The sequence below is a fragment of the Desmodus rotundus genome, chromosome 13 (genome assembly GCF_022682495.2).
Source record: "Desmodus rotundus isolate HL8 chromosome 13, HLdesRot8A.1, whole genome shotgun sequence".
NCBI lineage: Eukaryota > Metazoa > Chordata > Mammalia > Chiroptera > Phyllostomidae > Desmodus > Desmodus rotundus.
Genome location: NC_071399.1, coordinates 15,298,985 through 15,359,932, shown reverse-complemented (window position 1 = coordinate 15,359,932; position 60,948 = coordinate 15,298,985). Strand labels below are relative to the sequence as shown.

General features: G+C 44.4%; 2 protein-coding genes across 2 annotated transcripts; one reads left to right on the top strand and one right to left on the bottom strand.

The window, feature by feature from the left end:
* Positions 1-6,555: 6,555 nt before the first annotated feature.
* Positions 6,556-27,505, top strand: LOC123479956 (low-density lipoprotein receptor). The gene is made up of 19 exons (XM_071220196.1): positions 6,556-6,607; positions 7,358-7,498; positions 9,686-9,901; positions 11,487-11,725; positions 12,608-12,737; positions 12,960-13,144; positions 14,000-14,186; positions 14,760-14,978; positions 15,364-15,547; positions 16,582-16,786; positions 16,946-17,110; positions 17,246-17,446; positions 18,209-18,758; positions 19,155-19,280; positions 20,653-20,763; positions 22,246-22,482; positions 24,484-24,961; positions 26,408-26,516; positions 26,942-27,505. The coding sequence occupies exons 1-19, from the start codon at positions 6,556-6,558 to the stop codon at positions 26,969-26,971; spliced, it is 3,765 nt and encodes a 1,254-aa protein (XP_071076297.1). The 3' UTR covers positions 26,972-27,505.
* Positions 27,506-33,032: 5,527 nt separating this feature from the next.
* On the bottom strand, positions 33,033-35,087 carry CLDN23 (claudin 23). Its single transcript, XM_045197167.3, has one exon. The coding sequence runs from the start codon at positions 34,465-34,467 to the stop codon at positions 33,574-33,576; it is 894 nt and encodes a 297-aa protein (XP_045053102.2). The 5' UTR covers positions 34,468-35,087; the 3' UTR covers positions 33,033-33,573.
* Between the last annotated feature and the right edge of the window lie 25,861 nt (positions 35,088-60,948).

Here is a 60,948-nt window from a genome sequence, read left to right as displayed (position 1 = left end):
TGTCAGGCTCTACTCAGAGAATGCTTCTTAATTGGGTCCAAGAAACCTACCAAACTGGGGAACCCAGAGCACTGTTTACTTCTAAGGGAGTCTTCCTGTAAGCAAGCTAGACTGACTTCCTATAAGGCAAGTCGTTTTGCCTTAACTCTGAGAGAGAAGATGTTGTGTGTTGAAGCCTGTTGGCCTAAGCTTACTATTGACTATACGAGAGACAGGAGACCGTGAGTGTTCAAGGGTCAGCAGGCCTCACCAAGAAGGTAACAAGTATATTGGGATTCCTCTTATGGTTAAAATGGCTGACTTCCACTTGAGTTTTGATTTTTGAACTAGCATGGATAAATACATCCGAAATTGTATCTAATCTGTTTCTATTTTAAAATAGGCAGATACTCGGCCTGTGTTCCAGGTTCTTGCAGCCACTTATGTCTCCTGTCTCCTGTCCATCCCAAGGGCTATAAATGTGTTTGTCCAGAGGGAATGTCCCTTCTACCTTCCGGCACATGCAGCGGTAAGTCCGCCGGGTGAAAGGGGCCTGGCTCGAGGAGGCACGTTCTGTGGTGGTCCTGGAAATCACATAGCTTCCGTTTTTGGATCAACGTTTATACTGACAACCGATTTTGATAATGTTTTGTTATCAAAACACCTCAGCTAGGCTTTTTGGGGGGAGGGGCTAAGATATACATAACATAAAATTTACCGTTGTCACCGTTTTAAGTAGACAGTTTACCGACACCAAGTACGTACACATTTTCGTGCAGCCATCTCTGCCATCCACTTCCAGAATTTTTCATCTCCCCAAACTGAATTTCTACACCCACTATACTATCACTCCCATTTGCCTTTTCCTAACGCCTGGCCACCGGCATCTTACTTTCTGTTTCTGAGTTTGGCGACTCTAGGTACATCGTATAAGTGGAATCACACAGTATTTTTCCTCTTGTGACTGGCTTATTTCACTTAGCATAATGTCTTCAAGGTTCATCTACAGTATGACATGAATTTTCTTTCTTTTTAAGGCTGAGTTACATTCCATGATATATATATATATATATATATATATACATACCTACTATATTTTGTTCATTCATGTATCCATCAATAGCTATTTTGGGTTTGATTAGTTTTATAACAGGAAAAAATTGCTTCCACTCCTCAGTTTTACATGGAAAACAACAACTAAGTCGGAATAAGAAAGAAACCCTCAATGGTCCTGTGACTGCTGTGTGTTCCGACTTATGTTTGAAAGCAGAGTGTCCACTTCAATATTGTTAACATAGTCCTTCACGGTGCTGCTTCATCTTGGCGATATAAAGGCTACATAGTCATTGACCCTCTCTATCCAAATTACCTGACTTTTTCCTACAGAACGCTGAGATGCGCAGAAGAAGAAATGACATAAACGTGTTCGTGCTGTACCTTTAAACAGCACCGTTCACAGGGAGCCCCCAGATGCAATCACGGTGTAATAAGCTGGTGTGCCAAACTCGAGGCTTCAGCCTAGACTGTAGTTTGAATGTTGTATGTGCAGTTCACCACCCAAGCAGCTTTTCTTTAAGTGGCCAATAGAGTTTGCCGTTCTTCGTGCTAAGACATGCATGCTCTGGGCAAGGTCAAGCGGAGCAGCTCTCCAGCTGTAATGCCCAGGTTTCAGTGTCCTCCTCACAGCAGAAACTCAGAGGACTCCGTGCCTTGGGAAAGCAGAGCATCTCTTGCCCAAATGAAGCGAGGAAGCGAGGGTGTTCTTGTGCGTGTGCTTCCAGAGGGAGCTTCATTTGATTAAGGTCCCTTTCCAGGGGTGCCTCAGATGGAGAGGGGGGATTACTCAAGACAGGGGAATGGGGCTTATCTAACAAATGGTCGACAGTAAATCTCTCCTTTTCCCTGGTAGACTTAAAACTAGTGTTTTCTTCTGGCAAGCACCTCTACTTGTTGAAAGTTGGTTTTATGGGAACTGCGATAGAGAGAACCCTGGTTCAAGAGCATCCTAGGAACATCTATCTCCTGGATGTTGACTGGAAAAGAAACCTCATCTACTGGACAAGTGCTGAGGGACACCTGTTCTACTCCGCCGGCTACTCGGGAGCGAAGCAGAAGATTTGGACAGAGAGGACAGGTGAGTTGGGGTGTCTGTTCTGGATTTGTCCTTTATTTTCTGGCACCAAAATTAAAAAAGACCAAAAAACCCTGACTTGTTCCTGATCAGAACCAAACTTAATGCCAAACCGTGGTTTTTAACTAACTGAAATATTGTGTCTCTAATTTACCCTTGTTCTTACGAGAGGTGTGCAGACTGTAAAAAGGCTATTGTGATTTGGGAAGTCCTGGGGTCAATAATAAGGTTTTTTTAAATTATTTTTTTCTGGCCTTAAGTCTGAATAGGATAGATATGGACCTTAAATACTTCAATTTTGCATTGCAGATTTTCTTACACTGATTTAGAAGTGATTTGCAATGCAGATTTCAGAGAAAACTAACAAGATATTTTCTTACTATGGTAATACATACTTTCTCTCCCTTCCCACACTCCTAAATACCACACTCCACCCCGTAGCTCCCTGTTCTCAGGCTAAATGTAAACACCTCCTTTATTTAAACCGAGACCTGAACTCCCGGGTGAGTGATTTGATCTCTGAGTGGGTGTGCCCTGTGTGTGCTAAGGACCTGCCTCACTGGAAGAAGTGCTGCCTCGACACACGTGTTACCGCACAGCAGGCTACCCTACCCGGAGTCCTGCGGGCAGCACAGCGCCTGGCGTGTAGGAGTTCCAGGACCTGACCCAGAGAACTTTCAGGAGAAACTGAAGTGGGCAGTGGCCCGTGACACAGCTGACGGCTGTTAGGAAACCCCTGATCATGAATGACTTCCTACTTAATTAAAATGCTACCTTCCCCCAGCTGTGTTACAACGATGATACCGAGGAATTGTAAGAGGCTGATGATTTCATTTGAGCTTCCTCTAGTGTTGAATATTCAGTCCCTGTGGTAGGTGGCTGTGAAATTATTTATATATCCGTCTCTGCCCGGGGTTCCTGGAACAGAGCTTCGAAGACCTTTGCTAATTTCTTGAGTCATTGGAGCATCTGACACAGAGCTCCGAAATCCCTCGGCATTTGCTGGGTGATGAGATCTTTTGTTACCATGAGCTCCTGGGTGAGGACCGGTCACCACAAACCCAAGCCACGTTTGGAAGCCTGGAACTTTCAGCCCCACTCCCCACCCTCTGGAGAGGGAGAAGGGCTGGAAATGGAGTCAATAATCAATCACACATACGTGATGAGCCCTCCATAAAAAATGGGGTTCAAAGAGCCCCTGAGCTGGCCACCTTCCGCGTGCTGGGAGGGTGGCACCCACCAACTCCACGGGGACAGAAGTTCCTGAGCTGGGACACGAGGGGTTCCTCTGTGCACCCCTTCATCTATCTATTCGCACGTCTCCTTCATATAAATAATAAAGGAGCAAACGTAAATGAGCGTTTTCCTGAGCTCTCTGGGCCAGTGTATCAAATTACTGAACCTGAGGAGGGGGTTGTGGGAACCGTGATTTACAGCCAGTCAGTCAGAGTGCAGGTGACAAGCTGGGACTTGTGACTGGCCCCTGAAGTGGGGTCTTGTGGGACTGAGCTGTCAACCTGTCACACCTGATGCTGCCTCCAGGTGGATAGTGTCAGAACTGAATGGAACGCAGGACCCCCGCTGGGGGGTCAGAATTGTGTGGTGCTGGGGAACGACCCCACACACGTGATATCAGACACACTGTGGGGGAGTAAGGGATTCACACAGGAGTGTTTTTCCTGCACAGTGGCTGAACCACTTGACAAAGCCAGGCAGGCTTGTTCTGTGTGTTAGGTCAGTCCCTGCTATCGTGGCCCATGTACAGATCCCAGGGCCTCCTGGCAGCCGCAGAGCACCAGCTTTCAGCTTATCCTCACACCAAGTGCTCTGGCATCCACAGTGCTTTCTCTTGGTGTGTTAATCTTGTCCTCGTATGGAAAACCGAGGCTGGAGAAAACCGATGAAATTGGGAGGGCTTCAAAATTCTGTTTTAGACAAGAGTGTATGTCTGTAAGGACCCGTGTAGAATTGCTCAAAGGCCACATTCTGTGACCCTGCCTGGGTTTTCGACCTTGAACCTGAGTAGAACCAAGGTCAAGCCTAACTCCAGACAGAGCACATGTTCTCTGCAGATGCTAGAGCCCAACAAAGAAGAGAGAAGCTGAACCGAGTGTGGCCAGTCTGTTCTCACTAATGCGCCCCCTTAGGGTCCTGTCTTTCCTAGACAATAGTGACCTGAGGGGTATGGGGAGAATTCAGAAGCACAATTCTTGGTAAATCCCTCCACATGAACGCATGAGGGACGGTAAAGACTTGCTCCCACTCTAAGACCCAGGAAGTAGGAAGAATTTATAGCACATTACACCCTGTGTGTACCAGCTTATCTAGTCTGTCACCCATGGCCCACTACCATGCCTTGCCTGTCCGTCCACCTCCCTGGTAGTTCACGTTTGAATCCTTACCATTATACTGAGCGTGTGCTGGCATATACTCAACACCTGGCTCTCGGGGGGGAAGAGTGTGCATGTATATGCCTGCATATGTTTACAATAGAGCTAACTGCTACAAAGGACGTGTAGTACAATTTACAAATAATGAAATATGACATTCTCTGTAGTAATTTGTATATAGCCAACTAATTTTCACAGATTGCTTTCTTATTCCGAATTCTTGGATCTTAGCCAATCTGTAGTTGCAATTCAGTCAAGATTTAACAAAACCCAACTGTGAATAAATGCTTGACTTCTGATGCCATTATTGAATGAATATTGTCTTAATGTGAATGTTTGACACTTTTGTTTCTAAAAATAAGTGAGATAAAGGTGAAACAATGGAGACTAGTTGGAATTAGTTCATCAATGACGAGGGTCTTATTTGCAGAACTGGACAACAGTTTTCAAATACTATAAAAATATATTTCCTCATTGTTTGTGGTACTTAAAATGTAATGGCACATACACATTTAATCGGAAATATGAACATTTTCTCTGTCATTTTAAGTCTAGACCGGGAGTTGTCAACCTCTTTCTGTAAGAGGCCAGAGAGTAAATATTCTAGGCTTGTAGGTTTTGCCGAGTTCTGCGCTGTAAGAACTCGTGCAATGCCAGACTGCACACTATGAATGCGTCACCCCTAAATGTGGCGTTGAAGGGGTGCGCAGCAGCAGACCTGCATGTGGTATCCAACCACACAGGTGCGATAGATGCCAATAACCAAAGCACAGGTAATAGTCAGGCGTAAGAAAGTAATTAAACAATGGTTTAAGTATTTTAGTTTTGTTTCAAATATGATTTAATTTGATATAATTTTCTTTTTAATAATGGTTGTATTGAACAACAAGCTTACAGAATTGCTGAATTTACCAATTGGCTGTTATGAGCTTGTATAAGCCAGACCCTGCTCACTGCTCTAAAAATAATGGACATTATTCTAAGCTTTTCGTATGTATTCACTGTAACCCTCATAACAACAATATGAGAGAAGCACTGTTTCTATCATATTAATACATTAGTGGAAAGTGGGACACAGAAATTAACTGACACCTTACTTCGGAAGTGTCTCAAACAAGGCATTTTGACTTGCTAGCCTACTCCTGGCCCTAACCTTCATGCTCTCCTGCACCCCAGAGTAGGTGATGTCTCGTTTAGACCCAATTGTATAGCTAGCTACATTGGGCAGGATGGAAGTAGGGGGAGTGCTTTGTAGGTTAGTGCCTAACTCTGTTATTCATTCACATCTAAAAAGCCACACTTCATAGCTTTCTGTACCTGGTCCCTATCTTATTGCTGCCTTCTAATTGTAGATCTCCTCACCATCCATCCATTCTGCTGACGACCCCTCATACCACTGCTGTGATGTCCCTTTAGCTCCACTTCTGCTTTCCTATAGGAGTTCCAGTCCTAGTCCTTGTCCCGCAATTGACTAAAGAAGAAGGACCGTGAATCTGAAGTTGCAGACCTGCATTCAAATGCAAGCCTTGCCACTCACATATGTAATTTATAAAATGCAGTGAGTGTCTGACCTTGTCAGCTGGTTGTATGGATTAAATGAGCTCCTATGACAGACGCGGAGCTGGTACCAGAGTAGGCATGATGGGAAGTAATCATGCAAACAAGGTGTGTAGGCTGGTCTTTGTTAGAGGCTGGTCTTTACATCCCCCAATGATCTTCCTTCTACCCTTGACCCAAAACTTAAGAAAGGGCATTTGATTGCCCTTTCCAATGGGACTTACTTTCCTCCTTACAGTCTGCTCAGCAAATGTGGACATAGCAACTGGGAACTTGTTCTGGCTGGCCTGTGACCGAAGCGTTATTCAGAGGACTAGAATTCCTGGCCCAGACACACGTATGCTCTACAGAGCGGGCAGCATTATACTTCATCTTCTTCTCGATTGGCCAAAGAGAGTGCTCTACTGGGTGGAAAGTGGGAAACCCTTGCAAAGTATGACCCTTGATGGCAAAAACAGACAGGAAGTCTGGAGAGGCACCTGGACAGCGGACACGCACATGGCCTTAGACCTCGGCTCATCTAGCATCCTCTGGACCACCAAAGGGCTAGGTAAGCACCACACAGCCAGTGCAGTCAGAAGGAGCTTGAGGGGATGAGAGACAGTCTTGCTTTTAGTATAATGATTCTGGTTGTTGTTAGAGCTAGGTAGACCTAAGCTCAAATTCTGCTTTTCCCAGGTCAAGGCTGGACACGAGTGACTTACAACAAACTCAGTTCTTATTTGTAAGTCTACATTTACGATTTAAAAGAGAAAACTTCAGAAATAATATACTTAGTAGCTTTTTGCAGTTTTCAAAATTTGCTTCTGCCTCTGTAGAAGAAGTAATGGAACCAAACTTCCATTGCAAATGAAATACAGGTGCTTCGGTTCTAACTTGATAACAGGTACAAGTTATACTGAGTAGCCCAATTTGATAGTCTTCTCACTGAAAAGTCATCCCTGAGGCCTAGTAGCTACCTGCTGATGACCGGGTGCTTTAGTGCAGACATGGAGGACGATAAAGTCACATCTGATGTGCCCACATGGCAGACCTAAGCCTCTCCCTTTCCTGGAGCTTTACACACTTCGCTGGACAATCTTTAACTATAAAACTAAACCTACAAAGCTTAATAAGGAGAATCTGTGCTTATTTTCAATTTAGGGTCACTGCACCTCAATGAAATCGTACCCCACTGTCACCGGTTATTTGTTCCGTATCAGCTTGCAAGAGCTTGACTCTTCCTTAGGGTTGCAAAGTCTGAGTCTCCTAAAAAACAGAACATATATTCTGAACAAGACCTGGAGTGATGGCGTTATAGCCGCCCACGAGCCCTACCTGGTGACGACGAATGGAGCGGCTCTTGTGCTCTGGAACAGGAAGATGCTGGAGTCCTTCTCAGTGTCCAAAGAGCCACACATAAGAAAAATTGTCATCCTGGCCGAGAGCCAGGAGGTTCCAGGTGAGTGAGTGTTCCTCTGTGAAGTTATTCGCTGAGATCCACTTTACCTGGCTCTTCTTGGTGTGTTTTTATAGGATAAAATCCTCGCCATCTTTTTGTTTGTGTGGCTGTTGTCCAAACCCACAGTTCAGCAGGCCTTTTCCTTAACTTGTCCACGCCCCCAGACAGTAAGACTTGAACCTGGCTTTCAAAACTGCTAAGTGACAAGAGCCCTGGGGCAATACCGAGAGAAGTCAGTGCACTGTGGCTCCTTCTGACAATCACCTTGCACATTAGCACATTACAGCTCTTAGTCTGGCAGTGGGGAGATTGAATTTGCTCTAAAGCAGTTTCCCAAACTGATTTTGCTAAGGAACCCCCTTTCTCCATAGCAGTCACATCTTGTGGAGGACCCATGACGAAGCTGCTCTGGGGCTATGGAGACCGAGAACAGCAGCGCTCTCTCTCTGTAGAAGCTGCACCTTGTCATTCAGGTTAACCTGCTTAAGGCTGGTTTACATTTTTTTCCCCCATGTGAGCCTTTGGCACAGAGCCCAGAAATCTGATCTTGGATCTTGAGGCAGAAAAAGAACTCCAATCACAGGAGTCAGGGGACTTTGTCAGCAGAAGCAGCCAGAAGTCTGAAGGAAGAGCAGACATGAAGAGGGACAGAAGCTTTTCTCTTTTACGTATCCAACCCACAGTGGTCTCTCATCTCCCCCTTCTGTCTGTCTTACTTAAAAAAAAAAAAAGAAAAAGATTTTATTTATTTTTTTAGAGAGTGGAGAAGGGAGGGAGAAAGAGCGGGATAAAAACATCATTGTACAATAGAAACCTCTGTTGGCTGCCTCTCCCACACCCCCAGCCAGGGGGCCCTGCCCTGCAACCCAGCATGTGCCCTGACAGGGAATCGAACCAGCAACCGCTCAGAGGCTGGCTCTCAACCCAGTGAGCCACACCAGCCAGGACTAAACTGTCTTACTTTTTGATTCACTGGTTGGTTTAACCTGATCTTAAAGGTTGAGAAACATTAGGCACAGGAACATATTTCTGAGGTGGTAAGGTGTGTCAATAAACAGGCAACTTCTTGGTAACAAATCTGATTTTGATTATTCTACTAACAAATCTGTTAGGTTGCTGTAATAGTTGCTGAAGAGTATTAATTGGTGATTTTTCATAGCATAACTTGTATATCTCAACAAATGAGGCCCACGTCATACCGGCCCCTGTCCTAGACCAGAAAGCCCGTGCAGGAAACCAGACAGAGCGAGTCTCTATCTTCAGAACCCACTTCGTTTTTTATTCCCAGGATATAGCATTAGGTGGTAAAAAAATTAAGATTAAAGTTAATAGACTTAAAAGGAGAAAACAATTTGCCCTAATTCGAAGCCAGTAGATGGTGGGCGAAGGTACCACTTAATGTAAAGATCTAGGCTTTGGGTCAGTTTTACTTTTCTTCTATGAGTAGGGAGATGTAGCTCCCCAGCTAATGGACTGACTTGCTGAAGCAGCTCCCTGTTCCAGATCCTGGGGTTGAAGGAGCAGCCACAGTCACCCCTCCTCCTCTTCCTCTGCTGCGCCCTCTGCTTTGCACCCGACCCTCTGTCCCCTGTCGGGACGGAAAGGGATGCATTTCTCGGGAGAACCTCTGTGACGGTGGGCGCGACTGTCAGGATGGCTCTGATGAAGAGAACTGTCCCCGTTTCTGCAACAGACCAGGTCTGTCACCAACTCTTTTCAGTCTGTGTGCCAGGTACCCTGAGCAAAAGCATGGTTTGAATTGCCAGAGTGCTTATTGTACTCAAGCTTGCTTTCCCTAGGTAAGTCACCATAGATGAAAGTCTGTCTGAATACTGAGTCTGTGAGCCTTCCTTGTTTCTTTGCTTCTCACGTTTGCTTAAGTGTTCCAATATTTGCCTCCATATAGGCTGAGCCACAGAGTGACCTAAATGGATCACTCGGTAGTGTTCTAACAAGTCATTAAAAGAACCCAGCAAATGGGAGGCCATATTTAAACTGCCTGGGCTGGCTTGCTAACTTAATTGGCCAGAACGCTGTACTAAAGCTTGCTATGGGTCAACTGAGATACGGAGCTCAAGTAAGATACAGTCTCTTGACCCCCTAAACTCCAGAATGAGGGTGAGTTCATCTAATTTTGAAGCTTTAGTTTGAGTGTACGGTGCTAGTGTTTGGCCCTTCCCGTTTCAGGGGTCTTCCGGTGTCTGGATGGGAGCAAGTGCATCGAGGCGAAATACCACTGCGACGGGGCCCAGCAGTGCTTGGATGGGTCGGACGAGTGGGACTGCTGGAAGCCCACTGAGGACTGCTCTCTGCGCTGTGACAACAAGACCCGCTGTGTCCCCAAGAGCTGGCTATGTGATGGCAACCTGGACTGTTCTGACAAAAAAGATGAACAAGGATGTAGTAAGTGCCATGAAACTTCCTGGGAGTGTTTTAAACTATTTCAGTTGATTCTCCTTATTCCTGGTAGTGAAGTCCTATGAAATTGCCATGAACATTGAATTAGTGGATATTAAATCATTGCTCCTAGAAAAAATACAGGGTGAGGCTTCTGCAAGTCTCTGGGCACGTGTATGTTAACCAATCAATACACAACCTTGTTTTATATGCTTCTGTTTAAACACAGTATATATCATTGGCTCGTTAATATTGAAGTCACAGCCAATAGCATTGCATCTCATGCCTGGACAAAGCTTATCTAACACACGTAACTTCTCCATAAGGCCCCTCATAGACTTCTTGCACTCAGGAACCCTAGACTGTGCTTCAGCACTTTACTTGGGGGCCATGTTAAAGGGCAAAATCATGAAAAAGTACAAGGTGAAAAGCATGGTCCTACAGAGACTGCAGATGGAACACTTAGGCACAGCAGGAGAAGTGAAACCAGAAGGCAGAGTGTTGCCTTCTTCAACCTAAGTTAGGAACACACGTGTCAGGCAACTCCATTTTTTTCCTGCTTGTGTATCTTGGCAAATGATAACGAGATTGTAGCAGTATTGACTTTGGGGGTCACAATTAAATTTAAGCAAGAAGGTAAATGCACAAACACTGAATCCACAAGTAATAAAGATTGACTGTAGCTGCCACACAGTTGGCAGACTAAGATGAAAGTTTCTGAGCGGCAGGGATCTTGAGGATCATGCTATAACTTTCCTCCGTTCATGATCAGGAGGTTTCTGTTAGTGGAAAACCAGTCTACTAGCAAAATAAGGTATTATTTCTCAGTGAGGAAAAATCACCCTCCCCAGTGGTTTTCACTTTGGCCCTGCATCTTCTCGTGAGACGGGCCATCCCATTTGTAGGAGTCATGCTTTCCCTTCATTTTTATGGGATACACAGTCTTTATTTTTATTCTTTCCTAATGATATGTTTCAAAGACCTTAGTCATGTTATGGGATTAGGGTAGAAGAGAGAATGTGGGGAATGGGTAAAGCACCGTGATATGTTTAGCTGTGGAGGCAACTGGGTAGCCAGAGGATGTGCCTGCTCTGGGCTTATGAGGACATCAGGAGGAAATAGACACAGGAAGGAAGTAGGGATATATTCGAGGTATAATTTACTTTTTAATATATATTTATAGTTTTGCTGAGGACCTCACCCTTTTTCTCGAACCAAGCCAAGCAACTTCTGTCTATAGGAATTGAGTCTAAGAACATCAATTATAGAGTATGCTGGATATTGTGGGGAATTTCTTTTTTTCACAGATGACATTAAGGTCCCAGAAGAGAATCCCATTTTCCTTCCTATCCCAGGGTCCTTCCACCCCTGTCCCTCCGCCATCATTCCCCAGGACAAAAGGATTTTCTGGGCTATTTTGTAGGCCTTGTCTGGCCTGATACTCTACTTGAACCACCTCTCTGCCCTAACATCTGCTGGGGCTTAGTTCCCAAGATGCCAGCAGAAGACTGGGGAATCTTTAAACCACTTTATTTGCCATTAAATCACTTCTACATCCGGCTTAGTTCTTAACTATAGCTTTCTTTTTCAGTCCGTGAAAAATGCAGCGTATCTGAATTTAGATGTGAGAACGGTCAATGCATATCGCACTCTCTGCGTTGTGATGGGAACCACGACTGCCAGGACCACTCAGACGAGGAAGGCTGTCCTGTTGCCTGGCCCCTGAGGTGCCCGCCGGGGGAGGTGAAGTGCCCGAGGAGTGGAGAATGTGTGTTGGCAGAGTGGATATGTGACCACGACCTAGACTGCAAAGATGGAAGCGATGAGAAGGTAGTTACTCTTCTTTCAGAAAAGGAAAGTCAATTTCTAATCACAACAGTAGTAACACATGCTTCCCTGTAGAAGGCTTGGAAAACACCAGAACAGAAAGGTCCCCCATAATCAGCAGGCAGAAAGCCACTCATAGCTATATTAAAGTGCCAACATCCTCCTGTGAAAGTCAAATTTCCAAGAGGTTATTTATTGTAGGAGATTTGCAAGTGTCAGGCCTTGATATGACTTAAGCTATGACTTAGATGTCCCACTCAGAGATGGGCTACCTGTCACCATGGAATACAACCATGTTCCCATGTTGTATGCAAGGCAGCTTGGACTCGAATCCTACTATTTGCACTTGGCCTTAAGAAAGTACTTACTCCCTTGTGTTCCATGTCCTCATCAGTAAAATGGGCATAAGATGTGCCTCGTAGTGTCTGAAGGGTTGAGAGCGGATCTGGGCTCTAGCAGGTGCCTGGTGTTCCCTCCTTTTCTCTCATCCACCCTGCGCAAGACCTGAGTTGCCCAGTTAGATTAGGTGCAAAATCACTGTTAATGTGCCGGGGTGTGTGTTAGACAAGGTGGGAAGAACCTAGAGAAGAGCTTCTAGAGCAGATCCTTTTGCTTATGCCTCTTAAATTAAGACTTCCTAGTTTGACAAAGTAACACATTTCTTCCCATTTCCCACTGGTATGTGTATCACCTAGAACCCCTCACCTAAACTCCAGCTACAGGAAGAGTTTCTCATAATTCCTGTCACTTCCGAGTTTCTAGGCTCTACCTGGCCTTGCTGCAGAAGGGTCTTAGGGATTGTCTCCTAAACACAGGTGCCTTCCTCCGAAAACCCTTCCTGGGTGCTGAACACAGGTGTCACTGAGTCACCCACTGTTTCCTCAGAACTGTGACCCTCAGGAGCTTCGGTGTGGCTCTGGCCAGTGGTCCTGTGCCCGTGCAGACCAGTGTGTGCCTGACGCATGGCGCTGTGACAGGCAGCGTGACTGCAGGGATGGCAGCGACGAGGCTGGGTGTAAGTGCAGGGGAGCTTTCACTGAATGGGGGAGGCAAATGACTTCAAGGGGTGTCTGCCACTTGCTTCTGCTTGGTGTGAGAAAGCAGCTCAGCAAGCAAATGCTGCAGGACCCGGAACCCCTTCCTCACCAGAGTGGAGGTATCTCGCACACATGGGGAGCCTGGCTGCGCGAGGGGGTTTGTGGGGTGCACTGTAAAGGTACAAAGTCACCCTCTCCAGGCCCCCCTGAGAAGTGCCAGAGCTCTGAGTTCCAGTGCCACTCCTCTGCCTGCCTCAACCTCAGCCTGGTGTGTGACGGGAAGGAGGACTGTGCCGACGGCTCCGACGAGGGTGGACAGTGCTCGTGGTCAGCATGCAGCCAAGCACGGTGTTCCCACACCTGCCACCAGTCCCCACGTGGCCCTGTGAGTGCGTCTGTTACTAGTGTGTCTAGCGAGTGTCAACCTGGCCCAGTGCAGGGGCGGCTTCCTCACACAGGCTGCCCCTGGCTGCTCCTCAAGCTCTAAGTCTCACACGACAGAGCTGCTCTGACCCAGGCACCGATGTCCTTGTGCCTGCTCTATGCCAGGCTCCTGGTGAGTCCTGTCTTGTCCCTTTCCTGTCTCACGCTTTCTGGAGCCTGACCAGCCAGCCTCCAGGAAGTCTACCGCCAGGGTCCTTCCCAGCCCAGCCATGAGCCCTGGGTCATGCTTAGGGCTCAGCAAGAAGTTTTTGTGGTTGGCCCAAGAGCCAAATAACCCTCTGTTCATGTTGCAGCTCAGGAAATTGAATACCTACCCACGTGGAAGTCCTTTCCATGTGAATTACATGCAATGTGACCTGCCCTAACTTTAAGATCTGCCTATATTCTAGCCTCGTTGGCCGAACATAGTAGTGACCTTGATTCTGATGGGCGAGTAGAAGAAAACTGTTCTCGTGTCTGGTCATGGTCACATCTCCATTGGCAGACAGCCAGTTCCGTGAAGTCTGCTTGTCTCTTCACTTACTGATTGTGTTGGGCTTCCAGGTGTCCTGTGCCGAACTTGGACACCTATGTCAACTCAGGCCCAGGGTGGTGGCAACGGTGTGAGGTGTATGACAGGGTTGCTAAGAAGAACAGAGTGACTGTATTCAAAATAAAGTTGGTTCTAAGAACCCTCTGAGTTGCTGAAATTGCATGTATTGCCACGTGCTTTCTCTAGCGAGGTCAAGGTCTTTTTAGAAAAATCAGTGGTGTACTGTCTTCAGAAAGTGTTAGTGTTTCCGCCAACCTCTTTCAGATGTGTGCGTGCGAGCGAGGCTTTGAGCTGAAGAGCAGTGGCCGAGTCTGCCAGGATGTGGACGAGTGCCAGGGGCCGGGGCCTCAGCCTTGCAGCCAGACCTGCATCAACACCGAGGGCTCCTACTGCTGTGCCTGTCGCCCTGGCTACCTGCTGGAGCCTGACGGCCACACCTGTAAAGCAGCAGGTTAACTGGAGCTGGGAGTATCTCCTAAGCTGGGTCACGAGCTTCAAGGTGCTAACTCAGCCAGGAATACCAATGCAAAGCTCTCCTTCTCAGGTCTTAAATGCTCCTGCCTGCTTCATGTGTCTTTAGAACAAGATTAGCGGAATCCCAAAGCGCTCTTTTTATACCTCATATTTCAGACTGAATTTGAGTTCGAAATTGTCTACTAATAAAGCAGTATTATAACAAAACCATAACTCTGGCCTTTGTACCCCTGGGTCAGCCTTACCTGCAGCTAGAACAGTGTCTGAAGTCCTAACTAGTACTTCTTTCCTGCCCATGTACCCCCACATATTTAGTTAGAAATGTGGTTTTCAATTGAAGCTAATTATGCCTTCACTCTAAGTATCCTCAAGTGTGGGTATTAGCTTAACCATTACATGAGGGCAGAGCAACTTAGCTCCCGGAGGGCTGGCATCACAGCCCTGGCCACGCGAAGGCAGAGACTGCTTTGTCCTCTAATTCCTTAGCCAGGGCTGGGGGTCACCGTCCAAACTCCTGAGGGCCGTACTGAAAGCAGTTCTTATTCAACAGGGACTGAACCAGTCCTGCTCGTGGCAATTCAGTTTAACCTGCTTCTCTACGGATTGAGGAGCTTGAAAGAAGACATTCTGGCAACTACAGACAAGAACCTGACTATTTTCTCCATTGACTATGACTCGCTGGATCAGAAAGTCTTCTGGACAGATCTCGGTGCAGAAAGCATTCAGTGGCTGAGCATGGACACCAAGAAGAAAGGGACTGTAGTAAAAGGTAGGTCCCTTGCCTTTACTCAACACACATAGCATGAAAAAGAAAGTGAATGGCTGTTAACATTCCAAACATTGATTTAATTACATCTCCTTAACTAAAAGGGACCCAGGCTTGCTAATTGGTTCAGATGGAAAGATATTGATACATTGTCATCTCAATAGACACGGGAGTCAAACTGTCAGCCAGGGGCCATAGGAGTCATGGTCACCTTTCTCTACAAATAGCACTTTGGAGCATTTGAAAGGAGACTGCTCTGAAGGAAATGCATACACCAGTTTGAAAGTGAATCAGCATGCATCCTAGCCTGATGCATAGTCTGAGCGGAAAGCCAGAAAGAGCTATAATTTAACCTAAGTGCACATGTTGAATGGTTTCCTCTCTTCAGGAATAAAGTCAGACTGTATAGCGGTCGACTGGATTGGGAGGAATCTCTACTGGACGGATGGGACAGCTGGCCAGATTTTGGCGATTCAGTTGACTGCTGTTTGGAGAGGAAAACCTGAGTATACGGTTGTCCTGGATGACGGCTTGAATCAACCACGGTCTTTGGCTTTAGACCCCCTAAATGGGTGAGTCCAGGCCTCAGTGTCCGGTCAGGTCCTTGAAGTTTATTCTTCCTCAGTGCTTCTTTGGTTGTGTTCACTCAGCACTGAACAAGTGAAGAGTGACCTTATATGACTTGACTTTATATTATATGGTGATGTAGGTCTACCACACACATAGTAATTTTGAAAGCTTCTGGAAAGAGTCCTTCATTTCAGTGAAGTGAGATGTGAGTTACTCACTTGGTGGCCCACCTATACTTTCTTTTGACAAAATAAACAAAATTACCCCTGAATGAAGAACTTTTGTGGCTTTCAAATTGCAGGAGGAAGAAGAATGGAACTAGGGATAGTATTTAATTTACAATAATGTGCTTGGGGGTGGGTGGGTAGAATAATTGTGTCTTGGGGTTGAACCTGGCTTCTTCATCTAGAGTCCTTTCCCCAGGAACTTAGAGATGACATTTCCCACATGGCAGAGCCAAGCCCTCATTGGGATGGCCATATATATTTCAAATGAAAAAATAAGAAAGAGCAAAACTCCAGATTCAAAACTCAGGATTCAAAGAAAGATAAAACTCAGGATACCAGATTGGGTATCCTTCTTCTATTTTTCTCACCTTTCAGTACCTTCAGTCAGGAACTTCTTAACACGGCCCTCAGGAAATTGACAGTATTTTTGATGCATCTCCTGGCTGCAGCCAAGAATGAAGTCTGAGGCACATGACTGCCCATGGAACTAGCATACTTTCCAGCCCAGAAAAGATCATCAGTTCCCTGAATATTTTCCGTGGCTTAAGCAGTAATGCATTTCTAGCCTTCATACACAACTTTTATGATATTTACTCCCAAATGATGACTAAACAATCGCTATAAAATATCAAGGAAACCTCTTTCTTACTAATTCACAATTATGCTCAGGGAATAAACCAAGTTTACATTGTTTACATTTTAATTTGAAGAAAAATTAATCGGGCTGCAAATCACCGTCTTAAGGGATGAATACATGTTATTTTCTGAAAGACAATGCTTTATCCCAATGCTGACTTTTGTTCACATAGGTTAATGTACTGGTCCGAAAAAATTGGAGGAGAGTCTTGCATAGAACAAGCTGGAATGGATGGTAGCTACAGAAAAGTACTCATCAACCAAGGTCTGGGCTGGCCAACTAGCCTAGTTCTTGACCAGCTGAGTTGGAAGATATTCTGGTCTGATGACAAATTTCACTGTATTGGCTCTGCCAATCTAGATGGTACTGGTATCAGCGTAAGTGCTTTTCTGATACTAGACTCATCTGAAATGGTGTGGGCTTTGCATAACGTTCATCCCAGAAAACTCACCTTCACCATTTTGTTTTATTTTATTTTTAAATATTTTGTTGTTTATGCCATGACTGTTGTCCTGATGTCACCTTCCCCGTTTTAGATGTTGCAGCTAACACAAATCAAGAGCCCTTTCTCCGTTGCTGTGCTGGAGGATGAAGTCTTCTGGTCTGAAACAAAGACAAGAACAGTGCAGCGTATGCAGAAGCTGACAGGCAAGAACAGGGCCGTCCTCATCAAGCGTTTTGAACAGCCTTACGGACTCAAGGTGTATAACGTACTCTTCAAAATGTTCCCTACTTCTCCCTGAAAGGGCGACATGTGTGAGGCTGCCCAGAATGCAAACCGGAGTGACGTATTCACCCGCTGTCTCTAAGGATTGCATGATGCACATTTCTTCCAGGTAATGCACGAAGTCCTACAGCCCAGGTCCTCTAACCCTTGTCTGGACACTGGATGTTCTCATTTGTGCCTTCTGAGCCCACGATCCAAGGGGAGCTGTCGTTGCCCGGTCGGACTCCTGCTTGCAGATGACAGTGTCAACTGTGTCCCCGTCACGGAGTCCGCATTTCTGTTCCTTGCATTGCCCACGGTTATCACACAGGTACCGCCCACTGCCTTCCTTGTGTGTCTCTGCGGGGCCACGTTCTCTTTCAGACAGAGGAATCGGAGCTCTTCGCAGGCAGTTATACAGAGTAGAGCTCTTTCCCTTGCGTTTCTTCATACACATCTTGAATTTTAGTATGCACTGTGTGCTGGGGGCTACCATGACCAAAGCAAAGTAGCTATGAAATAAGGATGACCTCTACTTAAATTCCATTAGGAAATGCTTAGTACATCAGAACATAGTGAAATTAGTTTAGTTCAGTTTACACAACTTTGTGAAGTTGTCCAAGCACCGAGATAATGATGTAGAGTAATTCCAAATACAAACAGCTCAGCTCCGTTCTAGCCTGGGGGTGGGGGGCAAATACATTTTGTGAGGGAACTTTTCTTAAATCACAGGGGGGTAAAAGGCACTGACAAGCAAGTCATCCCTAACTTTTAACATCTAGAGGACTTGGCATTTTACAAAAAATAAAACAAATTTTGGTCTGGAAGATAAACTTTAGCTTCCTTAAGATCTTAATAGCAGAAGCTCATTTAAAGGGGAGGCCTCTGAACAGAGGGGTAAATCTTCAAAACACCCAAATTCAAGGCATTTAAAGTGCTTGAAGCTCCAGAAAAGGAGAGAAATAACCGCTACCTGCTTTTAGAAGATAGAACACATAAAAACCTGAACTTAAGTATCTTAACATTAATGCAGTCAAGGTAACAAATTAGACTAGACTCTACTGGTACCATCCACCTAACTTTTTTTCTGTAGATTTATCTGCAAAACCTAGAAGCTTTACTAGGACAAGCAACTTTACCAGAACACAGGACACTCCCCTTCACCAGTGTGAACCAGCTGGCCTCAGTGGACTACCTTGTCCAGGAAAAGGCCCTCTACCTTTCAGAGTTGGATAATGGTGATATCAGGCTTCTGAGGCTCAAAGAATCTGGAAAGCTGTTTTGGAGGAAAATCCTATCTGTGGCGGGGACAGTCATCGACCTTGCTGTGGACTGGTTGAGTGGAAACATATATTGGGTCGACAGTGAGAGTCCTCATATCCACGTGGTCTCGTCTAAAGGCCAGCATTCCACTGTCGTGTTCAGCGACGACCTGTACCGCCCAACCTGTGTTGCTCTCTATCCACCTACTGCCCTCATGTGTTTTGTGGATCTGCGTCCCCAGGGTGATGGTGGGCGTGGCTCCAGCATTGACTGTGCCTTCATGGATGGCAGCAGGAGGGAGGTGCTGTGGCAGAAATCCCAGGTCCCTGTGGGCCTGACCTTTTCAGATTCGGGAACTCGAGTATACTGGGCTGATACTGGTAATTATTACCCACACCCTAAATGTGAGTCCTAGGGACCTTGGCCAGAGTGAAGTAGAAATGTTCAGCTTTCTGATATTCAGCCATAATTTCAAATAGCTTTTAGGTCGGAGTTTGTATTTTCTGTACCACCTTCCAAATAAATGTAATCATTCCCCACCCTGAGTTGCATGTATCAGCCCACAGTTATGCAATAGCCCCTTTGTGAAGGGAGAATGTAACATGGAGAATGTAAAAATACACATGAGCAAGCCTTGTACAGCACTGTTAGGGGAGAGTGAGTGAAGGAGAACTGGCCTTCAGGGAATGCACGGCAGACGGTCTCCTCCTGGAGGGGTGGAAGGGCCGAGCACAGCCGTTTGGGCGAAGTGAAGTAAACCAACCCTCTCTCTCTAGGGAGAGGACTCATAGAAAGTATTCAACAAGACGGCTCTAGATACAGAGTAGACCGCAGAGGAATCCAGGGCCTTAGCCTCTTTACCTATGGCCAAGGCATGCTGTTCTGGACAACAGTTGATGACGGTGGGTCTTCATTCTGTATCTGATTGTCTTTGCGATCTGACTTTACTCCTGGGCATCCGAAGAGAATCTGCTACCGCTTAGCCTTGGTCTTTGGCAGTGTCTTTCTTTGGGAAAAATTGCCAAATGACTTCCCTAATCTAACATGTGTGTGTAACAGTGATTCTGTGACCTGGGGGAGCTTTAACTTTTGGGTTATTTTTTGCATAGTCCATGTCTGCCTGAGATTTCTGGCATTCATATGAGGTTCCCTGCTTCAGAGGACACCTGATATGGTAGAGGGAGAACTGGACCAGAAATTGGAAGTAGGTTGTAAAAACTGCTCTGCCAGTTAGTAGCTAGTAGCTGTAACACCTTACTTGTAAAAGGAAGACCTATTTCAGCTGACTAAATACAGCATGACAATACTAGATGATTATAGAACATTTTCAACTTGCAGAGTATTTCTAGTATATTTGAAGAGATTGACCCAAACCACAGTGCTCTAGTACAGTGATTTTCAACCTTTTTCATGTCATGGCACATAAACCAATTACTAACATTTTGTGACACATCAAAAAATATATTTTTGCCAGTCTGATAAGAAAAAGGTATAATTTGATTCATTCACACCAGAGGGCTATTGTTGTTTTTGATTGTCATCATTTTATTTTATTTAACAGTCTAAGAGAAAAGAAGTCAGTGCCCCTCACGAAATAGTCAGGTGTTGCATGTTTTAAAAGTTCTTGTGGCACACCAGTATGCCGTGGCACAGTGGTTGAAAATTACTGCTCTAGTATATTCTGGCTGGAATCTAGATTTGTTAAAACAGGAAAATGCACAGCTTATGTGTTTAAAATAAATCTGTCTCTTATATTTCCAAATTCTGCTCCATAGGCCAGTTGGGTTTGGCCATATCAGAATTTCAAAGACAAGTTGCCAGATTCTCCCCCAGAGATTCTTATTTATTAGATATGTGGGAAGACCTTTGCCATCTATTTTAAGATCCTCTAATGACTCTTGTTGCAGATAAGCCATTTTTTAAAATGTTCTAGAACAATGTTTAAATTTATTATCCATCAGCTGATGGCTGGTTGAAGTTTCATACATCCTAATTTACTATATTTAGATATCTGGACATATATGAATGACTCAACATGACTGATTAATATCTGATTTAATTTTGGAAAAAGGCATAGAATGTTTTGTATTTATCTGAAGTTTCTTCCAAGAAACAAGATTTAGGAGAACACATGCCTCTTCTCTAAAACTCTTGTTACTCAACTGGAGTTTGTGCAAACAAGTAACAGTTTTCACGCTGAGCAATGTTTTTTGCACAGGAAGCTGTCTTAAAGTCTCACTTTCATTAAGGATTGTTCACTGGGTCTCGTTTCAGCCCAAATCACTAAAGTTTGGTACAGCAAGGCCGAACTTTCAGAAAACCGGTGGTTCCGAGTAGACCAGAAGATTGTGGACTTAAAAGTATACAGTAAACTTCGCCAACGGGGTGAGTAGGTCACTCCACAATGATTACAACAACACTGAAGTCTACTGAACTTCGCCCTAGAGGTGATACTCCATCCTTCATTATCTCTTCAAAATATCTTTGTGTTTTCCACTGAAATATTTCTCTAGTCAGTTCCTATAGATCTGCATAACTCCCTTGTCTTTCTGCAGTTATATGCAGTCTGGTTCTAGCCTATAACTAGTTCTGTTCCTTAGTAGAAGATGTACTAGTGGTACGTGTATGTCTTGTAGGCACACGGGACTGAAGTTAAGACGGGACTGAAGTTAAGACGGGACTGGAGCTTGGTACACTTGAGTTCTATTTTCAGTTCTATTATTATAGATTAATTACAACTGTGGTATAATCGAAATCCACTTTCAGCTCTAGAGTGGAGCCAGTGTTCATGCTACTCATTGTCACTTGTATCTACTTGTGATATCAACTAATGCTGGAAATACCAACTGGGGGTGGCACTCAAGTGTTTTTTTCTACCTTTCTTATAGACACAAATGGGGCACCTGACTGAATGTTTGGGGAGGCTGGTGGTGGGCTTAGTTGAAGTAGTAATAGAAGAAATATGTTCCTAGTGGAGATTAATACCAACAATGTGAGCTCAAAGAGTTAATCACGCCCTCCTTTATCATGGCTGTTGAGTATACATATCAGTCTTAAGAGAATGCTGCTCCATTGCTTTGCTCTTGAATGCTAACCTTTATAACTGAATTAGTCACGCTCAATCCTAAAGTCTTGGCTTTGTGGGGAGAACCTTTTCAGAATTCTTCCTTGTGATAAATGGTCACATCACAAATTGATCTTCATCTGTTGCTTAATTCTGAGAACCAGAATTAAGGAGGGTCTCTGTCACCCTTAAAGTAGGTGGTATCTATACCACATACACACCTATTCCACAACTCCTGGAATATCCTAAAAGGTAAAAACCTTGCTAGAAGTTAAATCTTAAGATAAAAGCTTTGGAGAACTATGGGAAACTATAAATGGCTTACTCAATCAGGCTCTTCTCCAACTGCTCCCCCCTCACCCCACCAACCGCCCATACCTCTGGCAACCGCCACTCTGTTCTCTCTATATAATTCTTAGAGGGACCAGAGGGACCCCAGCCCCCGTAGTTTCGTCTGAGGAGAGCTTTGTGTGTAAGACCCTTCCAGTTCCAATGTTGGGCGGTTGATGTGAGGGGAGGAGACAATTCACAATGGGGTCTTGAATGAACCACAGTTTACCTCAGTTTTTCTTAAGCCTGTCCCTTGTCTGAACTCCTTGGTTTCTAAAGCCATTCTTCACCGTGAAGAAGAATCACCAATTACTCGGTATCCAGTTGACTAAAAGGAATTAAATTGAAGAGCTGTCTCCTCTGGGGAAACAACTGGGTCCTACAACTCCAACAGTCTATCTGCAGAAAATTTGCAGAAGACCCTTCAGAAGAAAAAATCTAAATCAATATATTTGCGGGGTGGGGATCCACAGGTAGTCACAGCTGCTCAAAAGACAATGGGGGATGTGGCCACATTTGTTTACCAAAGCCTGAAGGACAGACCTGTAAATGCTCCAGCGGGTACTACTTGGCCGACACAAACAGATGCATTGAAGCTGTGCACTGCCCTGTGCCCTCGCGACCCTGTGGGGATGGCCAGAACTGCATTTCCACGCAGCAAGTGTGTGACGGTCGTGCCGACTGTCCGGATGCATCTGATGAGATGAGCTGTGAGTAACTCCTGTCTGTCACCGTGAGTGGCTGACTTTCAGTAATAGCAAATTTGTCAATATTCCTTAAGCTTTCATCCTTTCAATTACTACCTCGTTGTCACCGCGTACTCTTTAAACTGAAAATAGGAAACTCCTAATATGGGCAATTGGACATGGAGTATGGGAACCCCTCGTGGAAAGCTAACGTGCCCTCTGATTTGATGTGAGAGCAGGCAGTGAGGTAGCGAGCTGCAGTGGGATGGACAGTTTGTGTGTGGTCTGAGAGAGCACTCATTTCACCTGTGAGTCTCAGCCCATTTTTTTGATCACTTGGTAAACATAGCCCAGGGGAAGCTGGTTAGGCAAACTATTTGACCCCTCATTTCCTTCTTTTCAATGTGGAAACAGCACTTTCTACTTTACAGAGGTGTTAAGGAATATAAGAGAACGTGTATAAAGCCGTCACATTAGTACTTAAATGCTAACTGTAAATGGCTAATTGTAAATAGCAATACCGTGCCAAATAGTGCCTTCATGGAAAGGTGTGTTCACGGCCAGTCATCTGAGCAACTCCAGCTAATTCTGCCTGTAACCACCCTCCCCTAATGCTATGGTTGTATCACCAATGGCATCCAGGTCCTATAAGCTACAGAATTGAAGAGGCAGTAGACTTGGTACTGAAACTGGTCATAACTAGTAAAGAAAAAGACTGAGAAAATGCATCTTGCAGGGAAGTGTTCTCATTGGCTTCTCAATTTATATTCTCACCTTCTAAAACCTGACCAGCTGGAAGACAAATGATACCCCTAATCCTAACTAGGAAAGAGAATGCATTTTCCAGAGTTGTCCTGAAGGTCTTGTAAATGAGGCTGATTTTGTTGAAAGCCCTGAGTTGGCAATGACTCAAGGGTGGGGAGGCAATGAGTGAGACATTTATCACCTTCATCACCTGGTTTTAAAACTAAACCAGAAAACTGACATACTTGCACTCGCTCTCCCATTCCTGATGGCTAGGCCCAAGGGTTAACTCTGCTCCTTAATAATTTCTTCACCCTGAATTTTGCATCACTGTTTCGGAGGGGATTACTGAGTGTACAAAGTGACATTGACTTCCTCTGGATATGCCTTCATGAGGGAACCTCAGCTGCCCGGGATGGAAACACTCCTGGGAACCAGGTTAAGCCAGAGGCAAGAAGCAGTTTCATTGCTAATACTGCAGCCTTCCCTCCCTGCAGTTTGGTCTTCAGTGTTCACATGAGGATAACACTCGTGCCGACAATAACAGACAATATAGTGAAATGCCTTAAACACAGGCTTCACTTTGGATTCCTCTATGGTTAGAAGCACCCTGTTCCCTACCCCCTGCCTAATGTGCGCCCCTCCTACTACTACCGCCGAATCTGGCTCAACATTTGCCACTTGTAGATCTTGCTAAACGTACGGTTTACTTGGATTCAAAAAAGCTTTAAATAGGCCCTGGCCAGACAGCTCCATTGGTTAGAGTGTTGTCCCCATTGCCAAGGTTGGGGGCTGATCCCAGTCAGGACACATGCAAGAATCAGCCAATGAATGCATAAATAAGTGGAGCAAGAAATCGATGTTTCTCTCTCTCAAAAAAAAATCTTAATAAAAAAGTTTTAAATATAGATAAACTTACATTTGAAAAATCTCTCTAGTCTCTACATTTACTATTGAAGTCTACCACACTGGTCCTTATAGAATAAAACATTGTCAGTGACAGGCTGTGCCTTGGCTAAACCTGGGCAGACCTTCCTCTAAAAGTAGACTGCTCTGGTCGGTAGGCTGGTCCTGAACCAAACATTTTAAGTGCTGTGTAAGATAGGCAGTTTTTAATATGAATTTTAATAGTTTTTTTCCTTTGGCCAAAAGTGATGAGAGTGATTTATGACTTTACAAATTCAACCTCACCTGGTTAAGTCCATTAGAATTCTCGTTCTTCTGAAATAGCTCTTAGCTGACAAATGTGTGTGTATACCCTCTTACCTGCTGTTTTTGTAGGTACCTCTCCAGATAAAACCCATTCAGCACCAACACCTGAAAAGCTAGAGGCTGAAGAAAGGGCGACTCCTCAAACTGCCCCGCATCTCCAGGCTTCCAAGCCCACCAAGGCCACATCCCTGGGCCTGGAAGGGCTGACTCGTCCTGTGAGAAAACCACTGACCCCTCCCGTTCCTGATGGAGAAAGCAAGACCTCAGAAACCAAGGAGAGAGGGAAGCCTGTTCAGCCCAAGGACTCCCAGAGGGCCAAACAGCTGCCCTGTAGCAGCGATTTCTGTAATGGGAGGGGCATCTGTACAATGGAAGGAGAGCTGAGAAAATGCAGCTGTCTGGTGGAATATGGCGGAGAGGTCTGCGAAGAGGCAGTGCGTGGGCCTGCCCTGGGCTACATCACCCTCGGCTCAACCATCAGCGTGTCAGTTGTTCTGGTGGCTCTGGGAGCATTTGTGTATTTCAGAAAAGACCATAAACCGAAAAGGTGAGCAGCTATTAATGTCCTCATGGGAGAGTTTTATTCCAAGAAGTTGCTTATAAAGTAAGATTGATGGGGTTGGAGGTGTGAGTCCACTCTAGAAACGTGTCCTCTGAGAAAGGCTTTATTTAGGGGATGAAGTCGCCTCACCTGTTAGATGACTGGAAAAATAATAATTGGGACCATCTTTTTGAGTGATACCTGGGGCAGATACACCTGCCTCAAAAGTTGTCAGGGGCACAATCTCTGGGATGAAGGGAGATGACTCCCCACCGATGAGGCAGAGTTAGTCCAATGACTGGAGGAACAATTTGTTAGGAGAGTGTATTAGTTTGCTAGGGCTGCTACAACAAAGACCAAAGACTGGGTGTCTTCAACAACGGAAATTTATTTCCTCACAGTTCTGGAGGCTGGAAGTCTGAAATCAGTGTGTCAGTGGGGTTGGCTTCTTCTGAGGCAGAGGGCTGATTTCTCCTTAAACTGTGGGTGCAGATTTCTCGGTGTCCTCACATGGTCTTCCCTCTGTGCGTGTCTGGGGCCTGCTCCCCTCTTCTTATAAGGACGCCAGTCATATCGCACTAGGGCCCAAAGTCATGACCTCCTTTTGACATAATTACCTCTTTCCAAATATGATTACTTTCTAAAGGAATGGGGTTTATGACCGAGATGTCTGAATTCGCAAGGGGTATCACTCATTCCACAACAGGAGGTGAAGTAAAGAATCTCAGGAAAGATTTAAAGCAAAAGCATCAAGTTTTGTCAAAGAGCAAGAGAGTCAGCGGATTAAAAAAACAAAGAAGAATAACAAAATGATGATTTAACACAGGAATGCTTGCAAAAGAAAATGTAGTGTTAATTTTATAAACTGTAGAAGATATAGTAACTAAAGACACCAATCAGATAAACAGAATTAAACAGCCTATGTATCAAGAAATGTAGAAATGACAAAAGTTTTAAAAGTTACCTCTTTGTCCAGTCTTCAGTTTAGAGACTGAAGGTCAGGGGAAGTGATTTGTCTTTGGCCAAGGTAACAGTAGTTAGGTAATAGCTAACTGGTTAATATTAAGATGATGAGATGCTACCTTGGGGTTCAGATTGTCACCTCAGGTTATTTATTTTATTTTTTTTTACTACATTAACTTGCCAATTACCAGTGTTCCTTTGCCACTTACCTGTCCTGTCCTTGGATTCAGTGCTCATTGACTCCCATTACCTAGTTCCCCTCAATTGTGAGATGTATCAACTTAGGAGTTAAATGAATACCTAGTAACAAATAATAATTGACTCGAGGGTTCCCCATTCTAGGTTGTTTGCTTTGTTAAAGAGACAATTAAACAGGGCATAATTTTAAAAAATCCTTTGATGGGGACAAGTTGGCCCTTTCTAACCATTTGCCAATCCCAGCTTCTAGCTCAAGGGGCAACTCTTTTGACTTTGTTCTTTGGTTTCTAGAAATACTACAGCCGCATCAAGAAATCTGGCCAGCCATAACGAAGATGACCAAGAAGAAGAGAATCTAATGAACAGTGAGACTTTTGTCAATGAAGCCTACGATGAACAGGTATGCCTGCAAGTCTTTTTGAGGAAAACTGATTCTTGAGAGACAGTTAGAGAAGGACCCCTCTGAAAACTCCTAGCAGGGTGAAAGCAGGTGGCGCTAACTAGAGAATGATGCTATTCTGTGTATCAACCGAAGGGCCAGCAACTTTTTTTGTCTTTAGACTGTTCCATCGTTAGTTGTTCAAACTGAAGTGAGCCGTGCATGAGGTAGCAATCAAGAAATTCAGCTCTTGGTGGGCTTCCACGAGGAGTTCAGTCCTACTGTGGGGTGGGCTGCAGAATGTTAGCAGGGTTAGCTGGAGTTACTCCTAAAATTTACCACTCCCTGTGATCTCTTCCAACTTCTGTAGAGTTCAACCAGCTCTGTGGTTTTGCTTTGTTTTGACATAGTGCATATTCTCTAACTTCAACTCTCTTTCCTGACAGGTGTTGTTAACCTCTGTGCAAACTGACTAACCTGTTGAAGAAAAAAAAAGAAACAGCTGAGAAATCTCAATACAGATTGTTTATGCATTTCATTGTGGACTGTTTTAACTTCTGGAAGGGTTTATGGTCAATGGTAACTTATTATTAAAACCACTGTTCTCTGGATTCGAAATGGCCATCTGGTTTTGTTAGTGGGTGTTGGAAACAGTTCAATCTTCATGTAACTTAGGCCACAGCTTATCAGCAGAAACCGTCTCCTCTCGGTACTGGCCCAGGACTAGTCAGGAGTTCTGGATTTGAATTTGGCTCTGACACTAACTTTGAGCCAGTTAATCTCTCTGAACCTGTTTCTCCATTGTACAAATGGAAACAAGTTCCCTTGAATCTTTATCTTTCAAGCTAAAGGTCAGGTTTCTGCAGTGTAGTGAATGTGTTCATTCTTTCCCATTCCCTCTCTCAGATAGTTTGCCGCAAAGTTAGCACTCACTTTTCCTGAAAATTTGTAGAATCAATGATTTTCTTATGCTCTCAAGTGATTCTGAAACTGAGTACAGGTGAACTACTTTACAGATGTAGAAACTCTGATGAATAATTTGTCTGACTTCTTTGCGGTGAAGTGGGTGAATCCTTCGGGCAGCAGCAGATGAAGTGGTAGGTGTGGGCCAGGAGGACTTATCTCAGCTGGCTCTTGCTTGCTGGGCAAACATGCAGGTGCTACTGAGAGCCTGAACTCCCTCTGGCTGCTCCACCTCTGCTTGTCTTACTGGGACTGCTTCATTCACACCCACATAAGCTGTGAGGGGCTTTGAATCTGTGATGGGAAACAGGTAACAAAGCAGGAGTATGGTCTAAACCTCGATAGTAGCAACCGTGGGCAACTAACTCACTTAGTCACGAAACTGTTTCCCCAAGGATAAAAATGGGATTAGCAGAACCTACATCAGGCCAATTGGGCATCGAATGAAAATAGGAACAATGCCTGTATACTTTTCATCGTACCTGAGTCTGATAACATGAGTCCTAATGGTAATAAACACAGCTTGACTTGGAAGACTTGTCTTGCTTGGATCTTTTCTAGACTATTCATATTTGGTTTCGTATGGAATGAGTGTGCATGGGCCTTTGCACATAAGGAGAAGCCCTAGGCTTATTACTGTGGGTATAGTACATAACATAAACTGTGCTTTGCAACCCAGTGTAAAATGTCCCAACTAGGAAGCAACTTGCCCTGAGGAGCAATTGCTAGGGGCCCCACCTCTCTGAGGCTGGGAGCTGCAGCAGCATCCTTACCTAGCTGCTGGGGCTCAGCCGCCTTTGAGAGAAACCATTTTAGCACCATGGTACGCTCCACCCTTCTCATCCACAGGGTAAATCTTGGGTTTATCTGGCTATCCTCTCCCAAGAGCCACGCTTATTGCCAAGTTTTCCCTTGGCAAGGCTCTGCCTGCCCCTGGGCAAAAGTGCATTAAAATGACACAAAAGACCCCAAGTCGAAGGCCCACAGGAATGACGTAAACAGCACTACCACTTTCTCCGGACACGCTTACGCTGCTGCCGATATCTCCCATAGACCTTGTGTGGGTGTCCGCAGCTCGGCCTACTTCACAGGCTCTGCGGGAAAGTATTCCTTCTGAACCCACCCTTCTCATCGCGTCTGCAAGCCTCACTTCCTGTTCGGCCCCAGAAACTCCCCCTTATTTCCTCTTCCTGGGAAAAAGAGAGCCGACTGCTGCCACGTCTCCTAGTGGGGCATGTATGCACCCCTTCTCCTCACCTGCTGCTTATTTATATCTTTTCCAGTCTTTGGTCGCTTACAAATGTGTGCCTAAGTATCGTCCTGCATGAATCTGGTTTAACAAGTCCTGTTATGCTTTCCCTGTTCAAGAATTTACATAACACACCTGAATATCCTTTTCCCCAGAAAGACTTCATTTCATAAATGGATACTTAAAGTTTTATACTTAATTTCTAGCAATCCCTATCTTCTACACTGGTTGTAATATGTCATCTTGTCTCTTTGGAGTGGAGGCATATTTTCAACTGTAAGAGCCTTCCATTGTGATGATTCCTATGTAAGGTATTGATTACCTACTTGATTTATTTCCACTAATAGATGGAGCAGTAAGCCTGTAGCAGACACTGAAAGTGAATTTCCTTATAAGAACTCAACTTCTATAACCTGCCGATAGCATTGAGCGTTCTTCTGGAAGAACAAGGAGTTTTAGAAAAGTTCATTGGATCATGCCTCGGGCTCAAAAAGCCCTATAGAAAACTTGAACTTTTGTGTCTGTTGTTAGCAATTAACAGTTAAATGAAGTGCTTTATATGTATGAGGGGCAGGTCATGGATGATGAGGGGAGTCTACGAAGTTCCTACTATTTTAACTCCCAGGAGGTTTATGAAATTCTGAGAAACCGAGGACTAGACCATGGAGTTGGTTGCTGTCAGACCAATCACTAATTTTACAGATCAGTCAGTTTCCCCAGCCTTCGCTGTTCACATTTCGTATTTCTCCGCTCAGCCTCATCTAATTCTTAATCTTCGCTCTCAGAATATTAGATTTAAACAGACGCTCTGAAAACACCTAATCCAGTCTTCCCAGTTGTACAGATGAGGAAACTGAAGTTCAGCAAGAGCAGAGCTGGGGCTATGAGGAATCATGTATTACCCAAGTTCTGGAAAAATTACAGTGACTTGTCGGGTCTCCCTCAGCCTTTCCCTTGCCACTCACCACAGGGCACAACCCAGTTCACAAAATGCTCCCTGGCCCACCCCCCACCTGCAGCCCTGGGTTTGGGCCAGCGGCCTCAGGCCACAAATTACTTTCTCTGTACATGACAATTGTGTATAAGGAGAGGGAGAAACTGGGTACAGAAACAGCTTTTGGAGGTAACTTGAACTTATTCAATTGCTAATAGGCACTAGAGGGGTGTTAGTACCCATTCTAGGATTACAAAATAAATAGAAACTCTGCCCTTACCTTCAATTTAGACGTAAAATGGGATAGTACATGAAGAAAAATCCACATTAGATGGGTCTCATATGTTCAAATATGACTCTGCTAAGATGAAGAGGGAAAGTAGTTCAGGGTTTGTGTGTGGGAGAGAGTGACACCGAGGCCTTGGCCAAATCACGAATGGAATTGAAGTGAAGAGTACATGATACCTGAGAAAGATCCCGAGGGTTTTGAAGAGATGAATGACAGGCCTTCATTTCAGGGAGGTTAGTGTGAAGGTGAAGGGTGAGGAAGGGGGTGTGTGAGCCAGGTAGGGGTCAGGGATCCTGGGGGTTAACCTTTTAATCCTCTGGGGATGTGTGATGAGGCTCAGATTTCTTCTCTGCCAAGTGCGTGATGGGGCTGTTCATACACTGGCAGGATAGAATGTTCCTCAAGAGCATGGATTATATTTTATTCTGAAAATGCTCTGTTAAACAGATTGAATTTGTCCCAGAGTGTATTCCCTCCTAGAGAAGCTATTAGCCTGATAAAAGGCAAGAAGACGTCCCCCGTCTCACTCACTGGCACCACCAGCTTCTTCTTGCCCTTGTGACCTCGTTCTACAGAGAAGCAGCAGCCACACCTGCGGGAGCTAAGGCCGCTCTGCCCACCTGTTTTCATCACTGTTTCTTCGGTGGCTGTTGGGGTTTGCTCTTCTCTCGGCCTGGAATGCTTCCCTCTCTCTCTCTTCTTTTTTTGAGTTTAAAGTGAAAGAAGAAGCTTCTTAGTGAAGCAGTGAGACAGAGGGTGGCTACTCCACGCACAGACTGACCCCCCTCCCTCTTTCATCTTCCTGCTCCAGCAGCACTTCCTGACCACCTTCCCTAAAGTTTCACCCTTTCCTCCAGCCCTGGACTCTTCGTCTTCACTGCATGGATCTCTCAGACTAGACTATGTGACTTCCACAGGCAGGGCCTGGAATAGTTTTGTTTTCCAAGGTGCCCACCAAGGTGCTCACAAAATGACTGGCATGCCAAAATTACTGGATGTATGATGTAGGAAATAAAGAGGGGAGCGGCTGAAGAATCTCTGACAGCTCCTCCCACAGCCTCCGCAAGGGACGGACAGCTTGTGAGCTCCAAAGCTCACCCCTCCTTAGTGAGGGCGTGGGAGCCAGACTGGCGAACGGGTAGGGCAGGCGCTGAGCTAATGCAGCACCTGCTCCACTTTCAGATTCCTCCGTCCTCCAGGCATAACCTGAGTAATCTTGAAAAGATTTCATCCTTTAAATGAGAACGCATACTTTGCTGTGTAATGTGGATTATTAAAAGTGAGTGGTGATGGCATGTGACGGGTGTGAAGGGCTTCAGGCAAGACGGCTGTGCTATTTCCCATGAGTGTCTTCACTGTGGTGTGGTTGCTACCTAGGTAGTGTTAGTGTTAAGTTTAGGGTAAGTTTCTGCCTCCAACAGCAACTCCCGAGGTGCTGGCCTCCTGCAGCCAGCCTCTCTAGAGTGTCAATTGAAAGACAGGGAGGGAGGAAGAGGGAGAGAAACATGGAGGTGTGAGAGATACATCACACGCCCCCCAACCAGGAACCTGGCCCACAACCCAGATACATGCCCTGACCTGGAATAGAACCGATGACCTTTTGGTTTGCAAGCCAGTGCTCAGTCCACTAAGCTACACCAGCCAGAGCTGTGGTTTGCCTCTCAAAAAGCAGAGAGGAAGTGTTTTGAATATAAGCCAGTGGAGGATATTTTTGGGGGGAAAACCACAAAAACACAAAACACCACTTGTTTGCTTTTATCAAACTTTCCCTAGAAATACATGGACTTATGACGCAGAAAATTTTTGGTAAATTTGGTACTTGCCAGAAATCCAAAGTCTTTGTGTTATCTGCTAGGTCCTGACTTCTCAGGGGCCTAATGCCTTTTTGAGGTGTTAGCTATAAACAGTAGTCTTGCCTTTTCTCCACTCTGGCTGTTCGTGGGAAGGCAGCCCCTAACTCAACCAGAGGGCAAGCTCTCAAAGGTCTGATTATGCGCTGCCAGTTGGGACTGAAATTTGAGTGAGGCACAGGGCCGGTGAAAGCCTGGCAGCCACAAGTGGGGGCCAGGAACCACCAGCCTTAGCATCTCCTGGGAGAATTTAGGAAATCAGCTTCACTCCAGACCAACCGAATAAGAATTTGCATTTGAAAAAGATCCCCAAGTGATATGCCTGCACTTTAAAGTTTGGTCGTGAAAAGATAGAAACAGGTAATTCCAGTACAAAATGGCAAAGGAAGTGAATCTGTGTTACCCCTTCCGCTGCTACGGAGCAGCCTGTGCTGTTCAGCTAGTTCTATAGCTCTCTGCTCTCAGTGGTCTCTCGCTGAACAGATCGTTCCTGCCTCTGAAGTGGCTACCAGCGGCAGGTGTTAAAGGTGAGATGCAGTTCAGTTAAAGACACCCTGACATCATTCACTCACAATGAGAGCCAGCCCTACGGGAAATTGAGCCCTTCTCACAAACACACAGATGCCTACTTGTGACTCCAGGCATCGCTGTTACAAGAGGAAACGATTTCTAATCGCTCCTCCTGTGGAAACTGGTGCTTAAAGTTTTTTCAACGATAGACTTGGCTCTGCACAGAAAACAGCATGAACCCAAAAATAAAGGAATCAGGAATTTGAGTGGGGCCCACCGGCCTCTTTCACCAATCTTACACTAAGAGGGTGAAGTTCTGAGAACAAGATTTCTGGAACAGTGCTCAGGCAGCCAGGAAATTGTTAGTAATTAAGGCTTAAATCCAGAAGGTTGTGCTGGAGACAACCAGCTTTTGTGGGTATACTGCAAGTCTTACTTTCAAATTTGATACATCAATGAGAGATCTATAAACCGTACTTTAACCTAAGATGATCAACAAGTTCCATTTTGCACCAAATATTGAATCGATGGCCTTCTGAGTCTAGGGTGAGGCAGCTGAGAAACAAAACAGTGTAGTGTTAGTCTTTTCATTCTTTCTGGCTTCTCGAAGGGAAACTCAGGTGTGACCTCCACTTTCACATCAAAAGAAAGTAATAAAAAAAGATAAATCCTATGTATACATGAAGAAATGTAAATATGAGTTAATCAGGTTATTTCATTCCAGGAAAGCCAGGAAAGCTGCTAGTATTTGCACAGCTCTACGTTTATTTTTAAGAGCTTCATTCAAACATAGCCAGGAACAGACTGGTCTCTTGAGAGTTTGCATGAAAATGAATTAAACAGCAGAAAGAAATTAATAATATTTAATTATGTTGATGCAAAGTTCATCAGGATTTCAGAATATTGTCTCAAGCTGTTAAATCGCTTTTTAGCCTCCCTGGACGAGTTCCACTTTTTGTTGTTATTGTCCCTGGTCAACACGATGCAAAGTCGCTCTGTGTCCTTCAGCTGAAAGTATGATAAGCCTGTCACCCTATGAGCACCCTGATTCCTCTGGAGAGAAAAACCAACTCTATAAAAACAAAACCAAACCCAACTCGAAGTAATCGTCCAAGGAGTCCAGTTTGGCCCCAGGAAAGGAAGACCACCCGCCAAACCAGTCGTAGGAACGGGAACGGTGTCCAGGGTTCCGACTCCAGGCCCCAAGGTAACCCACACGTTAAGGTTGGACGGTGGTGGCGCGAGTCCTCCGTCCAGGCAGCGCCAAGGGGGTGGGGCGCCGTCTACAGATCGGAGTCGCAGGGCAGGGAGCTGTGGCAGGGGCGGGTGCTGCGCGAGGAGGCGCCCTGGGAGTGGGCCCCCGTCTCCCCCTCGAGCACGTCCACCGCATTGGTGTAGGTCTTGGGTGGCGGCCGCGGCATGGGGAAGCCCACCTTGGGCTTGTCCGCGGGGCCGACGCCCGCGGGGCCGGCCTCCGCGGGCCGGGGCCGGTGCTGGCCGTCGCTGTAGTACTTGATCGCGGGCGTGAGCGCGGGCTGCGGCCAGTCCACGTACACGGTGCTGACGCTGGGGCGGCGAGGGCCGCGGGAGGGGGCTTTGCGGCGGCGTCGACAGCACTCCTCGCACAAGGGCGCGAAGCTGAGCGTCAGCGAGGAGCCGCCCAGCAGAAGCAGGCAGCTGCCCAGGTAGCCCAGCACCAGGCTGTAGCCGACTTCCACCTTCACCGGGCTCGCCGGGGCGGGCAGGACGGTGCGATCCGCCAGGACGTGGTTGTACCAGGACACCGGGATGAGGCTGAAGAGGCCCGCGGCGAAGAGCACCAAGCCGGAGACGCCGGCCAGCGCGAAGCGGGGCTCGTCCTCCCAGCAGCGCACGCCGAGCGACGCCAGCAGCAGCCCCAGCGCGGTGACCGCCAGGGACGTCACCATGAGACCCCGCGCGGCGAGCACAGGCTCAGCCTTGAAGTACCCCAGCTCGTCGGGCTGGCCGCACTCGCGCTCGCGGCTGCTCTGCTCGCGGCAGATGTCCCAAAGGCCTTGGTACAGCACCACGTCCACCGGCTGGTTGAGGAAGCCCTTCACCTGCCGCCAGCCGGGCGCCAGCGTGCCCGTCAGGTTGAGCAGCAGCCCGCAGGGCGCGAGCACCATGCCCACCGTCATCGCCGCCGGCGTCCGCATCCCCCGGGGCCGCGCGGCTCCGCCGCGGGACGGCGCACCTGCTGCCTTCTCCACCGACGCCTTCTCGGCCGCCGCGGCCTGGCGAAGTCAGGCCCGCGCGCGCACGGAGAGCGCGGGCTCCGAGCCCCGAAGTCCGCACGGGCGCCGCCGCGGGCCGGGGGCCTGCGCCCCACTCTCTCCCGGACACCCTAGCTCTGCGACGCAGGACCGTCCCCACTCGACGGCTCGCCCTTAATTCCCTCCAACGCGGCTGCCTTCCCCAATCGAAACCTCTCGCGGGTGGGTCCCACCGATACCGCGGTCCGAGGGTCCAGAAATGAACCCCGAGACCAAACCCCTCGAGTGGGAGGGACGAGAGGGAAGCAGCGCGGTCCCCGGCCCGCTCCAGTCTCCGGTGAGCGCCAACACCTGTCTCCGGAGCCAGGCTTCTCCGGGACGGAGCAAAGGTTGCCCCGCCCTGGTTCCTCCCGAGGCTCCGCGGGCGGAGGGCGGGGAAGAAAGGAGGCGGCGCCGCTCCCGCGGCCGCGCCCGGCTGGTTGTTGTTCAGTTTCCCTGCCTTCCCTGATCTCTGTTGCCACAGTTTTCTCCTCTCCCTGCGTTGGGCCCTGCGGCGTAGCCTCTCCTCCCTCCACTCCTGCGCGCACCCCGTGGTCCCTCCGAGTTTTACGCTGTTCACTTGCAGCCACTCGTAGCTAAGTGGGCGGCGCCGCCGCACTACCTGGAAGCGCGCTGGGCAGGTGTGCACCAGGGTCCTGAACCGCGTCCCAGAGCCCTGCACCGGGTCATTTCGTTTAATAAACCTGTTCACTGTGCTTAATAGAGTCTTCATAGTCCAGGTGAAACTTGACTCAAAAGTATCAAAGCTAGTGCGTTTCTGGGACAAGGGGTTATTTTATTTTGTTTTTCAGCCTTGTACAGATTTTGAAAGCACACACACACAGAGGTGTTACTAGAGTGCACACTTTTCAGGTTTATCTAACTATATAGTGTCCTGTCGGAGCCGTTTTACAACTCTGTCAACTGTAGAAAACCTGTAGCCGTGCAACTGGTTTTTGTCCATAGAAACGCAGGCGGGTTTTTCGGTAGAACGTAACGGGTTATTGTCCGATTACCGACCAGGTGGGCACTGCTTTCTAAGTTTACTTCAGCACGCCCGGTGGCCTACGTATTTGTGCTCTTTGAATTCTTCTTTGAACTGGCTGTAACATCATACCGGTTCCATTATTAATAATGAGTGAAATAAAAAATTTTGACATGTATTCATTTTATATTGAGTCACGATTTTACATTTTTCCAAAAATTATCCTTTAACAATATTTTCCTCTGGGTCCATATTTCTTAAAATGGAAGTATATTGTATTTGTAATTAGTTAAAATTAAAACATTCTAAAAATCCAAGTTAATTCAGCGTTGGTTTGAAATAACTTTGAACATTTTATTTTTCAATTACAGTTCACATTCAATATTATTGGTATTAGTTTCAGGTCTACAGCTAATTTTGAACATTTTAGGGTGGATGATAGGAATGACCACCTTTCTTTTCAGAAAATGGTTTAATTTAAAAAACTGTGGTAAAACCGGCATAACAGAATTTATTGTCTTAACCATTTTTAAGTGTACAGCTCATTGACATTGAATACATTCATAGTTGAGCTACCATCCCTACCATTCATCTCCAGAACTTTTTCATCTTCCCAAACTGAAACTCTACCCATTTATCAATAAATGGGAGTCATTCCCATCACCATCCTTCCTATCCCCAAAGGCCTTGGCAACCACCATCTACTTTCTTTTCCTCCCTCCCTTCCCTCCTTCCTTCTAATATGTAATACCTCACAGATTGGTGTGTCATATTTATGCTCATCTTTTCTGTGTTGTTCCAGTTTGGGCATTGGTGCTGCCGAAGCGAGTTCCACCATTCTACTTTCTGTCTCTGTGAACCTGAGTACTCTGGACACTTCATGTAAGTGCAATCAGTCAGTATTTATGACGGGCTTACTTCACTGAGTGTAATGTCTTCCGGATTTGCTCATGTTGTAGCATGTGTCAGAATTGCCTTCCTTGTTAAGGCTGAGTAATATTCCATTGTGGGTATATACTACGCTTTGTTTATCCAGTCATCCTTTGGTGCATACTTGGTTTGCCTCTGCCTTTTGGCTACTGCAAATAATCCTGCTACGAACATGGGTGTACGAATATCTCTTGGAATCCCCACTTTCACTTCTGTGGAAGTGGAATTGCTGGGTCATATGGTGTTATATTTTTAACTTTTTAAAGAAACGGCCTACTGTTTTACACAGCAGCTGCATGGGCACTAGGCTGTGCGTGAGTGTGTTAGTTTTTGTCTGTACTGTTGCTAAAAAACAAAACTTAACTGAGTAAATTTGAAGATCTATTTGGCTTCATTCAGCGATCATTAAGTGGGTAACATCCTGTCTAGCAATTAGAAGGGGCCGCTGATGAGTTGCACAAAATGGAAGGTTCTTATAGGCAGAAAGAGGGTGAGATGAAGAAGTTAAAAGAGTGGATTATTTCAGGCAAAGTCACCTTCCATCAGGGGAAGGTAAAGGTCCTACCAGGAAGATTTTTACAGGAAGGTGAGTGGGGTGAGGTAGCTCTTCAGGGGGGGGAGGGCAGAAAGGATTATTTTTGAACCAGCCTACCTTTACCTGGGGGGAAGAGAAATTGCATCTTCTTTCTATGATTGGGATGAGAGGACAGAGAGGCGTACGCCACAGGTTACCTTACTGGTGCTTGACAGAAAAATTCTTTACTGGTTGATTAAGATTATGTTTCTGCAAAAGGTTGAAGCTGCAATTAAATCAGGTATTAAATGTACATTTTGTATCATGGGCTTTTAGCGTAAGTGACACCATTTTGGGACTGTAGTTATTTTCTTTAACACAATAAGCCCTACACAGACGACGTGTAGTTAACAGACAATATAAATACACTGCTCGTACTGCGCTTGCTGTTTTGACATGCCAGCACACCTGTGGAACCTGCCCTTGGTAATCTCTTCTCCATCTCTCCCTGCCATTCCTGTTCCCAGGCAACCACTGATCTGATTTCTGTCACTATTGATTACTTTGTATTTTCTAGAACTTTGTATAAATGGAGGTATACAACGTAGATAGCGTGTCTCCCATGGCCTATCAACTCCCCAAATTGTCTGAACATAAGGATTTCCTGGGGTGACCACTTTGGGGAGAAACAAGTCCCCATTGGCTCAGAGAAAGCGTTTTTACTTTGAATGCATGTTACAGTTTGTCTCTACATTTAGAACCTAAGCGGTGGTTGTTCTGAACAGCAAAGAGGCTTCAGAGACACTTCACGGGCTCTGGATCCTCTTCCAAAAGTTGTTTCCTTCTCACTTAGGTTCCTCTACGGAGCGAAGGAGGCCCAGGTACTATTTACCTGTGAGAAGGAAGGACTCTTGTATGTTCTGCCTTCTAAATTTCTCTCGTTATCCATTTCCCTTTCTTTCCCCTTGCCTCTACCTAAGCCCGAACCATCTCCTAGTCTTTCTCTTTAAATTGACTCTTACATGGCCCTGACCGGTGTGGTGCAGTTGGTTGGGCATCATCCTGCAAAGCATAAGGTCTTTGGTTCGATACCCAGCTAGGCCACATACACTGGTTCCAGGTTCGATCTCTAGTCAGGGTATGTCCAAGAAGGCAGCTGATCAATGTTTCTCTCTCATCCTTCTCTCTTTTCTGAAAGCAAAAAAAAAAAAATCATCAGGTGAGAATAGAAATATAATAATAATAATAATAATAATAATAATAATAATAATAATTAATAATAAACTGACTCTTAGCTGGTATCTTACACTGAGGCTTTCTCTCCCCATTCCCCACATGGGCCCTGAATTGATGTTTCAAATTTCAATCAAGTCTTGCACCTGATTTAACCCTTCACAAGACCTTCCACCATCAGCCCCAACCACAATTCTTTACTTCTTGAATCATCTAGTTTTGCAGTTAGTCTGCAAATTCTCTGTGGCAGGCATCAGGTTCGTCTTGTTCTGTTCTGCCCTGAAATCCATCTTCCTGCCTGGCCCACAGTAGCCACTCAACAAATCGATTTTATCTCTTTCTGTCCTATATTCATTCCTGTAGTATTCACAGAACTCTCTTCCAAGTGACTGCCTGACCAAAAAAGATTGTGACATTCATCTCCGTGAACAGGTGTGCTTGAATGCTTGTCTTTCCTCAGCCTAGAAAATAATGGGATAATGATTAGCTCCAGATATTTGCAACAAAGTATAAGTCCACGGGGGTAACTTTCTATGGTAATTTTAAACAGTGTGATTGAGCTAAGTATAGCATCTGATTAAGGATCTGGGCTCTTTGTTCCGTGCACTTCCAAGTTCATTGTGAAGGTGAGTGAGAAACGAAGCATGAATCTTAGTGTAGAGGAATGAATTATTGCTGAGATTAGTACCTGTCTGTGTAACGTGATCCCGGCTCAGTAATAGCTTTCTTTTCTGAAGAGGGGCCCTGAGGTGAGACAAGGATCTGTTTACTGTGTCCCAGGTTTCCTGATGAATAGCGGGCTCCCAGTGCCTAATTGTAAAGGGGCTAATGCTAGGTCCTGTTAGCCTGCAAAGGCTGGGTCTAGATACCACCTAGTGCAAAATCCCAATATTCTACAGCAATGTTACCTTGGAAGTCATATTATACACTTTGAGAGTCAAAGAGGGGCCCACCACGTCAGTGTGCTGTTATGAGAAGTCCCCAGATTCCCTACACCTGGTCTTTCTATTGTCGTTGTCAGCAATGTCCAAACCTGTAGAAAACTTTTACGTGAGTCTATTTGAGTCAATCTGGTAACACATGCCAGGGAGCAAGATCTCCAAGGCTCCAGGGAGTTTTGCAGCTTTTATGCCTTTGAAATTGAGGAGGGAATGCAAGGAAGATTACATGGAGGTGAGGGAAAGCAAAGTAGGGATTGAAATATAGGATAGTTAACAAAATTATGTGCTCTCTTGAGGGTGGTAACAGTTTATTTTAAAGGTATGTTGATTTGGATGCACAGAAACAATGGAAAGGGCTTGCTTAAGGCAAAGATAAACCTTTTACTAAAAATTATATGCCTAAGGCCTGACTATTCGCCATGGCCTGCCCGGTTATGGATTTATGATAAGATCACCCGGTAAGGTTACCTTCCATAGAATCCCTTTTCTTGTCCACACTATTTTACTCTCTCCGCAGAATAAGGCCCTAAATAAACACTGTCACTAGTTTTCCAATGGCAAATCCAGTTCAGTACGTTATAGAATAAAAATTAAACTATGATCATTCTCAATTTTTAAAAATTGATTTTAGGGAAAGAGAGAGGAAAAAATCAATTTGTTGTTTCATTTATTTATGCATTCATTGGTTGTTTCTGGTATTTGCCCTGATCGGGGATCAAACCCTCAACCTTGATATATTGGGGCAACGTCCTAACCAACGGAGCTACCTGGCCAGAGAATATTCTATTTTAAATGGCATTAGAACGGTTTGAATTGAACTCAGTCTCCTCAACATGTCATTAGCTTTCCCTGTTGGCCTATGGCCTGGCAGCCTCACGTGTCTAATACTGTAGAAAATAAACACAGAACTCTCGACATCCAATTTAAAGCAGCCCCAAGTTAGCTCAGTATCACATCATCCTAATTTGTTTTCTTTATAAAACTTACCACTACAAAGATTTTCTTATTAACTATGTATTAACTTACTGTTATTCTGTTTCTCTCACTGCTTTGTGGCTTCCAAATTCTAGGGACCTTCTTGGCCTTGTTTATGGCTGCATATCAGCACCTGGAATAATGCCTATATCATAGTAAGATTTCAATAAATACTCATTAAATAAATGAAAGAAGTTTTCATTTAGTCTTGCACAGTAACACAAAAAGAAAGATACAGCATGCATCATTTAAAAAAATTACAGTAAAATGTTAATAGCAGAAAATGTATGGTCCTAACCGTGTTTAAGTATATGGTTCAGTGGTGCTAAGTACATTCACATTGTTGTCAACCAGTCTGCGGAACCCCTGTGTCTTGAAACTGGAACTCTGTGCCAGATTCAACAACTCTCATTCTCTTCTCCCCTCCGCCTTTGGCAGCCACCAATCTACTTTCCCTCTCTCTAAATTTGACTTCTCAATGCAACTGCTCTAAGTGGACTTATACAATGGTTGTCCTCTTGTGACTTTTCTCTTAGCAAAATGTCCTCAAGTTTCATCCACGTTGTAGCCTGGGAGAGAGTTTTCTTCCTTTATGAGGCTGAATAATACTCCGTTGTCTGTGTACACCACATTTTGTTGCTCTAGTCCTCTGTCAATGGAAATGTGGGAAACCTTTGGCTATTGTGAATAATGCTGCTGTGATAGTCCTACAGTATTTTTAATTTATTCTATTTCATTTCTGTATGGTGATTGGCCATCTAAAGCAAAAATGTATTTGCCATCTTTCTCATCCATAGCAGAAAGTATTGTGTGATATAATCCCACTTAAAACGCTTGCTTAAATTTTATCTGGTAGAGGCTTTAAGCCCTTCGTAGCTTAGCATCCTGGCTACCTCCTTTGCAACGGTGGGAATGCATTGTGGGGTGGGGTTGCTCCCAGGAATCACAGCTGCTGATGATTATAGAACTAGCCTGCTTCTCTCCAAACCTGTCCATTCTGTCTGCTTCAGGGCAAAAACATCTACCACTCATGGGCTTGGTTCATTAGGGTCTTTGAGATAGTTTCCTGTCTGAGTATGGTATTTAAAAAAAATCTACAAGCATTTTTGTTTGTTTGTTTTGCCAAAATTTACACTACCTGACAACCAGGGCAAATTCCTGCATAGAAAAACCAAGTATTATAGTAACAGTAATTCTTTCTAAATTAATATAAAGATTCAATCCAATTCCAATAAAAAGTCATACTAGGATTGAATAGGTAATTTTAAAGTTCATCTGGAAAAATAGATGAAAAAACACATCAAGAAACTTTTGGAAAGGGCAGTAATAAAAGGGTATGCACCCTCCAGCTGCTACATGTAATATGAAGCTGTAATAATTTAAAGTGCGATATTAGCACTAGAAGAAAAAAGTAGATCAATAAAACATAGTTGAGATTGTTGGGGAAGAAATATGGTTATTCTCCTACCCTTCTACATTCTTCTGGCTGGTCTAATAACCAAAATGACATGAGACAGGTTAACAGAAGAAAATAACCAAACTCATTATGTATGTACATATGGGGGTTCCATAAGAATATGGGACCTGCCCTAGCTGGTGTGGCTCAATGGATTGAGTGCTGGCCTACAAACCAAAGTGTCGATGGTTTGATTCCCAGTCAAGGCACGTACCTGGGTTGCAGGCCAGGTCCCGTGTGTGTGTGTGGGGGGGGGGTGGCATGCGAGAGGCAACCGCACATTGATGTTCCTCTCCCTTTCTTTCTCTCTCCCTTCCCCTCCATCTAAAAATAAATAAATGAAATCTTAAAAAAAAAAAAGAAGAATATGGGACCCAAGGACAAGCTGGGCAGTTGAGGCTTATTTGTCAATCTAGACTAAGGTGGGGGAGTCAGGGGCCTGGGGCTTCAAAGGGAAAGTAGGCACGTCCCAGGTACATGAGATGGAGCAAACACGTAGGAAACAAATTCTTTCTGTGTCCCAGAAACAACAGGACAAGGAGAGCAGTCCACCAAACAGACTTTGCAGGTTCCACCCTGTCTGCCACACTTCATATTATGATGTTAGGTGATAGCTCACTTTCTGTAAGCAGGTTCTTCTATCTGAATTCCTTTAGGCAGGTAAGGGGAAGGGCCAAAGTTTCTTTCTGAGTCTTTTGTTTCTTAAAAATAACCAACTTAAAATAATACCCCAAAAAGGTGTATTTTAGGGGTGGCAAACTGCTTTCATTCAAGGCCAAAAGGTAGACCTTGGTTATGTACAAGTTCACAATATGGTAAAAGTAGAATTATATTTCCCGGAGAAAGGCATGAACACTCAGTGATGTGGTAATTGCTTTGCTTTGGGAGAGGAAGAAAATGTAAGGCCTACATAAAAAAATTGTTAAAAACCAGTCTAGGTAGACTGCATAGTTACACATAAAAAGAAATCCAATAAGTATAAGAAGGAAGTAGAGGTGAAGGTAAAAATATAAGATGTGTAAGGGTTTCCTGAGAAAAATGTCAAAGATGACAATGTAGAGAAAAAATTTGATAGACTTAACTATATGAAAGATTAAAATTTTTTATTTCACTGCCTCATTCAAAATTAGGACAAATCTTTTTAGTTTTTGCAAATCTTTTTAGCAAAAAAGATTAATAATTTATATCTATCAAGAAAATTAACATGAACACAATGTCACAGTGAAAAATGGGCAAAGAAAATGTATAATCATAGAAGAAAATAAACATCTAATATGCATTTTCAACAGTGATCAATTACAAGAGGATTTTATATACATAAATGGAAATAAAACATGTAGGATCAGTTTTTTTCTGTTCTTAAATTGGAAAATGTAAGGGGAAAATGTTACCTAATTCTGGTTAGAGTTGGGGAAAAGTCACTACTGGGGATAGAGTAAGTAGTATATTTAATAGATAATACAGCAATTTGTTTTTAAAAGCCTCAACTATGTTTCCTTTCCTTTAATTTCTCAATGAATCTTTTAAGTGTTTGCTCCAAGGAAATAATCAGAATATGTGGAAAGTTTTAGCTATAAGTATATTCACTTCAGTGCATTTTATAATAGGCAAATTGTAAAATTATATTGCAGCATGAAACCAATTAGTTTAAAAATACGTGTATAGAAAAATCATAGAAGGAGATAGAGCAAAATGTCAACTGTTCTTAAAGTGATAGGATTTACAGTTGATTTTAGTTTCCTTTCAACTTGTATAAATTTTCCAAATTTTGTATGTCTAAAATTTTTTATATTTGAAAAACATTACTTTTGAAGTTTCGTGGCCAGTTAAATTTCTCTATTTCTCTGACTTTACAGTCAAATTCCACATTCTTATATTACCATAGGTAGTTAACTAGTTATTAATAAGACAGAGAGCAGAGGGAATTAGACATTGGGCTTAATAAACTGGGGAGCATAAGCCTGTTTGCTTTGGAAGCTACAGCTTCACACCCCAGGGGATCATAACATTGTTCCACCTCTTTAAATATTTAAAGAGGATTAACACTCCCCGCTTCCCCCTCCCATACCAGATTGTTGCAGGGTGCAGGAGGAGGTGCTTGACCGTAGAGGCCTGTCATTCTAACTAGGGTATGGACCCACCCAAAAGCTCAGCAAAAGTTGGGAGGTTGAGTGGCCATTTTGAAAAAGCTCCTGGTTATAACCCCAGGGGAACAAAGAAGCTTTCTCACCCACCCTGTCCTGCACTCGCCCCATGCATTCACACATTCTCTCTGGTCCAGGAGCACGTGACCCTGCGCATCTAGCAGCTAGCGGGGCCGCAGCAGATGGCTTGGGCGCCAAAGGACTAAGCTCAATACGAGGCAGAAACTCGGACACTGGCCATTACTTTTCTCTTGCTGAGGACAAGGATGGACTTTTTCCATGGGCGACAGAGATGGGACATTGGAAACCCAGAGGCAGATTTCCACCCAAATGAACCTGGCCCCATCACAATCTTCCACGTGTGAGTTGTCGGAATGCTTTCCCCATGATCCTGCGTGAGAGCCTGATTTCTTCCAATAACGATAGGACATCACTTTTCCTTTCATAATTGTGAATGTACAATTCTTATGGCCACAGCTGGGCCTGGTCTCCTGTGAAGTGTAAAAGAGCTGAATCCCGTTTTGATGTAACATCAAGTGATTCACAGAAATGCATGCACTACAAAGAATACACATACATTCCAGGAAGAAAATTGGGTGGCTTTTTTCTGTATCTTCAAGTATTTTTCATGTTTATGCATGAAATGGAAACATTCTTGACATAGCTACAAATAGCAAGGGCAAAATTCAACAGATAAATAAGTCATGAACATCAAAATTCATATTTCACATTGACTTTGGACTTCGAGAAATATTTGCAAATATGTTGCAGACTGATAAACAGAATAGCAATACATCTCATTTTCTCATTTTTATATTTTTCTGAAGGTCATTTAAAAATACCATGTCATAATCACAGTGAGTGCCATATTCTTAGAAATATTAAGAATCACATTTTCTCTTTTCCTTCCTGGAACTCAGAATATACTTTCTCGTGGTTGCTAAGCAGCTAAGACAATTCTATGAATGCCCTGATGTTTACAATCTTTTGCTATGTGAATTCTTAGTACATGGAGGAAATGTGCATTGAATCTTATAACACAGGCAGAAATTGTATACTGCTTAGTCTATCAACTTCAGTTAGAAAGTTTAAATTAGATTAAGGGAGGTATTTTAGCTTAAAGATGGGGCTATGGTGGCTTTAAAGGGAACTTTTACTTCATCCACAGAGTAAGTTGTTTTGACCCAACCATCCTCTGGACTTGGGGATGAGAAAAGAGTATTAACAATGGCATCTCCTTCCTTATTTCCAGAGCGAGACAATCCCTGCTGCCTGGACCACTGTAGGGCATGTCGGTTCTCGGCCATTCACTGGTAAGAGTAGAAAACAGCGTGGGGCTGCGCTGGCAGGCGCTCTGTCCTGTCTTGCTCTGTTCGTGGGTCCGTTTCATAGCAGCACACAGAAACGGGACGCATGTCACTGAAACAACTACCATATGAGAAACACAGGAGTTACACATCACTCTTCTCCTAGTGGTTTCACAAGCACATCCTATGGAAACACATAAAATGCAGATTACTCACCTTACGGTTGGCATGAGATTTGTTTAGTCTACTAGCTAGAAAATGAGCATGATAAAATAGAGAAATTTCTGAGCATGGGCTGTTAAGAAAGACCATTTTCTCATCCATTCAACATTCTCCACCTCCAGCTTGTATTCAAAACAGAACCTGTTAAACTTGTAAAACTTGTCGGTGGTTTGTGAGGTCTGATGCCATCGGTCAGGCATTTAATCAGGTTTTTCGGTTCACCTGGATCAATAGCAACACACAGTGTTAACAACTCAGTCCCCGACCCTGCTGCCCGTCAGAGAGAACTGAACAAAACCCAACGACGGAGGAACGGGCAAAGCTGCAAGTAAACAAATGGGATGAGAACGTGGACTTTAACCTTTTTATTTTCCCGATGTGAACTCAGAGATGCAGAGAGGAGAAGCGACTTTCAGACTGAAGGAGTTTTGACACGGGTCCAGGCCTGGGTGTAACCCTGGCTCTGCCAAGCATTGTTTGCCTCTGGAAGTGAGGTTTTAAGATTCTTAACTTTTTTTTCGAATGTAAAATGGAGCAATTAGTGTTTACTCAATAGGGCTGCTGTAAGGATGACTGAGATAATCTTTATAAAATATGTAGCATATAGTAGGCACTTGGAATTAGCTTTTTATTAGTATTAATATGTTTGAGTGATATTGAGTGTAAATCTCATTGTACTCTATCTACAGTTTCTAAAATTTGCAATAAAAAATGGAACCTACACGTGTACGAGAACAGTGGAGAGTATTGTGTTCACTTTGCTGATGTAGTGACTTGAAATAAAAGGCGATATTTAGTGTATCTACGTTTCTGTAGTGATGGGACGCGCATAAAGAGCCCATGTACAACGTGGTGACATTAGAACAACTGTGTCCATTTCACAAACCAGCGTAGAGCATGGAGCGTGAACAAGAACCTGGGCCCTGAGCTCTTGCTCCATTTGTCTTTACACCTGAGTTATTCTTTCTGTAAGTCAAATCCAGGTGCTGAAAACCTCAACTCTTTTGAGAATGAACTTAGAATTGCAGAAAAAGGTTTATAAAAATCTTAGAAGTTGGTTCTGGCCAATTTTGGTACAGAAGTTGAAAGCTAATTAAAAATTCTTTCAGTCACTGAAAATGTAGAGGGCATTTCTGAAAGTAGGGGTTTCTATCTAATTGGACAATTTGAATGTAAAATTCCGAGTTAGAATGGCTTTGTTAAGAGGATACAAAGGACAGTCATACAAAAAGTAAGACACGGAGAACCAAGGGTCAGCACCCTGGGGCTGGAGGTTCCCTTTAAGAAATCTGAAAGGATGGCGAGTCCATGCCCTATGCTATCATCAGACTCCAGGCACGTGTCATTTTTGCCTTAAATATATTTAAAATTTTTTTGACTATTGATTTTATTAGAGGGCAATTCATGAGCATTTTTTCTCATGATATACTTGGCGGCTGGCTCTACTCTAAATCGCAGATTGAATTCATTGGCAGAAGGGTTCTCTCTTTTGCCTGGAAAGTACCTGCAGATCCCGTTGGGCGGAGGTTGGCTTTAGGGGACTCGTCAGCGGCAAGGCTCCTGGGAGAGCGTAATGACTTAGGATGCAGAAGACCTGGCTATGCCACTCCTTAGTCACATCGCCTGTGAAGAGTTATTTATTGTCGGGGCAATAAAACTGACCTCCTGGAAGCAAGAGTGCTTATCTCTCAATGCATAGGAAACCGAAAACTTGTATGTGAATTTTGAACTGCACGATAAGGCAGGTAACAGTGGAAGAGGACATTGATAAGAAATGACATAGTAGCAAAATATTTGGAGTTTAAAATCCATTTGTAGGAGACGTTAATGAGTTTAGCAATGTGTTTTACATTCCATATAATTAAATGGAATTTTGACCAAATCTTACATGGAGAATGATTTCTGTCTTAAAGACAAAGTATTGAATCAGATGGCCTTTACTGCATAAAAATTACATCAAAATTCCATGGCTTAAAACAGCAATAACATTTTTTTCTTTTTTGGCTTAGCTGGGCGATACTTCTGCTGGTCTTGCCTGGGCTTAGTCAAGCAGCTGTGACGGGGGGCTAGGCGCAGGGGGCCAGGCTCTGCTGAAAGAGTTGTGGGGCCTACCACAGGACGCCCCTCTTTCCTTAGAGTCTCTCATCCTCTGGGAGGCTGCCTGGGAAGCATCACACGTAGTTTCAGGGCAAGAGAGGGCAGTTCCAATGCATGAGCACTTGTTACCCGTCTCTGCTCATGTTAGCTAAGTCACATGGCCAAGCCAGAGGGAGTGTGGGAAGGGCTTATCCAGGGTGTGCATAAAGAGAGAAGAACAAATCACGGCCATTGCTGCAACTGTCTATCAAAAGTATGTTCAACTATCTTTGAATATGAATATCAAAATATCTCAGGAATATGTACAACCAAAGAGTAGGATTCACCTGGAATAGTGCTATCCAATTGAGATATCTGTAATTATGTGTGTAGATAGATATTTATACATGGCAAAGTAATTTATAATGTTTTAGTAGCCACATTAAAAAGCAGTAAAAAAAAAGTGAAAGTAACTTTAGTACTATATTTTATTTAACCTAGTATTTCCAAAATACTATCATTTCAACATGTACTCAATATAAACATTATTAATGAGAGCTCTCACTTTCTGTGCACTAAATCTTTAGAATGTTATATGTATTTTGCATGACTCTGTTCCGACTTGTTCTGTCCCAAGAGTTCGGTAGCTTTGTGTGACTGGTGGCCATCGCAGTGGACAGCACGGCTCTCCACATTGACAGACAGGGCGTGGGGAGGAGCGGGACTGGAAGGCGCAGAGCCACGGTGTGTATGCAGAGCAGCATCCCCCGCCCCCCCCCCCCCCCCCCCGCCCAGCCATGAACACTCGATGGCGGCAGAGGATGTGGATGGAGGAGGGAGGCTGTGTATATGAAACCAAATGAATGCCCCACAGTAGGAAATCTATTACTATAGCCCATCCTAACAATAAACCAACAGAAAACAAATAGCCATACTAAAAAAAATCCTTTTTTTGTTAACATTGGACATGAATTACTAATTAAAACAAATAAGAAAACAACAAAAACCTTTAGGGAAATAAAAGAGAAATTTTTCTTAGCAGTAAAAAATGTTTCCTTAAATCAGTAGCCAGCGTGATAAGCAGTGAAATAGCAGAAACGTTCCCGATAAGTTCAGAACCACTTTCCAACGTTACCTGGACAGGCTAACTAATGCAATTAGATGAGAACCTAAATCCAAGGGTAGAAATATTAAAGGAAGAGCAAAATAGAAAAAAAAAAAACAACTTCTGTTCAGAACAGTGTCAACAACAAAATTAACTTACTAGTATTTCTATGACATTGCAGTGGGTTAAAAACGACTACAAATTCTTTGCTACTTTGCCCATCCAAAGGTAGGTCTCAGTTCCCTTCCATGTTGACTGGGCTTGGCCATATGACTCGCCTTGGCCAATGTGGCACCGGCATGTACAATATGAGCAGAGCTTGACAAGCACTTATTCAACGGAGCCTGGCCACATTAGTAAGCTGGTTTAGAGGACGGAGGATGACAGGAAGCTTGGAAGAGAGCCGAAGCCCCCAGCTGATAGCCCGTACAAAGCCCCTGCCGTGAGCGCGAGTCCATCCTGAACCTTCCGTCTCAGTTCGCTGAATGCAGTTGCCTGAGTGAGCCTGCACACGGCTAGCCGAGAAACTGCCGATCAAACTGCAGGGAAATGATGAACAGTAAATCATTAATTCCTAGGGTGGTTTGTTATACAGCAGCAATCAACTGGAACAGAAGAACACTGCCCTAGAATCCTAGGGTTGTAATTTTTTTAGAAATCTTTTAATTGCACTTCCTTATGACAAAGAGATACTGGGAAGTGGGAATGGTAAGGTCAAATGCGGGGTGCCATCGGCTGGCTCGTGTGCAGAAATTTGGTTTCCACTAATGCAGTACGTTATCCATTCTCTCACCGAGCCTCCACTGAGCCTGGGACTGGTGACAGGAAGATAGCGCTGGCTCAGTTTAGAGGGAGAAACAGAATTATAAGTAAATAGCCATGATACAGAGAGACACACACTGTAAGAAAGGGTGTACACAGTGCTGTTTCTAGGGACACAGGGTCAGGGTGGGAGGGTTGAAGAAGTGACAGGTGCGCTGGGTCATAAAGGCTGAGTGAGATGTTCTGAGTCATGGAGGTTGGTCAAGGACATTCCAGGCAGAGACAGGAGGAGCCAAAGCCCAGGGATGACTAAGCACAAGCCTGGGAAATGGACAGCACCCTCCAGCCTAGTGAGGGGAGGACTTGGTTTGGTTTGACTTTGGCCCTTTGTGGACTCAGTGCTGCGCACCCACTTTGGATTGTCTTCTCCCAGAGAATCCTAAATGCAGTGAGCTCTTCGCCATCCTTTTTGCAAACAGTTCCAGCTAGGGCCTGTAAAGTTAGAAGGGCACCTCTTGTAATATTTAGCAAAAGGTTCAAAATTTATACTTTGTCTCATTTCAGCTGTTCTTTCTTTACTATGATATAAGTTTCACTGCTGATTAATTTTATCTCAATGGACAGGTCAACATAATTCTCACATGACTTTTGGAGATGATCCGCATAATTTGAAATGAGTTATTTCTTCTGGGGGAGGAAATGAAAGAGGAAAACCCTGCTAACTCACACCCAGCCTCTTCATTCACCACGTGCCCCTTTGTCACCTAGACTCACCCTTGAACTCCTTGCAGTGTGTCTTAAGTATCATTTATTAGAACCTGGCCCAGAGTCAAGTGTTTCTGATTGTCTACGTACGTAACTATGGAAATGTGTTTTCTGGGAGTTTTAAAATTCCATTCTATAGTCCAGTTAATCTTTTTAAGCCTGTTGATAAATTAAAAAATGTATCAAACATTGTTTTTATTTTTACTAACCCACATCCTCATTCAGAGGTTGTACTGTTGACAATACTAAGGAAATCAGGTTCCTTTCTAAACACCTGACAAATTAATTGTTCCTGGTAAATATAGAAATAAATGGCTGTCTTTTTTTAAAGGCAGAATTGTACTCTTCCAGTGCTTCAAGTTGGAGAGAATGCCACATCAAGCCACCTGAAAACAAAGACCCGAAATAATCTTGTCTCCTTACTTTGTGAGTTGAAGGTATGTACACACTGTCACGCATGCTTCATTCTTCTAATTTCAATGACTTTTCTAACTTAGTTATTTAGCTTCTATTTGTGTCGTTTTAAAAACAGGTCCTCTTGTTTCTTCAATTTTCTTGAGGAGCATAACACATGCTCTAGCCATCCTAGACATACACAATTATTTTGCCAGGACTTGAGCTGGGTCCTCAGGTGAGCCCCCTCCCTCACTAGGGAGCAGGGACACCTTACGGAAAGGATGCAGAGTGAGCTGGTCCTTGAAGGAGGGAAGGGATCCAGGCAGGGGAAACAGTAGGAGCAAGACCACAGAGGGGTGATCCTGGAGACTTGTCAAGTGTGTGTTTGTGTGAGTGTGTGTATGTGTGTGTAAGATGTCATCGTCATCATCATCATCATCATCATCGTCACTATTACTGTCATCACTATAGCCATCATCCCTACTATGAGACTGGTAAGGTTCCGTGACGATAGCAGTACTGCGTAGCAAAAAGAAGTCACTTGTAGAATCACGAGTTCTTTTTAAAAATAATTTAGATTCGAATTCATTCAGCAAATATTCTTTGAGACCTAATATGCCACCACAGATAAGTGCTGCAATGAAAAGCAGAACTGTTTTGGTCTCCAAACTTGTTTTGTGTCCTGAAAGTTCACTATGACTCACACAGTATTGCCTCTCCTCAGCAACCCAGCCACTCACTTAAAAAGCTAAAGATCCTTCTATTAGGTAGAAAGAGGCTGCACAGAGGGTTTTTCACCCCAGAAAACAATTGCTCTTTAACATGGGTTTCCAGTACTGATGGTATATGCATTCAGTGGACAACATTGTGTTACAGAAATCCAGGGGTCTTATTCTAGCAGTGTCTATTAAATTATCGGAATACGGAGACTTGGGCTTCTGCCTAATGTTGTGAACATCAGCTATTTCTTACAATGTGGCAATAATATTTTCACCATTGTTTTAGTGAGATTCAGTTGAATCGAGTTACCCATCTTTGGTTAGGCACCAAATCAACACATCTGAAGCAGATATAAAGCTCATTCACAATATTTTCCTTTATTGAAATTTTCTTTTCTTCCCCCCAGGTGCTAGGGGCAAAGAGTGGGAGGTGAATCCTTCACTGAAATTTTCAAACTCTCACTAGGTCATGGCCTGGTCCTGACAACTGTGTCTTTCCGGGTCAATAACATCAGTTCAGACAATAAGCCATTGGGTCAGAACGTACTCTGGGAGCCTCGTGAATATGCCACAAAAACCAGTGCCCCTGGGAGTGGGGCTCCAGTATATCTATAAGTGCTTCTATTCCCATCGTGTAAAACGACTTTCTAAAAGACGACTGTATTTTTCAGAGAGTGGAATTTCATTTTTTAAAGGATTTTATTTATTTTATTTTTAGAGAGGGGGAAGGGAAGGAGAAAGAGAGGGAGAGAAACATCAATTGTGGTTGCCTCTCACACGCCCCCTACTGGGGACCTGGCCTGCAACCCAGGCATGTGTCCTGACTGGGAATCGAACCGACAGCCCTTTGGTTTGCAGGCCCGTGCTCAATTCACTGAGCCACACCAGCCAGGGTGAGAGTGGAATTTGAGATTACAGTTATAGAGTTAAAGATTTTAATGAGTTTTAGCAGTGATTCTGCTCTTTTAAACTTGAGATGATTTATCTTTCCTAAGGACACAGTAATGGCTGTCATTTCCTGGGTGCCAACTCTGTGCCAGGCGTGGCGCAACAAACTGAGCTCACACCGACTCGTTTTCTCCTTTTGTAACAGGATGTTAAATCTGACTTATCCAGTGTTCTGCAGGGATCTGGCAGAGGCTTCAAAGCTTGAGAACAACAGGTGCCAGACTATATGCCAAACCAGTTCTGCCACCACTATCACCCATCGCATCACCCACCTCCAGGCCATGCAAGAGAAAGTGAAAAAATCCACCAGGAAGAGCTGGGAGGAGAGCAGAGTGGAGAGCCATCCTTAGAGCGAGCTTGGCGCTATGCTGTCTGCTCCTTTTTCCACCCACCCACTCCCACAGCCCCGTGGACCAGCTGGGCTCTACAGGTGCAGAGAAGAAGCCAATCTGCATCATTCTCGATGCTGCATCATTATACTTTTCTATAGAACTGTTCTTTGCTGCCTTTGGATGAATTTCTGAATCCATAGTCTCTCTTGTCCATTTCAGATATTAAGCTGCCCAGTATCAAAATACCAATCACACGTTAAATTTACAGTGTTTTGGCTTTTTAGGTTCACCCACCTCAGGCTGGGAGGCTTGTGCTGAGGCTGGGCCAGGGCCTGCTTCCTGCTGTGCTCCTTTGGGGTCAAGGGAAGAGAGAGAGAGGAACTGAGGGGCTGGAAAGTTTGGATCGGGCTGGGACAGTGACAATCTGCCCACTGAAGTGTGGCAGACGGCCAAATACTGACTCACTGTCTCCTGGGGTCCTTTGGTGGGGATCTTGGAGACCCCGAATGGGGCACAACCAGTTATGATTCCTTGGTCTGGCTCCACTGACTTCTTACACATTCTGACTCCCTGTGGGTCAGGGTTGCTGCTCTATTCCCCGTCCTCCTCAGATGGTCTCTTTCTCTCTCTCAACACCTCTCTCATCAAGGTTGTTCCCTCCTCAGGGTGCCCGTGTGGCTCATGGGAACATCATCCCAATCTCTCCTCCCTCTGCCTTCAGCGAAGCTCAGGCACAGCCTCGGGCTCTTACACCTTTCATAAAACAGGCCTAAGTCAGACACCAGTCCACGTGTCCTCTCTGCTTCGGGTTTTCCAGTACTTTCCAGATACTGTCTCCATTTGGCCTGAAGCAGGTGAGTGTGAAAGGGGAACCTCTTTTTCTGCCCTCTGGGGGAAATTGCACCCCAGGCTCCTTCTTTAGGATACCCTCTCTACCAGCCTCTCTAGTGAACCCATAGTCTTCTCTTCTGTATCTTTTTTTTAAGAAAAGACTTTATCTTCTTAGAGCAGTTTTAGGTTCACAGCAAAATTGAGAGGGAGGTACAGAGAGTTCCCATGAACCCACTGCCCCCACCAATGCATAGTCTCCCCCATTACCAACATCCCTCCCTGGATACAAGGTGGGTACAAGGTTGGTACCAGGGTGGGCCTACCTTCACTCATCAGTACGGCTCACTCTTGGTGTACATTCTATGGGTTTGGACAAATGTATAATGACATGTATCCAACCGTTATAATATCATACAGAACAGTTTCACAGCTCTGAAAATCCTGTGCTTCACCGATTCATCTGCTCCTCTCCCGGCCCCTGGCAACCACTGATCTTCTGACTTTGTCCATAGTTTTCCTTACCCAGAATGTCCTATAGTTGGAATCATACAGTGTGTGGCCTTTCAGATTGGTTTCCTTCACTTGGTAATATGCATTTAAGGTTTCTCCATGTCTTTTCATGACTTGATAGCTCATTTGTTTTTAGCCTGAATAATATTCCATTGTCTGGATGGACCACGGTTTATTTATCCATTCACCTACTGAAGAACATCTTGGTTGCCTCCAAGTTTTGGTAATTACGAATAAAGCTGCTATAAACACCCATATGCAGGTTTTTTTATGTGGACATAAGTTTTCATCTCCTTTGGATGAACACCAGGGAGTGCGATTGCTGGAAAGTATGGTAAGAGTATATTTAGTTTTGTAAGGAACTGCCAACCTGTCTTCCAAAGTGGCTGTGCCATTTTGTGTTCTCACCGGGAATGAATGGGAGTTCTGTTGCTCTACATCCCCTCCAGCATTAGGTGGTGGTAGTGTTCTAGGCCTTGGCCATTGTAATTGGCATCTCCTCGCTGTCTTAAGTCTTCTACATCTTGAGGCAGGAGTGGGGTGATAGGGTAATGGTGGCAGACAGGTTTGGGGATAACTTTCTGCAAGTCTTATAGAAATGGCCAACAGCCAGACTGAGAATGTGGGGGAACGGAATACCTGTTGTTCTTGGTTTGGGGCTCTTGGTCCAAATTGTCATTATACTTAACTAACCTGTGGAGTAGGAGTCGTTTTTTTTTTTTTAATTATGAAACTAAGACTCAGAAAAAATAAGTTGCCCAAGTGCGTATGACCAAGAAATGATGAGATGAAATTGTGCTGAATGCGTTCTCGTTATTTCCCAGACCCAGACAACGTGGTTTGGGGGGAGGCGGTGGGAATCATGCCTGGAGCTTGTCATTTAGAGTTTTTATTACTATAATGGAAAAACACTTTCTAAAAGGCAGCTTTATAAGCATGTCAGACTTGATCTGTTGTATAGCTTAGGGTTTAGCTGAAGTTTTACTTTTTGACTTTAAATAACTATTGTTTTTCAATTACAGTTGACATACAATATTATATGAGTTTCAGGTGTACAAATGAGAGATTAGACATTTATGTAACTTACTAAGTGATCATCCTGATAAATCTAGTACCCACCTGACACCATGCATAGTTATTACAGTATTATCGGCTGTGTTCCCTATGTTGTATTTTACATCCACATGACTATTCTGTAACTACCAATTTGTACTTCCTAATCCCTTCACCTTTTCCACCCATCCCCTCAACTCCCCTCCCATCTGACAACCTTCAAAATGTTCTATGTATCTATGAGTCTGTTTCTGTTCTGCTTGTTGGTTTATTTTTTTTAGATTCAATCATTAATACACATGTATTTATTGCCGTTTTATTATTCACAAAGTTTTATTCATTATACGAACCAAAGCCATATGGACTCTAGGTGTCTTTTTTCATTCCCAGAGCTTGGAACAAAGGGTCAGGATACCCCACAATCTTGAAAGTTTATTTTCCTAGTGACCTGGTAAGTGGGGACATTAGGAAAGTATAAAACAGTCTGTTAACAACATCTCCCCAGAACAAGAAATACAAGGGTTTTGTTAAGCTTGTTTATGACTTTTTTCCCTTTTATTTCTTGCATGGCTTTTGTGTAATATTGGCACTTGTTGTTTATTTTATTTTATTTTTTATTTTTCTGCCTCACCTGAAGACATGTTCACAGACTTTAGAGAGGAGGGAGGGAGGAAGAGAGAGAGGGAGAGAAACATCAATGTGAGAGAGAAACATTGATCCGTGACCTGGGATCAAACCCACAACCTAGGCATGTGCCCTGACCAGAAATTGAACCCGTGACCCTTCAGTCTATGGAACAACACTCCAACTAATTGAGCCACACTGGCCAGGGCATGGGATTTGTTTATTTTTTGATTAACACTTAAATTAGTTTCCTGGGGCTGCTATATCCAAGTAGCACAAACTGGGTGGCTTAAAACACCAGAAATTTATTCTCTCACAGCTCTGGGGGCCAGAGTCTGAACTCAAGGTGTCGGCAGGGCCATGAGTTCTCTGAAGCCTGTGGGGCAGGGGGAGTCCTCCCTCGCCTCTCCTAGCTTCTGGTGGCCCCAGGCATGCCTTGGCTTGTGGCAGCATCACCCCAGCATCTGCCCCCATCCCCACATGGCCTTTTCCCTATGTGTCTGTGTCCAAATTTCCTTCTACATTTAAGGACACCAGTCATGCACTCCAGTATAACATCATCATAACTGAGTTCATTATATCTGCAAGGATCCTATTTCTAAATATGGTCTCATTTTGAGGTTCTGGGAGTTAACACTTTAACACAACCTCTTAGGGGACACAATTCAACCCATAACAACACTCGGTCATATTTCCAGTCCCCATGGTAACCAAAGCTGCAGACAGGGCACTTTGTAAAGAAAGCAAATGTTGTCCCTTATGCCTGCCTCTTTTTCTGCTGGGAGATGGAGCCCGTTCCAGCCCTTGGCAGCTCAGTCTTCTCATGCATGTCCCTCCACTGGGACAAGAGTGACCTCATCCATTGTTGGCCCAGAGTTATGGGGTTGGCCAAAAAGTTTGTTCGTTTCCCCCATAAGCTGGCTCTATTAGTACTTGGTTGTCTTTAACCTCATTGTATTGTAACAGCTGTCATATCAGTGTGCATTTAAAAAAAAACTTATCAAAATTGGTGAATTTTTGTGTAGCTATTTTGATATTGAAGATGGAAGAAAATAAGCAACATTTTCAGCATATTATGCTTTATTATTTCAAGAAAGGTAAAAACACAAGTGAAATGCAAAAAAAAAGACTTGTGCAGTGTGTGGAGAAGCTGCTGTGACTAATCGAATGTGTCAAAGTGGTTTGCCAAGTGTAGTGCTGGGGATTTATCGCTGGATGTTGCTTCCTGGCAGAAATTGAGGATAATCAAATAGAGACACTAATTGAGAACAATCCACATCATACCATGCAAGAGATAGCTGATGTACTCAAAATAGCCAAATCAATAAAGTTATTGGTGAAAATAAAAAATGCATCTTTTATTTTACAGAAAAAAACCATATGGACTTTCTAGCCAACCCAATATCTTAGTTGTCCCTCTTCGAATCCTTACTTTTTAAATGTTGACAACTTGAGCCATAAGAAAGAATGTGGAATAGAGAAGAGACAGAGACAGGAGCAGGGACAGGAGGAAGATGCTTAGGATGCTCCAATGGCACCAGGCACATTGGATGCACGGTACTGACCACGCACGCTCTCCATACACAGCATAGTGGGGAGCCAGCGAAATGGATGCTGGTCACCACCGCTCTTCAAGGGTCAATTGCATACGGCCCCTGTTGAAGGTCACTCTGTTGCGATACATGCCAGCAAGCTGCCCAGACCCTGAGGCCAGCAGCAGCTGAGAGGGGCCCGAGTTTGGTGTCACAGTCAGTTGGAATTCCAGCACCGACAGCTTGTAGCATTGGGCATTTTCTCAAGAATGACTGATGAACTTTATCGTCTGAAATGGAAATTATTTCATGTAAAAACATATTTCATATAGAATATGTTCTACATAGTTGTATTTGTATAATATTTAATATTAAATAGTTATAAACATAAACACTAATTAAATTCTAAAAACAGTAATTCTAGGACGATTCCAAACAAATGAAAATGCGTGTAATAAATCTGGAGTTTTGCCCTGGTCAGGTAGCTGAGTTGGTTAGAGCGTCATCCCGAGGTTGCAGGTTCTACCCCTGGTCAGGGCACAGACAAGAAGCAACCCATGAACGCATCCATAAGTGGAACAACGAAAGCAATGTCTCTCTCTCTCCCCTCCTCTCTCTCTGTAAAAATTTTTATTTCAATCTGTAGTTTTGCATAGAAACTCAAGAACAAGGTCTCTTCAGTTCACACCAAAGAGGCCACTATTATGCTGTTGCAGCCTTGGCACAGTGTCATTGTCACAGGTGCCCCAGCAGCCCCTTCACACCACCGCTAGTGCACCGGGACCGCAGTCCTCTCTGTCTTCCTCCAGCCGCATCCACTGCCTGGTTTAGAGCAGACGCTTTGTAGGTACTTGTGCATATGCACGCACATGCATTTATCTCAGCAGAATAAATGATTGAGTTTATGCTTTTTAAGGGAAATCGGTCACAGCGAGAGACAAAATTCAACTTTATCAGCCTTGATAAACTATGAAGTCTTGAGTATTACTGAGAGTTAAAATAGCAACACAACAAGGAACTTTTTGATGACTTAAAAATTTGTGTTATTTCAAGTATTTGAGAGGTATAACTAGAAAAAGGGCTGATTTGGACCGAATTCAGCCTTGATTAAAGCACACGCTGAATAATGATGAAAATGTGACAAAAACATTTCTGTATTTAATGAAAGAGTTTAAGTGAACAGTAACATGATCAAAAACAAGGCTATTTATATTGCTTGTCACTCAACTTGGTCACCGTGTTGAGCGGGAAAACGCAAGTACTTAACCTTTGATGTTCATAGTTTGATAGGGGGTGTCAGGGTCTAGAGGAAATAATTTGGGTCTTATGTAGTATTCGCATTTTTGTTGCTAATTTTTAAAAATTTTGATATGTGGGAAATTAACTTTTTGGTTTTCTCCTGCATGAACTGAGGACAGTATCTGCACCATAGCAATATGATAAGAATTGAGATAGTACAATGCAAAATGCCATCTTTAAAAATGTGTCCTTTGGCGTCACAGCCTCTTTCAGATACTGCCTCGGGTCTTGCCTTCCTGCCAAGGTAACTCAAAAGAGTTAACCGCACCCATCATGTTCTCACCTGCTTTTTTAAAAAAAAGTTTTATCGATTGATTGGTTTTAGAGAGAGAGGAAGGAAGAGAGAGAGAAACCTTGACTTGCTGTTCCAGTGAACTTTCACATTCATTGCTTGATTCTTGTATGTGCCTTAATGGGGGATTGAACCCGTGACCTTGTCCTATCAAGATGGTGTTCTAACCAACTGAGCTGCGAGCCAGGACTTCGCCCACTTTTTTCTCTTCACCTGGTCCAATCAGTTCTCTGTCCCTAGCATTCCACAGAAATGGCCCCTGTCAAGTTCACCAACAATTTCCATCTGTTATCGCATGATCAATGTTCCGTCTTCAGGGTGACATTTTCACAGCGGAACACGCTGTCTTTCTGGAAACACATTTTTATCCAGGCTTCTAGGACTTCACGTTTTCTGGAATGCCTCCAACTGCACAATTTTCTTTCCTCCTCTCTTCATCTCGCTCCTCTCTTCTAAGTGTGGGAAGGCTCTAGGATTCTGAGATGAACGCCTCTGTCTCCCCTCCCTGCCTGGGCTGGGTCACCTCATGCATAGGCCAGTGACTCTCAGCGTCTTCCTGTCTCTCTCTTTGCATCTTAGCTCAGGCCGTTCCATACAGAGCAGTCCACCTGGAACTCTCGTAGGTACCTCAAACTTACCAAAAGCAAGTGCTTTATCCCACTGAAACTCCCCCAGTCTTCACCCCACTCCGCCTCTTGACTAACCTCTTTCCTATGGGTCTTCTTCCCATTGAGTCACTTAGGCAAAAAACTGAACTTACTCTCGACTCCATTCTTTTTCTTTCCCCGCCCATTCCATCAACAGGTTCTATCAGGGTTGCTTCTGAAATAGAGGGTCTGGCACAAATAACAGCCCTTTTTATTACAAAATCTTTTATTACAAAATTATCAGCATATCATTCTGTAACAGCAATTCAAGCACACCATATGACACGTTAGGTGAAATGTTCAAATGAAAACTATACATTATCACACCCATATTATTACCCTGCCAACTACACTCAAGCAGGCCTTACTTCTGCTGGACCCTGTGTATCGATGTCTTGAATCCGACCATTATCCTCATCTCCAAGGCTAAAACTGCAATGCAAACCACCGCCACCACTCACCTGGATTTCTGAGTGGTGCCTTGGCCCGTTATCTGTAGAGAAGCTGGAGGAGTCTGTCGAGTGCCCAAGTTAGGCCCTACCACTCTCCTGCATGAAGCCTCCTGATAGCTCTAATCGCCATCAGGACAGAGCACACAGGCCTTGGCCTAGCCTGCAGGTCCTGAGGCCCTGACACCTGACTCTTCTCCACTTGCATCTTTGGCATTTTCCTCCTTGCCCACCCTGATCTGGCCACTCCCCATCCAGTGTAGTTGTAAAAATCCTATTGAACCTGTAGAGTAACGATTCATGGTATTAGCAGGACTATAGCAAAAACTATTATTTCTATGGGAAAAGTTTTAGGTTCTAAACTGGGGAGCCCTGAACATATAGCTCCCTGTTCACAGAAGTAGTTAGGGTTTTCTCCCCCTCTCCTTCCTCTCACCCACAACTTCTCTCCCCGCCTTGTCCCCACCTGCCCAAAGAGCTGAGGCTTGGGGTCTGGTGTTTGTGGTCCCAGCAAGGGAAACCCTGGTGGGCGTGAGAGACCGTGGCTGTGAGACGGAGGGGCTCACAGATCTACCTGAATCCCAATCTGTGTGAATCCCACCTTGTGTTTGCTCACCTCTCTGAATTTCAGTTTCTAGAGCTATGAAGTGGGAGCAATGAGAGCATTTCATAGTGATCTTAAGAGAATTAAATGAGATGATATATGCAAGCAGTCAGGAGGGTACTTGGAGCATGTAAATGTCCAACCAAGAGTGGGTGTTAGGATTATTACTTCTATTACCGAGGTCAATGATGCGTGAAAATGCCTGAGACACAGCAGGTACTCAATAGACCTTAGTTCCTCTTTTTTTCTCTTTTTTTTTACTGTCAGCACAACCGGTTGAGTGGAAAAGTAAAGTGGCATCTGTAACGTGGATTGTGAATTTTGATTCTGGTTTTACGGGGGTTTAGTCCTGAGAGAGAGAAAGGAACGGGGTGGGCAGGCAGGAGGGAGGTGCGGTGCTGGAGGCCCGAGGTCTCCTCTGTACACAGCCAGGTGGTTTGGGTGGAGGAGCAAGTTGTGAGTGAAAGGATGGCTGCTGTGGCGGGAGTAGGAATGAAGTGGGCAGCTATGGGCCCCCGTCCACCTTGTTCACTCATCCCAACAAATTTAAAGCTTGTCAAATGCTGCAATATTAATATTGTAAAATAGTTGTCAAGGCCGCAGTGCAGAAACGCAATCCATTTCAGCTGATTACTTGTCTCCACCTATTGGGACGAAGTGGTACTACATGCTCTTAAAAGCCCAGACATCGTGGTCCCCCTGACCAGTAAAAGGTAAGGCGTGTGTGTGCGTGC

Coding starts and splice junctions, on each gene's coding strand:
- CLDN23 (XM_045197167.3), bottom strand. CDS start 34,467: ATGCGGACGCCGGCGGCGATGACGGTGGGCATGGTGCTCGCGCCCTGC.
- LOC123479956 (XM_071220196.1), top strand. CDS start 6,556: ATGGCCTTAGACCTCGGCTCATCTAGCATCCTCTGGACCACCAAAGGG. Junction 16,787..16,945: donor TAGATGGTACTGGTATCAGC/GTAAGTGCTTTT, acceptor TCCCCGTTTTAG/ATGTTGCAGCTAACACAAAT. Junction 17,111..17,245: donor AACAGCCTTACGGACTCAAG/GTGTATAACGTA, acceptor CATTTCTTCCAG/GTAATGCACGAAGTCCTACA.